The sequence below is a fragment of the Clupea harengus genome, chromosome 20 (assembly GCF_900700415.2).
Source record: "Clupea harengus chromosome 20, Ch_v2.0.2, whole genome shotgun sequence".
Classification (NCBI taxonomy): Eukaryota; Metazoa; Chordata; class Actinopteri; order Clupeiformes; family Clupeidae; genus Clupea; species Clupea harengus.
Window position 1 is genome coordinate 21,336,720 of NC_045171.1, and position 57,509 is coordinate 21,394,228.

The window sequence follows — 57,509 nt, forward strand, 5'->3', positions numbered from 1 at the left end:
TCATTCATTTTTTTAAGCGGCCATTATAAAGAAATATCCGACCTCAGAACATTGGGCTGGCCCATTCAATGGAACTTTTTGCAACATTCTGAAGAACCGTGTAATGAAAATAGTTATATTTATATTTATAATATTTATAATAAATTCTTTAAAGAAAGATGCATGATAAAATAATGTAGAAAAGTGTGATTGCATATAAGACATACATACTCAGTCGTTTGTGTGCATGGTGTCATTTATGATTTTTCAGTCAGTATTATGATGTTTGATGGGGGGGGGGGGTCCTTGATGGGTTTCTTTATCTGGTTCCCCCTGGAGTATCACCATGGATCAAATTTCACAAAACATCCATACATTGTGGCAGTGACTGTATCAGGTTTGGACCTTTAGATCACAAGGTATTTGCCATAGAGTCTGTAGATGCTTTATGCTGAATTTCAATCGAATCTAAGCAGCAGTCTCAGACAAACTGATAAAAGTAGGTTTTTCCAGACAGTGTGAAAAGAGTAGCTAGAAAAAGGTTAGCATGTAAAAAGTCAAATTTATGATGCAGATCGATACAAGTGCATTGTTGAAAACAGATTAAAAAGGAGTTTTGAATTCGTCCTTGTTCAGGATGTCATAAAACCATGTCGATTGGAGGTTCACTGTGGCAATGGAGGAAAGTTACAAACCGTCACTATGAGCCACTGTACCAAATTTGAACTTTTTCAGTCACACACGTGCAGCGGCTCCGTGATAGGAAAATCCATCACGCCTAACAGAGGTGTGTTTCTTGAAAGCCACGTGATTCACTCAACATGGCGGGACACTCACAAGGAGACGCTTTGAATGGGGTGACATCACGCATTGGCAAACTGAGTTGTGGTTCTGTCGCAATCTCGGTCATTGCAACCGTCGTTCCATGACGCACAGGGCACGTTGTGTTAATGCTTGACAGTTTCAGGGTGTGTTGACGTTTATAGAGATTGGGTTTTAACATTGTACAGTGTCTAATTTCTTGGTAACTTTAAAACAATCTAAGCAAAAAAAGACAAACAAATTGCATTTATGTACAAATATCGAGGCCTTTTTCCTGTCACTTGCACTTGTTGCTAGGCAAGGCTTTCAGCAAGGTAGTCTTGCAGTAGGCTGACTTCCTGTTGAGGTCAAGCATACACTGACTCCCGTAAGCGGCTCCTGAAAAAATCCTGGGCAATTTTTTTGATAATGATTAGGGCGACCCATTCAGTAGGTACATTAAGTTAGCTGATTAACTCATACAGCAATACCTTTTTGTCCACTATTGGCAGCACACAACAGTAAACTTTCCCCTCTTGCAACATAGCTAGAGTAGCAAGTTACAGGTGGAAAGCTATGGAAGAAAGTTGCATCCAGGAGCCTTCTTAAGCAAACATGATGTGGCTCCACATTAAATGATCCCACTTTTTCATTATCCACATGTCTCAAATGTTGTATAATGTAACATACCCTAACAGGACACATGATATGACCAGTAACAACATAAAGAAGGGGGCAACATATGTCAAAACCAACAATATTTATTGACTGATCTTGAAAGTATTGGCTTACAAAAGCAAAATAAGTCATCACATAAAAAATTATTCAGTGAGTGCAAGAAGTGAACTGTGAAACACACTGTGAAACCTATGAAAAGTGACAGTGGTATATAGAAATACAGACCGTGTTAGCCACTTCACGACCACGATTTTCTTTCGTTCCAATTCTTGGATGTAGGATTTCCCTCCCTTTGTTGAAACCTGTTGAATGGATACATTTGGTCTAGGAAGTCCTAATTGTTTTGTTGTCAATTTATCTTCATTAGTATGCCGACTAAAAAGGAGTTTCTGTCAAAGAGCGAATCGAGTGTTTGCACTGAACAGGAGCCATCTTGACAGAATATGCCTCTGTCGAGCTGTATGACGTTCTCATACGCTTTTACGTCCATTACTTATGACACGGCATGGAGGGGTGAGCCCTCCCGGTAGCCATAGAGAATGCATTTTGCCCCAAATCGCCCAGAGGGGGCGGGGCCATTTGAAGCACGACTTTTGCCTGACAGCTTGGCTGTTACCTGATTGGACAATGACATTCAAAGGTAGATCAGACGGTCTAGTGGTAAAATCTGACAGAAAAAAAATATAATATTTACATTTAGTCATTTAGCAGACGCTTTTATCCAAAGCGACTTACAAGGAAATTGCATTTATACATCAGGATTTTTTTTCTTCCCTTTAGTGCGTCGCCCCAATCGCCCTTATGGACAAGCCGCCCCTGACTGACTCATAATTCAAGAAAAAAAAAATGTATAGCTTAGGGCCTCTGCAAGTTACAGTTTATCATAACGACAGTTTTATATAAGTATTAAAAGTCACATAATCCTAATATCTACGTAGATTCAGCTTCCCATCCAAGTTGAATAGCATTAAACTATGAATAGACCATGATGACATAAACAAAGCTTTTCTGTCTTTTTACTCTGACATCTCAATGTACTACAGACGGTAAACTCTTTCAAGCTTTTTTTGATAACCTTACCATTCCCACTGTGTCAGAGGAACACAATAATGATTTGGGTGCTGACATTTCAACCTCTGAGATAATTGCAGCCATAAAATCTATGCAAACTAATAAGTCTCCCAGCCCTGAAGGATTCACAACTGAATTTTACAAAACGTTTGCCCCTCAACTGGTTCCAGTCCTTCAACCCACGTTTAAAGAAGCTCTTATATCTGGGATTTTACCTATGACTCTGAGACAGGCCTCTATCTCATTACTTGCAAAAAAGGATAAAGATCCTTAACTTTGTTTGTCCTACCATCCTATCTCTTTGTTAAATGTAGACTTTAAAGTGTTATACAAGGTTTTGGCAAAACAAATAAACGACTTAGCTAACAAATAATAATAACAAACAATAAAAGTGAAACTGATATATTGATAAATGTGTTACAGCCATGGTTGACCTCAGGTACGTACAGTTTTAATTTAGAAAAACTCCTCTTGGCTGAAGCTACTGTGACTGGTAGCGTTGCACTGATCCGCAGAGCAATACACAAGTTGGGATATAATTCTGTGAGCTGCTTTGCACGTATGAACTCAAGAGTTGTGTTTGATGACCAGTAAGGTACATTTTCCAACTCCTGGACCAGCTTATTTTGTTATTAAGCATTTCGGTGTATTTGGACAGCCTGACATACTTTTTTCATTCCAAGATAGACATTGCTGTTGATTAGTTGAATCAGGTCTGATTAAACTGGCTAGCTCGCTACACCAATACTAACGATGTTATTATTACTCAAATTTCAATTTCGTGACACAACGAAAGTTACGCAAATTGCGCTACAGCAGAACTTGCGCTTTGTTTTGCTAAAAATACCCAGCCTTTTACCCATAAATCCTCCTCTTCCGCTACGTAGCCAAGATGGCGCCGGTCTAGGGCGAGTAGTGTCCATCGTTTCACACTGCATTTTTTGACCGTTTGCAGTGCGCCATCCGGGTACTTTCAGTGCCCTGAATTCTGCTGGTTCTGTCAGTGTGAACGCCTTAAGCACTGAAAGTCAGTTTTTGAAGTGTGCAAGTGCGCGGTAGTAGACACGGCCTTAAATCCATTTGCTAAAGTTGAAAATACCATCAAAATTACATACATTTCTCCTTGGCACGCTTCTCTTCTTCCTGTCTTCTGTCAGGTCTGTGCTCTGTTTTTGTCCCTTGCTTTTACTTTGTTTCCCATTCATCCTTTTATGTTACTTCCTGTCTGCCGTTGTTTCCTTCCTGTGTCTAGTCCTTGTACTTCCTTGTTCCTGCCATGTGCTCCCTTGTTGTTGTCCGTGTCTCCTCCCCTCACCTGTTCCCAATTATCTCCCTGTTGGTTTGCCTGATTTAGTTCACCTGTATCTTGTTGTCTAGTTCCCCCTTTGGTATTTAAGTTCAGTCTGTCTTGTGTTTTTGTTGGTTCGTCATATCAGCATGGTGAGAGTTCTGTTCCAATTAGCTGTGTTCTTTCCTGTATTCCTGCTCTGCCTTGCTTCCTCGCTTTTTTTGTGTTTTTGTTTGGGTCCCTGGGTTGGGATCTTTGGTGTCTCCTGTATTTTTGGAAAATCTAGTTTTTGCCTGGATCTTCTGTGTGTTTGCCTTTTCGAGTTTTGTGTTAAAACTAGTGCTGTCAAACGATTAAAATATTTAATCGCGATTAATCGCATTTATGTCATAGTTAACTCAAAATTAATCGCGATTAATCGCAATTTTTTATCTATTCTAAATGTCCCTTCGTTTATTTATTTTTTCCATCATTTTATTTTTATTTCAATGCCCTTACCAACATGGAAAAGTGGATTGGCTTGCTTTATGCAAATGTTTTATTTTATTGAAAACCAACATTGCCAAACAGGGCGGTACAAAATAAAATTATAAAGTGCACATTTCAGGTAAACAAGGACCCTATAGTGCAGTTAAACCATGGCTTAATATTTTCTTTTTTTCAAGTTTGCTGGGAACATAGCAGTCAGGCCTCTTATTTCAGAAACAATGAACCGTAACAGTTAGGTTACCAATAAAAGGTAAGCCTACTACTTCTTTGCTTTCAGCCAGCTGCCTGTTGACATTTTCAGACAACAGTGAAGCTCGCTTCTTTTGCACAACACAACTTTTAAAAGTAAACTTTCCATTCAGAAGTTTTTTATCATCCATTTCGCCGTATCGCGCTCACCATTCACTCAAACCGTAACGTTAGCCTACTACACAGTTTGCGAGGCCAAAAAAGAACGTTAATCTAAAAAAAAAAAAAAAAAATTAATAAAAAAAAAAAAAAAAATCGCGTTAATCGCGCGATTAAAAAAATTAACGGCGTTAAAATGGGTTTGCGTTAACGCCGTTAATAACGCGTTAAACTGACAGCACTAGTTAAAACCTTTTTTGTAAATAAATCTTGAACTGTCCCTGCATCTGGTCTGCGATTGGGTTCCTTCCTGCAAATTCCTGACAGTCTTCTCTTTTTGTATTGCGCCCCGGTCGGCTTTTGCCTCTTCATAGTTCTTTCTAGTCTCTTTCCTCGACGCTCGCCTCGACACACACTCACCTCGACCCATACCCACCAATGCGTTAGCATATTCTGACAACACTGAGGTGGTACCCCTACCTCTTTAGATTTTTGGCAAATTTTCCCTCATGTTAATTGTTAAATGTTTTTTTTTTTTCATGTAAAAATGCAAAAAACTCTGCAAAAAACTTTTTTATAATAATTTCAAAAAAAAATTTTGCTGGGCGCAGTTTTTGGCGCCCCGCTCTGGGTGGCCCTCAGGGAACTGCTTATGTCTCCTGTCGGAAGGACCGGCCCTGGGTTTAGTTAATGGTACAGGACTGTAAAAAGTTTGGGAACCACTGCACAGGGTGAATTTAGTAGGTGCCTCACACACACTCTACAGGCTGAGTTTAGTATGTTGACGGGGTCAGAACCATATGTTGGCAAATTACAACTGAACATAATCTAATGACACAAATGTGTATGTCTATGGTTGATTTTACCAATTAATCTCTAAAGTCTAAAGCTACTTAACAGATCAATTATGAGATTGACATTTAGAGCTAGGGCTATGGCTCAGACAGCATTATGGGAAACTGAGTAATTCTCTTAATTGGTCCTGCATGTGTCCTCAGTCATAATTAGTGGTTTATTATTATTATTATGGCTGTTGGTGTTCTTAGATAAGTTATATTTATTGTCTGACAAACTAAAATGAACTACACAAATGCTTTATTTAGAAATTTATAAAATACAGTCAAATATACATTCTAAGACGTATAAATTAGCACATGACATATGATATAAGGTAATACAACATAATGTAACATAACAAAGGCTTTTAGTGAGCGCAAACACAGATTACTGGCTCTGCGGTCTCCATTGCAAATATATCTGCATTAACACATGCATGGTGATTCACATGGTACTTCTGGTTTACACAGTATTTTCTGTAGCTCCCCACAGTGTACATGATTTTGTACTATGGGCTGAAGGCCAGACGACCCACATTGGCCTTCAATCCAAGATGGAGTCCTCCTCATTCAACATCAGATCTGTTGTTAGTGTAACCTCTTCCTGTGATTGTAGAACCCCATCTCTGGCCCTATGCATATGCAAAACATGGGGCAAAGAGAAATTACGCAATAACTCCATCACACACACACAGCCTCAGATGCCTTTAGCTCATGCTAATCGCCCTCACACACACACTGTTTGTGCAGCTCTCATGCTGACCTCCCTGACTCAGGTGTACTTTTCAGGTGTGTGTGTGGCTGCTGGAATACGCTTACATAAACAGCATGTGTGTGTGTGTGTGTGTGTGTGTGTCTTCTTCCACCTTATTTATGATCGGAGTGCCCCAGGTATGGATGACTTAGGTTTTCATACACGGCGTCATGCTGATACATGCTGATGCTGACACATAGAATCAACAGCCAGCGTTGAAGACTGTAGTCTTGCAATTGGGGGGATAATTGGTCATGCGAATATTTATCTGTGGCATGGATGAACAATGCTACTGTTATTTTTCTGAGATTGGTGGAAATGTCGAATTCAGTTGTGAAAAGTGGAGTTGTTATTAACGGCGAATATACACCTGTCCGGCCCTTGTTAACACCTTCAAAAAGTTACCCTATCGAATATGCCACCCTTCATTAGTGATGAGGATTTGATTGATACCCTTTTGCGGAATGCGAGTAAATGAGAATTGCCAATGAAGAACATTGAGTAAATCACCGCTTTTGAAGCATATAGTGTCTTTCAGGCATTCTGTCTTCATGATACTAAAAAAATATGAATTAGAGTTGACCTTAATATTAGAGTTGATAACTTCAACTATGCAATCTAGTATGTAACGACAAACACGATGAAATGTTTTGGCTGTGGACAAATGGGATATCTCTTAGGAGCATGTCCTGAAACACGAATAAACCCTGATAGTGCAGGTGCAACTTAGAATAATTCTAGGGATTCTGCTAGAGCTGGATGGTGAAACAGCAGAAACAAGTGATGCCCAGACCACAGCAGTGGAAGATGATGTGCTGAAGGCGGCAGCTGTTGTGGATAAAAGTTTTAATGACGATCAAGATGTCATTAAGATGTCAGATGATCGATGATGTGTTAACTGGTGCTGAGACAGATGAGTGCATGCAAAACACCCCAAACAGCACTAATTGAAAATGTTTTGGACAATTTTGATGAAGAGAGAGGTTCTTTAATGGAAACTGAGGAGACTCTCTTCAAAGTACCACAAAAGAGAGAGATCTCGTGCTAATAGGAAAACAAAAAAGAACGACCTTAGTGATTCCATTCTAACTGATGTTGAAAGTGAGAGTGATTTTCCGACTGCATCATATCATATAGTGGCTTTTCAAATGATACATAGACGGTAGAGAATATTAAGTCCTTCCTCACGAAAACCAAGCATGCTCGTCATGCCATTTCTTAAATCAGAGATCACAGACACAGAACAGGGGGAAATGCTTCAGCAATTCACATAAGACACACGGTAAGGGTAGACACAAACACAAATACAGCAGGAAAACTAAACAGGGCGTTGCACATAACACACAGACACCGCAACCTTTATGGCTGGTGGCATTGATGCAGGAGACACCAGGGCCATAAACAGCAAAACGATCCTCTAGTAGGGCGCAAACAGGCTGCTGGAATCTGGACTGACAGTGTCTGTACGAACCCCTGGGGTTTCTTCAGTGGTCAGTCTCCCCCGACGATGGTGATGTACTGGCGGTGGAAAAGAGGACTCTCTTTTAGTTGTTCATACCTCCTTGACATGTGGTGTCCCCCAGGGGTTGATCTTGGGACCTGAACTATGCAATCTATGTAACGACAAACCTTTATATGCTCCCGCTTGTAAAAATCATTACAAAAAAAAATAAGATTTCTTATCACAGCTATGCTCATGACACCCAAATTTACTCTCAACTAATGACTTCAGATGATTACAAAACTGAAATAATCTTATTGGGGAGGGGGAAGATTTAGGATTGCTACTCAAGACTTAAAGCAAGACACTGTTAAAAACATTGGTGTCTTTATTTACTGCAATCTCAGTTTTAATAGCCATATGAAGGAAATATCTATATCAGCTTTTTATCATCTTAAAAACAGTCAAACTAAGAGGCCTTATGTCAAAACATGACTTAGAAAAACTCATTGACGCCTTTATCTCCAGCAGATTTGATTACTTCAATGGTCTTCTCACAGGGCTTTCCTAAAAAGACCATCAAACCGCTTTAGGTTGTACAAAATGCAGCTGCTAGAGTTTTTATAAAGATGAAAAGAACAGATCATATTATTCCAATACTTAAGTCCTTACATGGAATATAGTATTCATTATGTTTTCATTAGTGTATACCTGTAACTAATATACCTTATCGTTTTCGTTAGTTTAGAATGAGATCTTTTTATCTACATCGGGAATGATCCTCTTCCACGGAGTCTGCCATGTCCTTACCACTAGATGCCACCAAAAACTACACACTGCACCTTTAAATGTTTTTTCTGTGTTACAGGTTCATATGAGTGAAGCATAATTTTTGTTGAGGAATTTGATTTTTGAATTTGATTGCTGCACCGAGCTCGTTTTGTTTTGCTGAGCGTCATTGGCTGGCTGTGATCGTGCTGGCCAATGAGAGCACTGCTGGGTATTGGTTTCCGGCAACATGGCGGGGATAAATCATGCAGCACGACAGCAGGGAGGACTCGGCCCAGGCCAAGCAGCAAGTCACGCTTGGCAGTCTACCTAGCAGTACTGCGCCCAAGGAAATGTGTGAGGACTTCATCCTTGATTATTTTAAAAGACTGGAATAAGTGGTTCAAGGAATAATAAAAAAGGTTGTCTTCTGTTCTGTTAATGGCTGGCAAACAACAATCTTAGAAGGTCTGGGTCACTTCACTTGTGGCACATATTATTCACTCATTTTTAGCCATCAATCTACCTCAGGGTGAAAAAATGAGCCGAAACGGAATGAAACTGAATTCCCCAAAATGTGAAACGGAAAATCATTGGCCCTACTGATGCTCCTTCTCTGAATATTACGTTTAATCGTTTAGATGTATCGCCACCTGGTGGCAAACAGTGGCAGTGTCTGAATGTAACCATTTCTGAAATATACTGCCACAAAGAAAGCCTAACTGGTCAGATGTCTTCTCCACTATTCTGCATGTATGGAACTCCACTCTGGTTTCTCCAGCTTTCATAATGCAGAAATGAACCTCATTGTTCTAAAACCACTTTTCACAACCTTCCAAAACTAGCTTCGGTTTATAGAGACGTTTACATTAGTTACAATTACGTAAGACATCACTGAGAGCTACAGAAAAACTATTTATTTTTCAGTGGACACCACAACATTCCTATGTAGAATATGTTTTCTACAGATCTCAATGGCCAAATGTTCTTTCTATTATTAATACATTCATTTACTATGCGTTTTTGAAGGGAGTGATGCCTTACCTCCTGGAGGCATCTTGGTTTTAATAGCGCATATAATATTTACAATAGTGCAATTAACAGTCAGCTTAGGTCCAGATTCACAAGATGAAGGGATTCAGAAGAAGGGGATCCGGAACACGGAACGGGGTGTGTGAGTAGATGAAGGGTGTTCTAGTGGACTCTACCACTCCTTGTTTAGTTTGCAGATGGAGAGGGTTCTGGGCGAGGGGTTCTAAAGTCCGAATTGTAGATGGACAGGGTTCTAGTGGAATGTTCCTACAGGTCGTTGTTTGGTTTGTAGATGGACAGGGTTCTGGCATATGGGTTCTACTGGTCCTTGTCGGGTTTGTAGATGGACAGGGTTCTGGCGGAGGGGTCGGTGGCATTGATCCAGCGGGGCATCCAGTAGTGGGGTGTCCACTCGCAGCGCCCAGGGTAGAGCTCCTCAAAGATCTGCCTGAAGTAGTAGCCCTCTTTGGTTTTGGGGGGGTTGAAGGGGAATGTCTTTGCAGCCATCTCTAGATCCGAGTCATTCACCTGTGTGTGTGTGTGTGAGAGAGAGAGAGAGAGAGAGAGAGAGAGAGAGAGAGAGAGAGAGAGAGAGAGAGAGAGAGAGAGAGAGAGAGAGAGAGACAGGTGGACAGAAAGGGAGAGAGAATGAACCTCTGACTCAATGTGCTCCTGGTTTATCAGGACTCACACATGAGGCCGTGTGTGCAAACGAGTGTGTGTGTGTGTGTGTGTGTGTGTGTGTGTGTGTGTGTGTGTGTGTGTGTGTGTGTGTACCTCAGACTCGATGTGCTCCTGAAGGCTGGTGTACCAGGACTTCTTGACAGATGTGATGCCATCGCTGAAGGCTTCCTTGCGTCTCCACAGAATATCGTCTGGGATTAGGTTCTCACCCGCAAAGGCACTTCTCAGCAGAAACTTCTCCACACCATCCTGGGGACACAGACACACACACATAGATAAAACACTTGACATACACACACACACACACTCACTCTCATACAGAGAAAACACTAGTAATATCTAATGGTTGAGACAGGTGAAACTCACCTTGGGAACTCTCATCTCCTCAGGTAAGGACAGGTAGTAGGCAGTGAATCTGTGGTCCAGGAAAGGCACTCTGAGCTCCAGCCTATGAGAGGAACACAGGGGGGAGAGAAGGAATGAGAACGGGGTCGATACATTCCATTATTCTATTCATTACACAGAAAGGTGTGCATGAGTGAATTCATGGTGTGTGTTGTGTGTGTAGAGCATTCTGAGCGTTAAGTGTGTGGGTTTTCTGTGAGTAGTTGGCTGTGCTGTATGCGTGAGTATGAGTGAGTGTGTGTGTGTGTGTGTTGTACATGGTGTGTGTGTGTGTGTGTGTGTGTGTGTGTGTGTTCCTCTTACCCATGAGCAGCAGTGGTGCGGTCTGCCCTCAGCACATCAAACAAGTAGAGCTCCTTCATCAGACGAACACTTTCTTCAGCTGCTGCTTTAGGGGATGGAGCCTGGACAACACACACACCATACCGTTACACACACACATCATACCGATTACACACACAATACCATTGGCGCACACACACCATATTGTTATACACACACACCATACCATTACACACACACACACACACACACACACACACCATCACATGCACAATATCGTGTCACACACACACACACACATGTGGATGTGTGTATTAGTGTCTGAATGTGTGCGTCTCCTTTGTACCTTGTGGAAGTAGATGTATCCCTGAGTGAGTTCGTCTGCCCCCTCCCCGGAGAAGATGACCACACTGTCTGTCTTCTCACGGATGAACCTGGACACCAGGTACATGCCTGCACATACACACACACACACACACACACACACACACACACACACACACACACACACACACACACACACACACACACAGCAGATGAGGCACAAGTCTTTAATCTTTAAGCGCTCTAGATCTGAAATTGGCAGGGCTGTCAGTGAAATCTGGCTGATAAAGAAATAAGGATGCAGATGATTTCTGATTCTTTGGCCAGGGGGTCATAAAGTCAGGTGATGAGAGGACCCCTCTCTGATGTATCGTTTCTACCGAGGCACAGATGGTTACGTGTGTATCGTACCTATGGAGGAGTGGATGGTGATGATGATGATGTGTGTATCGTACCTATGGAGGAGTGGATGGTGATGATGATGATGTGTGTATCGTACCTATGGAGGAGTGGATGGTGATGATGATGATGTGTGTATCGTACCTATGGTGGTGATGATGTGTGTATCGTACCTATGGAGGAGTGGATGGTGGTGGTGATGATGTGTGTATCGTTCCTATGGAGGAGTGGATGGTGGTGATGATGATGTGTGTATCGTACCTACGGAGGCGCGAATGGTGGTGATGTCATAGCACTCCAGATGAAAGATAACTTCCTTTACAACTTTGATCCCTTCCTCAGGGGTGAAGGAGACCTCGTGGTGTTCACTGCCTATGTATTTAGCCACCTGACAAACAACAACAATAAACAACAACAACAATAAACAACAACCCTTTTTGTATTGTTGAACCAAGGCCGTGATTTTACTCTTGGCAATCTGCAGTACTGTGAAGGCATACGGTGTACTAAGATGGTTATGAAACCCACCCACCTTGCGTGCGGCCTGAATGTCAGGGCTGTCCTCAGCGCCAATGGCGAAGGTCTGGACGGGGTACTTCAACTCCTCCTGCTTGGCCAACTTCACCAGTGTGGCCGCCACTAGACTGGAGTCCAGGCCACCTATCAGAGAATAGGAGTCAGGGGGCGGGCATAATGCTCCTATAGGGCTGACCACCAATCAGAGAGGGGCAGGGTATTATTACAACATCCAAAAGATTATCTACCTATCAGAGACGAGAATACATAAATACATTTATACAGATACATATAGAATATAGACGAAAATATACAGATATTACAGATATTGTCTATGGTTATCTTATTTTGGCCACACAACAGATGCCTATCGCTATTACAAAGCCACTCGATTATTGGACAAACCATGGCAATTATTGCATCAGAAATAACAATGGTTTATCCATTTAGACTGCATTGTTCTATGACGTTAGAGGAAACGTTGGTAATCGTCCATGGTCGCTGGTATAGCGCCAAAAGAGCGTTGTGTGAAAGCTGGTGAACGCTGTAATTGGCGGTAATCGGCGGTGATCGGTGGAGAACGCTGGTCCGAAATAATTTTTTTGAACATGCACAAAAGTTCCCATGGAGACCAGCGTTCTTCAACGTTTAATTTAAACGCTGGAGAACGTTCGTGGAACGTTTTATTAACGTTGCACGCGTTTGGCTATCGTAGTCAGTCGTCACCCTAGCGTTACTTGGTTGTTATTAATCGTTTGCCTTGCAGTGAACGACTCACTGGCGACCTGCCAACGACCACTGAACGGAACCCTAGCGCACGCGGCACGCAGTGTGTGACTAACGTCAAACGAACGTCATATGGCGTCCAATGAGCGTAATTTAGCGTTTCCCGAACGTCCATGCATGTGGGTAGGGTAGACTTCGTACAGTTGATGCACTTAAAATAACTTATGTGCGCAGCAATCCTGAGACGTGATTTTTAGTTTGGACATGCCTACTAACGTCCTCTTTGATCCGGGAAATTTGAGCATCTAACCCATCTCTCGTACGATTTCTTGATTTTATCATGTCCCTTCTACAATTAATATGCTATTAACCATAAGTGATCAACAAACGCAACTCACATAATTGCAAACGTTATTCTGTGCACTATAAATCTACATATTCCATGCTATCATGTCATGCAAGGTCATTGCATAATCTAGCGAAAAGCGGAGTGGGGGGTATATATGCTTGCTTGAGCCCAGCATGAAGTAGATGTACTGAACTTGAACATAGCTGAGCACTGTTATAGCTGGTGCTGTTCCATGGCAGATGGATATTATATGAAGACTCTTGTGACATGGACAATGTGTGTGGATGTGTTGATGTTTTCTAATAATAAACATTGAGAAACACAAATTCAGTGTCAAATTGAAATCATTTATTTTAATAACATAAAACCCCAGGAATAACGCCCGTTATTTCGTAAATCACAGTAATAATAACAGTAAATCTTTGTCCGAAGACATTGCTAGTGAAAGAGGCTTTGTAATCTTCTTACTTTCAGCAGCATTTATCATCTTCTTACTTGCAGCAGCGCTAGTAGCAGAAGCCCCCCTCACACCTTTTCGTCGTCTTGGCGGCATGATGTTCACTGTTCAACTGAATCCACTATGATTTTCCAGCCTTTTTTTACCCGTTTGACAATAAAACCCACACGCCAGCAAAACGCTATTCTGCCGTTATTCACACGTTAATCACACGCTCAACACGCTTGTCTAACTTTAGCCGTGTTCGAAATGTCTTAAAATGCCTCCTTCCTTCCCTCCTTCCTATTAAGAGAACAGGGACTGTTCGAAATGTCTTAAACCTTCCCTTCCGCTTTAATAAGATACCTTGAAATACGTCACATAATGGTCATTTTTCAAGAGAGCATATGAGCTGCCTTGATGTCTCGATGGCAGCAGCTATTACCCATAACTCTCTGCGGCATTCCCTAACCAGAGACAAATTTTAAAAGAGATGTACGTTTCTTTGCTTTTTTTGGTTACTGAGAAATAAACAGTGTACTATGTACTTATGTCACGATTGATTAACAAAAATAGTCTGATTTCGTTAGCGATGTATCCGTTAGCCAGGTCGCTAACAGTAGCTGCTAGCTAGCAAATAAGCACACACAGCGTGATGACACAGCGTCATGTTGCCGTACATGCTATCTTAATAGACTGTTTGAAATCAACGGTTTTTGAGATACCTTCCCCCGAAAGGACCTGTCTCGTCAGACACCTGTCCAACAAGAGATCAAGGATTAAGACAGCTATCTAAGAATTCGAACACAGCCTTTGACTTATCGTTCGTCGCGCGCCAGTGACACGTCAGGACACGGTTGTCGCGCACCAGTGACACGTCACTTGGTCGCTGTTACACGCTCCTCATGCGTCAGTCCCATGCTAGTCATTCGTCAGTCCTACGCTATTCTGTCGTTAGTCACACGCCAGATGTGTCCCCCTCGCCCTAGAACGCTCGAAATTGAACGATTAGAAAGTTCAGAGAACGTTGTCCAGAACGTTATGGTGTGATCGGGCCTTTACAGACAGTCAGTTGCATTCTGTTAGCTACACGGAACCCAAACCCACGCAAGTCACGCACACGTACACACATTCCTATTCATTTATCGGAATTTAGATACAAATATACACAAAAACGATTAAAAAAAATGCGCAAATATCATCCCCCAATTATCTAACAACCCGATAATCAGTAGACCCATAACAGAAAAGATATAAATTCTATCAGTATGAGGACACACTGGGAATCAAAACCAAGGCCTTGCATTAATGTACACCTCACTCAACCATTCTGAGCTAACTGAACACCTTTAGGTTAGATCGGGCAGGTAGGGCTCAGCTGGAAGTACCTTAACACCTTTAGGTAAGACCAGGCAGTCAAGGGCAGGTGGTGTTACCTCAACACCTTTAGGTAAGATCAGGCAGGTAAGGCACGGGTGCCCAGGCAGGTGATGTTACCTGAGAGGAGGCAGCCGATCCTCCTGTGGGCCATCAGGCGTTTCTTGACGGCGTTCTCAAACAGCGTCCTGATGTTGCTCTTCACCGTCTCCAGCTGGAAGCCTGAGCAGAGGGAGCAGTCAGGATGGTCAGTGGTTACAACTCTGGACATCTCCCAGGCCTACAGCAGCACCACAAGCAGCCCAGCACCAACTGACAGCATATCCTCTCGCCCAACCTGTGCAGCTCTACGGATGCCCACCCAGAGTATGGAGGGAAAAGCCCGGCACTTAAGGCTTACCTGAGGGCAGCCTCCCCACGCGGTCATAGAGGGCGTGAGCATGGCACATAAGGCTTACCTGAGGGCAGCCTCCCCACGCGGTCATAGAGGGCGTGAGCATGGCACATAAGGCTTACCTGAGGGCAGCCTCCCCACGCGGTCATAGAGGGCGTGAGCATGGCACATAAGGCTTACCTGAGGGCAGCTTCCCCACGCTGTCGTAGATGCTGTGGGCCGGCTCGTCCACACAGCTGTGGAACTGGTCCATCTGGATGGACTCCACCTTCCCCGACAGTTTCAGGTTGAACGCTTCAAAGTGTCCCGGGGGAAAGGGCACCACCCTCACCTGAGAAGCCATGGAGTGGGTGATCTCAGTCAGGCCTGGCGGGGAGGGGAGGGAACATCCTTCAGCACAGGGTTTCAATGGACTGATTCAGCATGCAGCTTCAGTTACAGAAGTGAAAGGGGTTTGTCTTGTTTAGAAATGGTAGGAAGTTTGTGCTGAAGTGAGTAGTTTTGTTTGTGTGTGCATGTACAGTATACAATATAGTATATAAGTAAGTACACCCCCGTTCAACATCACTTGAATGTCAAAGGATTTATCACCTTACAGTAATTGCATTGCTTCTTAGTTGAACAGTACAGTATTTGCCCCTATTTATTATATGGGCTATTCCATGTCAATTCAACCTTTTTTCCCCCCCAACCTCAAATTATGGGGGGAATTATTTATAGAGCAAGGTTTGGGGTTCAAACAAGCTACTTAGAAATGTTCTATACCTATCATTTTGCTTTCGGGGACAGACGTGGTGTGCATGTGTGTGTGTGTGTGTTCACCTTTGGCCTCGGAGGACACTGCAAGGAAGCCATCGTCGGTGAGCAGTTTGAACATGGGCCTGACGCCATACGTGTCTCTGCCCAGGAACACCTTCTTGTTAGCCGTGTCCAGCAGCACGAAGGCAAACACTCCATCCAGCAGAGACGCCATCTTTTCGATGCCGAAGCGATCATACAGGTGCAGTAGGATCTCTCCGTCCACTTTAGTCTGGTGCTCAAACTCAAACACATCCTTCAGCTGAAGACGGTTTGTGGGAGAGAGACAGACACACACAGATATGTTTTCTATTTCTAGTCTTATCTTAGGTAATACCTTAGTCTTACCATCGCCACATTTTCAGAGGGGCTGGTTATCTTTAAATGCCTGTCTTTCGATACTTTAGAACTACCGCTCCCACATAAATTCACCATCCAACAGATTAAGGGCCGTTTCACATTGTCTGCCTTGCCTGTGCGTGACCGCTGCGTTGCTGAACTGCTGCAGCTCGCTTGCTTGTGTTTCTTCACACCGCTAGCATTACTGCTGCAGCACTGCTACTGCCAGCCCTATCTTTCTACATCGAGTTTGCCTTGTTAGCCATAAATACACAATAAGTCTGGCATCATACATCGTTGATGAGCGTTCCGAAAAGCGATTTTTGTTTACCCTCGTTCAGTCCAAGAGAGAGAGCGAGAGAGCACAATGGGAAAAAAACTGCCTTTCACCTAATGTTCTATTAACTCATCAACATAATGTAATTAGAGCCTACACTCGGTGTCTGCTATGACTATAAAGTACACATGTAACCTCCACTTTCCCCTTTCATGCGAATGCCAAAATGGTTGAAAAATATCATATTTATACTTTTCCGTGTCTGTGACATAGCTTAGACATTGGAACTGCAGTGACAGGTGTTAGTTATGTAATGTTGCTGGTATGATGTAAAAAGATCTTTTTACTTTCATTGCCTCATGCTTATGCATAGGGGAGGGATGAAGTCATGCACACGCAATGCATCTGGCGTGAAACGGCCCTTAGCCCTCACTGGACCAAATGACAGGAGACTACAGTATGCTTCCACCTACTCTGTGATGGTTGTAGATCTCGCCGTTGTAGCAGAGCCACAAGAAGGGGAACTTCTTGATCCGCAGCGGCTGCATGCCGTACAGCTGGTCCACGATAGCCAGCCGGTGGAAGCCGAAGCAGCAGTTGGTGTAGCCGTTGACATTCTCGAAGCGGAACGCATCCGGCCCGCGGTGCGCTATCTTCATGGCACTGGTGCACTGGACCGAAAGGCATTCATCGCTGCCAAATAGCGCCCATATGCCGCACATCTTGTAAACTGTGAAAGGTAAAGATAGTTCACCAAGTTAGTGCACATGTCTGCTTGAGCAAGACCACTGATCCTTCATGGTCGAGAGAGGAAAGTCAGAAGTTAAATCAATACATTTCAGCCACTTGCAATCTGCGGACAGAAGCAATAAGACACCCCCACGACAGGCTACATCTGGGCCAGCATGGTTTGTCTCACATGTATGTTCACAAACGTGTACACACACACGCAGAACTAACACATTCTTTCTACATCTACATTTAGTAAGATTATATATTGTGTGTTTTATTTTGTGAATAAATTCTTTGATTGTATACGTTGGTTGCTATGCAGAACTCCTAAGACCTTCAACCTTTACTCGCTATTAATAAGGTAACTTCCGTTGTAGTTATTAATTTAATCATTAAATCAAAGTGTCGCCCCCACGACAGCTGCTACATCTGGGCCAGGTCCAAAGTCGACCATTAACCGGGTCACAAGCAAGGGCGTAATCTGGGACATCCGTAAAAATATGCCTGTGTACCAAACTCAACCAACTCAGTCAAATGTTTAGAGTGCGTTAGGTGTACTCATAGCGGTAAGATAAATGCTTTGTAAATATGGGCCCAGTTGTAGTATTTTTAAAAACATCAGGACCGTATTCACAAAGCATTTTATCTTACAGCAAAGAGTGCTCCTACTGTAGTGAAATTCAATGTTTATCAATAAACTGACAACATATGGCAAATGTAGTTGACACTGATAGAAACTTTCCAACACACTAACTGGAGTATAGCTGGCAATGTCATGCTGTGAAAGCTTTTCTTCAATTTTTGCAAGGTGTTCCAACCAGGAAAAACAGAACTACATAATGCATTTCCTGGATGGCTAGCGGGAAAGACACAGATGTGTATCTGTCTTTCACATGACCATAGGCTATCAAAATTAATTTGAGGACGGTACCAAAGCTAGTTGCCATACCTCAAAAAGTGTCAAATTGTTGCATAGCGTTACTTTCAGGGCTTATTTTTCAAATCTTTCTTCCAAGGGGCCATGCCCCTGGACCCCCTCCAGATTTATTTGGTTCACAACTGTATGCTTTATTATGTGTCAGCCACCAGCCACCAGCCACCACTGCTGTTGTTGACACAGGTTTACAAAATAGATAATAAAATAGGCATAGACGCAATATAGAGGTCTTTCAAATGAATTAGTCCACCTACTGTCTCTGAAAGTAAAGATACCAATTTCGGTCACCACACAACTAACATAAATATACAATATGATGGTAAGCTTTCAACCATTTTATTGAAAATAACGTCAACTACTACAAAACCCGTTGTTATTATTTCCCAAAGTGTTTAGACTAGTAACTGTCGAACCGTTTCATTTACATGAAGCATCAAATTGCAATTGTTACTTTAACACTCAGAGACACAGCTAAGCGCTCGCTAAGCTATATCGGACGAACAACTGTATATTACTGGAATGTCTCTAGCCTCGATAGCTACCTAGTTAGCTTTTCTGTGAGAACGTTATAGTTACATTAGAAATATTACACCTACAAGGTCTCCCGCTTTCTCATTGTAGTGACTGGTGAGATCTCATGATCAGTTATAACTATACCATATGGATGTGGCATGAGCTGATTGTACCTTAGGATACAATCATGTTCTGCCAGCAATAGTGCTGGCAACATTGTTTCAGTTTAATATGTGAAATAGAACACGGAAGTAAATGTACATACCTTTAAAACGGACCAATCACACTCGAAAACGGCCCCACAGAAGAGAATCACAGTTGAGGACTCGTTCGCGTCGTTTCTACCGAACTGAATAAGCGTGTGTCAAGCTCCTGTACCATGCAGTAGATGGAGACTTGGCCCGGCTAGTTTAGGGGAGGGACTACGCAGTCTGTAATGCGTCATCTAAATTGCATCAGCATTGAACATATTAAACTAAGTGGACAATTTTACACACAGGACCGGGATAAAGTTTAATGACAAATGTAATAACAAACATGTTACGCACTTAAACCATTGTAGTGGACGCGATATTGGTCTCTATGGTGCACAGTTGATTTGACGTCCTGGGGTCAATAGAGAACATGAGTCGACCGGAAGTTTGTAGTTTTTAATGTCACTTTCTGGTTCCAAATAAGAAATCCCTATGGGCAACCCTCGGTTTGCGGGTAAACATCTGATTTATTTGATTAACCTATATGATTGTGGGTATTGTGGGATTGAGGGTATCATCAGATCAATATATATGTCATAAAATTTAGTTAACAGCTCAAAAAACACAGTTTAGCCCCTTTGCTCTCCTGATGGTGCTATAAGGTTTGTCTCAACCACTGCCACTGCTTAATATCCCATTCGTTTGGTGTATATATATAAAAATACTATTTTCAGAAAACAAAAATACTGATATACATTATGTCTGTGATTTTTAATCTCTAAGTAATTGTATGTTTAAATGAGTTTCAATGGGATTAACAGATATTTTTTAGACATCACCACTTTTTTATTTTTGACATTTTTATTACAAAAAGAAATCCTGGAGGGACTGACTTGCACTTCAATGCTGTTTTTCATTAATGACCACTCGATGACACTGTTTAGTGTCATTTGTATTGCCCAACTGAGTCCGACTACAGGAGTTTACATCCAATTCCGTAAAGGTTGCGGCAATACGCTTTTTTTCTAGCAAGACTTCTGGTAAATTCAAAATCTGGTGTATCAGGGTGTACCTATGTGGAAACAGATGGCAGACAAAGTCAGTTGGTGTCAGGGCGACCTGCAGAAAAGTGTAAACATGCTTATTCCAGTTCCAGACTGGAGAATACGATTTTCTCTAGTATATTTCTCTGGGTTTCAACAGACGTGTTGTCAATGATATGATTCACACTCGTTTTGATGGTGTTGCTAAAGAGAAAATATAATTTCACATTGATACCGTTTTTCTTTTTCCGGCGTGGCAGCAACAGGCTGCCGTACCCGACCACTCCACTCCTGAAATGAACTGCAGTAAGAGATTGCAGTCGAGACTCGTTTCATTTGTGGTTTTACTATAATCTGAGATATAATATTATCATAAACATTTTGCTGCATTATGCATAATGATTAATTTCTCATGGTTGTTCATATTTTATGTTTTTAATGTTTTGTAAGTGAGTTTGGAACTATTTTTTACCTTACTTTAAACCTTACACTTCAACTTCATAACTTTAACTACTATATGGTACTATAAAGTTTTGTGGGCATATGTGTAATTAATCTGACTTTTCACAAAGTCAAATTGGAAGCGTATTACAAATAACCTTGATAATATATAACAAATAACATGTATAACAAATAACCCCTTAATTGTCATTTAACTAATAATGAGGCAAATGCCTTTATTATACAGACAACTGCATGTGAATGTCCATGTTTATTTTGTGAGCGTGTAGAAACATCATGACATGACATGTTAGTATTCATCAGGTAAGAACATTGGAATGCAGCAGAGATGATAGTTTTTTGAGGTGGCATTTATGGCGCGCTTCCCAGACGTATTTAGAGGTGTCTGTTGATGCTTCTCAAGGCCCACATCTCTGTATGAAGCGGGGGTATAGACAGACGTCCCGAATGTGGTAGCGATTCAGAAGCCAGGTCAGGAAACTATCCAGGCCCAAACCATACCCACCATGAGGGCATGTTCCAAATTTCCTCTGAAAAACAAAATATTTCAGAGACGTCATTACTACTGGAGATATCAGTTATCCTCCTGAACCACCATGCATTAATTACAACCACAGACAGACACTGGTATACAAGGGGAGTTGGATGTCATCATCAGGCCTATATATCTGGTTAGAAGACATTCGGCACGGCAGGGTTTACCGTTTCTGGAAGTTACAGTATTTGGCTATGGCAATGGGTTGTGCCAATTGTTGCCAACAGCCGCTCAAGTTAACATGAAAAAAAATCATGCATGGTAATATAATTTCCGTTAACGAGCTAAATAGATTAAACAAACAACACAGAAGTCGAGTCTACAATATAACAAGCCTACATATGAAATAAAATCACCACTTGGGCGTGAATGTTTAGTTTTATATTGTTTTTGAAACTTGATGGGGAGCCCATCTGTTCTAAAAAACCCAAACTCATCAGGTACAAACTTGTTGTTTCAGAATATTGTGCAACAATAATAATAATAATGATAATAATAATAATAACAAGCACTTTTTGTATGCAACTAATCCACTCCTCAGACCTCACCAAACTGTCCTGTGGAAAATCTACCAGGATGACTGATTCTTCCCTGAGGGATAACAGACTATATGTCATACCAAAGCACAGTAATTAAGAACATGAGATATAGCCAAGCCAAACGCAGCAAAGAACAGGCTACGGGGCCCTTCACAAGCCGTACCTGATCAGTGTACCAGTATTAGGGAGTGGGGTCCATGCCCTCTCTCTTGTAGCCTTCAAGCAGCTCCTCAGTGTCCCAGATACGCATCGACCCTCCAACAATCTCCCCAACATTAGGCATCAGAACATCAACCTGCAAAGCATACAACCACAGCCTCTTCAACCATTACTCAGTCTTTCAAAACCCATTTTCCACAGAATTAAGCTGGCACAAATGATAACAGATGCTTCTATTGATTAACTAGGTCCTCAATACTCTTTCAGGGAGATGAAGGAAATACAGTATGCCTGTATAATGTCAAAGCATGAACAATGAGGGAACTTTGTTGCAGTGAACCCCAGTGTGAGTCACCCAAAGACTGGAACCTAAAAGTGCTGCCAGATCAGAGTGTGTCAGAAACATAATTACTTCAAGTATATGGACCATAATTTAATGTACAAAAACAGCAAGTTTATATCAGGCAACAAGTGACATTGATATAGAGTGTAAAACTCTCTCATTATTTTACTCCATGCATTGCTCTTGCTGCTTGTTTTTATTGATTTTATGTCAAGCACTTTGAACTGCAACTCTTGTACGAAATGTGCTATATAAATAAAGTCTTATTTACTTACTTACTTAATGCCTCTGAAAATATTTGAAAGTGCCCTTATCTGGACCTGAGGTAATTGAAGTGACTGCGCTAATTAAGTCCTGTGGACTGACCGACTCAGTGAGCCCTCATCTGGACCTGAGGTAATTGAAGTGACTGCGCTAATTAAGTCCTGTGGACTGACCGACTCAGTGAGGCGGCGGTCCTCTGGGCATCGCTGCATGTAGAAAGACTTGATCTCTGCAGGAAAGCGGCACAGCAGAATAGTCTCGTTGATGGTGTCAGTCATCAGCCTCTCTGGAGCTTCAGGGATGTCCTATGACCGGGTACAAAAGAGATTCATTGATTAGCTGGTAATGCAAATCACTGCTAACACAGAGATGTTCATGGAACACATGCTGATACAATGTCCACATCTATTAATAGTATCAGGTGGACAATTTTACAATGCTGTTTCCAAATCACATTTTTACTGTTTTGGACCTGAATTATCTGAATAAAACCTTATTCACAGGCATTTCAGTGTGCTTTCCACTAGTACAATAGACAGGGTATTAAACCACAGTGACATTTGTACCTCTCCAAATTCATAGTAGGTTCCATCATCTTTCTTGATATCATGCGCTTTCAGCCACTGTATGGCTTCTACATAGTTCATCCTCTTGAAGGGCCGCTTGGGTGGCTTGAAATCCTGTTGAAAACGTTTTCAGATAGAAGTTATAGCTCACTATTATGCCATCATGGCCTGGTAAATCTGCCTGCTGATGTGATTTTAGATAAAGTATGACATGATATCATTATGTACATTGAAAACTACACCACAGAGCTGAAACCTCACAGTGACTATATGTTATAGTAGACTGCCTTTAAGTGTTAACAGTCTTGGGTTAGACCTCTCATCAAATGTTTATACTTAATCTTGTTGATTTGAACTGCTTTTCACTTTTAAAAGTAGACAAGCTTATTGATCTGTTCATTTTGAGACCCTCAAACCAGGGTTTCTGGTATTTACCTATTTTTCCTGGTAGAATTTATTCAACAACTTATACATTTAAAACTTTCCGGTCAAATGTCTGCTAATAATTCTCATACAAAATGTAGCTATAACGTAGGTTATCCCTAACAAGACATTTGTGTTTTAACAGCTTAGAGAACTATTTTCCCCCAGGAGGGTGTGGCTTGGCCTGAAGTGACGACTGAATCAAGAGCTGCTCCTCTCATTGATGCCAAACGCACATGACGAGATGTAGTGACACTGATGACAGCGCAGTGTTAATTTTGGCAGCTATTTTAGATTTAGTCTTAGTCTTTAGACGAAAATGCATATTAGTTTTAGTCACTTTTAGTTGTGAACATTTTAGTCTAGTTTTAGTCGACGAAGTCTCATTACATTTTAGTCTAGTTTTAGTCACATTTAAAAGTCCATCTTATAGCCACATTAAACTCCTTTACTTCCCTTCTCAGGCCCGGGGACCCCTTGTGTTGTGTCTACAACTGCATAATAGTCAAGCTTGCAGTACTTAAACTGTGGATGCAATTAGTCTCTAAAAAACAGATCTCCTAGTATATGCCTACAGCTGAATTCCAATGAATTCAACGTAAATAATAATTTTAAGGCAATACTTAATTAACAGTATTATCATTAAAATATAAGAGAATATCAAGTCTAGATTTTGAAGATTCAAATGATGTGATAACACAATACAACTATTATGCCTACCTGGCCTTAGTTAAATCAACCACATATCCTCCATATGAATTGCTGTGCAATCTGATAACCAACATATTTAGCTAGACGGATAGTTTGAGAGTTGAAAGAAGTGCCAATGATAATAACAATTGCATAAATAGACAAGGATATGTAAACCAATCACATATTAATTTATTTTTTCTTGATTAATGTCATGCATGGCCTGTCCTATAGTCCATTCTGCAATGCGTTTACTAGCTAGTTATCGATAGCTAGTATAATTTAGCTAGCAATCGATAGCTAGTATAACTTAGCTATGCTACCTCATAGTTAGCTAACGTTAGCTAGCTAAACGTTTTGGAACTCATTTGCCAAGCCAAACGGGAGGTTTCAATCGAAAATGACTAGCTAGTTATCTAAGCTGACACAACCTATACACTCGACTGCCCCTTTGAAGTTAACTTAACGTTGGCTAATATATTCGAATAACTAGTTAACATTAGCTAATTATCATTGACAGTTTCTAGCTAATTTACCTTGGCATAAATGGCAGGGTTGTCTTGTGCGCTTTCAGGTGCCTCTTGTTGTGTTCTTCCCACCTATTTTGAAGCCACACGGTTTCTCTCCGGTTATTGCGGTGCATTGTGTTTTATTTTCTGTCAAGTTATAATTAAAGACTGTCCAGATATCTATTCTTATTTGTCTTCCAGTACCGAGTGCTTGAACTTCAGCCATCATAACGTTCAGCCATAGGGCGTCACTTGCATGTCTGGCCATCTCAGGGAGTGGAGGAGGGATAGATACAGGACCGGGCAACATTCAACCAATGATGTGCATACAAGTTTAGAAAAAATAAACAATTGTGACTTAGTCAACCACCAACATTTTCGTCTCGTCTCGTCTCGTCAACGAAAGTTAAAATAGATTTAGTCATAGTTTTTATTTATAAAGATCCGTTTTCGTCACTTCTTAGTCTCGTCTTAGTCACGGAAAAAAGGTCGCTAACGAATATTTTTCGTCATAGTTTTCGTCAACGAAATTAACACTGTGACAGCGCTCCAATGGTTAGCTACGGGGGGTTAACTTTTGCAACAGCTTTCAAAGTGCTTGGTTGTAAGTTCAGCAAGCTGTACCCTAACTGGGCCACACTGGTAAAAATTGTCTGTGTTCTGCTTGCTTAAGCGTGCCAACAGAGAAGGGCTTCTCTCTGCAGAATCAAATCAAGAAGGTCCTATGAAGTTGTCTGAAGGTGGCTTATCTGCAAGTTGCAAAGACACATTGGAAACGTTTGATTTCAAATGGGCAGCCAAGGACTTTGCCGCAAATAAAAAGGAGAAAATAAAATGTTACCTGCTAGCCTGTAGGATACATTGGATTTTGAATAGGTTGTAGATGTTACAGGTTACAGATATTTTGTAATGGCCTACATTTTAGCGGTTAAAAATGAGGTTTTGCTCAATTGTTACTGAACAATTTGCTTAATCATTGTTTGGCTATTCATTGAATAGTCAAACTGTTTTGAGGTCATCGTCAGTCAAACTGATTTAAGGTCGTCTTTTGTGGTCATTACATTTGTGTCTGGAACATAGACTGGTTTTGCGACATGACCGGTGGGTTTGAGATTTGTCCAGTTAAACAAATTCTTTCTGGACACCAGACCAGCAAGAAAAAATCCTAGCAGACACCCTGCCTGAAACACAGGACTGCTTATGTAACTAGGCCACCACTCTGAGCTAGTGCTGATCCAGGCTGCCACACTAGGTTGAACACATACTGGGTTGATCTCGTAGAGCAGCGGAGCAGCTTCAGACTTGAGCACACGGTCCACCACATCACACACTAGGTCCTCCAGGCTGTTCAGCCGGTCTTCAAAGGTTATGAAGGGACACTCGGCCTCAACGTGGGTATACCTGAGAAATGACCACAACAAAAGAATGCTACAACCTCTGAAGCACATTAAAAGTTAACAGCAGTCTTTGTGATCACAATGACACAATTTCCTCAGCTCAGGTTCTCTCTGAGAAGTTCAAAGAGGGACATGAGAGAGGGAGTTCTCACTCACTCAGCCAGGTGTCGGCGTGTGCGTGACTGCTCGGCGCGGTAGGACTGGGAAATACAGAAGGTGTCCCCTAGGGCAGGGATGCAGGTCTCCAGATAGAGCTGAGAGGTCTGGGTCAGGAACGCTTCCTCCCCAAAGTAGTTCAGGCTGAAGAGTGTGGAGCCGCCCTCTACTTGGGTCTGCACCAGAGTAGGGGGAGTGATCTGGAGGAGAGAAGCAGCAGGTCATATACTTACTGCTCAAAAGCCCCATTGATAACTTAAGAGTGTTTTTTTCTGAAACACTACTGGTAGAGAAAAACATCTTCAAACAGAAAGTGTGCATGCAGCCATCAGCCAGTTAATAGCTCAACCTATTCTTTCATTGCACACAACCTTGGTTGACAGTGGGTTCAACCCTGATCTCAAAGCTAGAAGAGCTTGGCTTCGGTTGAGTCATGTTGAGCAATTGTACTGGTTTTCCAGGTAGGGATTTAGACTGAAATCAGGAATAAGAGATGGACTTGCCTCACAGTATCCACGGTTGAAGAAGTGGTCCCGGAAGCACTGTGTGACAGTGGAGCGAACCCGCAGGATCTTGGACACGCTCTCACCACGGATCATCATGTGCCGGTTGTTGAGCTGCACGTCCACGTCAGACTCCTCGTTCAGCAGGTTATCAGCGCCCCCTGCTGGGGCTAGACCTACCAGCTCCCAGAAGTCACAGTGGAGCTCATGGCCTCCAGGAGCCTATGATTGTTTCAGTGTCCAGAGAATGATGTGTGAGAAATGATGAATATTTTGAGTAGGTAACAACACCAAAGCCTTTTTTCGTTCACATTAAAATGGACAATAAGAAAAACAAATGACTTAATTCACTGTCTGGCATCAAGTCATGGCACAGTTTAAATACAAACGGTGTAAATACAGATGCGCCACTATATATTCTCAATCTATGGTTTTGTGAGATCATCACAAGCAAGTCCACATTAAAGAGAAACAACTCACCTGCTTCCCCTCAGGAACACACTGCAGAGTACCATACAGGGCAACCGAGCTCTCGGTGGCTAAGACCAGGCCGTTGTAACATTGACACTGCAGGAAGACGAGTTATTGGTACATATTGGCTGATCAGCAAACACAAAAGCAATAGCTTGGTTTTGCATGCAGTTAATGACAGGAATACTTTTACTTCATGATGATTGTTTAGTTTAGAGTTGTATTTGTATTTGTACCAGTTGGTCTGTGAGCACACACTGCAGGAAGCCTGTTCCATCTCTTACAACAATGAACAGCAAATTATTTCCTAAAGTAATAATTAAAGAACTGTGCTATGAACATTGTCATTAAAAGCACATACATACATAAATGCACATAAGTTAAATCACTATTATTGCAATACATACATTGGAAACAGTAACACTGTTTATCATCACTGATATAGTTTAATGTAAATGTAATAGAAAGAGAAATCATCTGAGACAAAAGATGCTGCAGTGTCCGGTGCTTACCTTGCCTACGCAGTCGGTGCACCCAGCCAAACACCTTCACCCGCTGCCCTCTGAGAGGTGTCAGAAGGCGGATTTTAGCCTATGGGCACAATAAAAATGAAGACCTGTAGTCAGTGAATTATGTCAGTCACAGCTGTTTTACCTTGAGGGGTTCACTGATGTCCTTTGTGAACAGGAAAAGCTGAAAAACACATTTGCTGTACCATCACCAGGGGCAACCAACGGAACCAGCGGAAACTAACAGGGCTTGTGGGGGCCCGAGAGTTCTTTGACTTACCGTTTTAGGCTCCGGCAAACTTGGGTCATTCTCAATGATCACCTTCTTTGCTTCTTCAAGATTCTTCTCTCGTCTCTCGGCATCTTCTGCCTGGCAACGACAGAGAAAACTTAAGACATAGTGCAACAAACCACTGAAGGAGAGGAGAGGAGGAGAGGAGGAGAGGAGAGGAGAGGAACTCAACTATACTGTAAGAGTGATATGGAAGATTCATTTCTCTCAAGATTTCAAGTTGAATCACACCTCAGCCAATGATAAAAAATGATTTGGTTTATTCAGCCAATCAGCTCTGCAGATACTGGATCACATGACCACACCCTCAGTCAGGTAGTGAGCAGTGATAACACATTTGGCTTGAATCCTCTTTTAAACCTTACAACCTAAATGAGATAAATCATTGCTTTTTTTAAAGGGGTTTATCATAAGGATTATAAACATATTCTGAGAGCTTTCAGGTTGAACTCAATTTCTCTAACAAGAAAGATTAACCGTCTCCCTCTAAAAGACCCTTTTCTGGGAAATTCAATATTTCCCTTTTTTCACAGAACTCTTTAGCAACAACACTATCAAAACATGAATAGCCATTATAATCACTGAACATTTCTTAGGTGTGTTGACACAAAGGGGAACAAAGTACTAGAACAGAGGAAATCTGATTCTCCAGAATAGAGCTGAAATGTTTACGCTTTTTTGCAACTGGACTTGTGCTATCTGTTTCCACTTAATTACACCCCGATACAGCACCCTCCAAACTCATCTTACATAACTTATCTAATAACAATAACAGGCTCCCTCTCTTCACAGTGTGACAAACTGATTTGACTGTGATATGACTGTTGATGGCAAGGGCCCTTCACCTGAAACTAGGACATGGCAAAACCAGGACACTGATTTATGGTTGGTGAATGATGCCTGGTTTCTAATGATCTATAACCATTTAATAAACATAGACAACAATAGACATCTTTATGTCCTCTGATAGTAAGATAGCAGCAGGCCATTGGCAGCAGATAAGTCAGTGCCGTGTGGTAATGCGGGTGGTGGTCAGGCATGACTGGATTGACTGGTTTTTGTGTCTAAATGTCTTGGTTCTAGTGATACCAGAAAACTGTAAAAATCTCTTGTTATTTTCCTACTTCCTTGTGTTCAGTGGAAAATGTCACCCAAGATCACAGCACAGCTGGATCCTACCTCTTTCTTATCTTTGGTGTCCCTCTTCATCTGCTCCTTCTGCCACAGCTTTTTCAAGGTCTTCATTTGGGATTTGGAAATCTCTTCCCATCTCTGGTAGAGCACAAACAGACCAATCACACTTCATATACGCAGCCTGACCCCAAGCTCAATCAAATCTATGTATTACTCAAACTCATAGATGTCAAACAGGAAGTGAAAACCCTGTGACATCATCATCACTGGATCCAACCACCACTGGCAGCTGGAACATTCTACTGACCTCTCCCTCCTTTTGTGAATCCACATAGATGGATGGGAATGGCTCCTTCCCAGCAAATAATAAAGCCTGGAACAGACGTTAAATATGGCTGACAGGATGTAAACAGCAGAGCAGTCAAGAGGTCAGAGGTCAGGGACCACTTGGAAGACCAAACCTGTCAGTACTGATGCTCAGCAAAAGGGGCTAATAAGAGCTAAAGTAGTCATTCAGATTCAAACTGAAAACCAATCCAATTAAAAAATACTTCGATGTTACGCAGGCATGGCCAACATACTGTTTCACAAACACCAAACAAGGCAAAACTGTAGGTTCTGAACTTACCCTCAGTGGTGTTTTGAATGGCTTCTGCTCTGTTCCATCCCCGGCCTCATCACTACCCTGCTTAGCAGACACGTAGAGCTCCCCTGGGAGACAGAAATGAGGAAAAAACCTCTATAATGTATCTATCTTAGAATACATCTGATCCTCTATAATGTATCTACCTTAGAATACATCTGATCCTTTTCAGACAGCAATTTAGCTAATTTGGATAGAAAAGGTTGACCTTTAAGCGCTGGTCATCAAATCATTCACCACTGACTATCGTGAAAGTTGTTCTCTCAAGGCAATAGCAATCTTATAGTTGAGGCACATGGAGATTTCACAGTTCACACCGATGTGCCGCATTACAGTATCATCCTGAGGACTGACACTGATATAACTTTAACCTGGTGCAATGATTGCTCCTTCTAAGAGAACAGCTGTCCAGATTGTCCACATCCCTTAACCATGACTCAGGTTATTCTTCCTGTTTGCTATGGTAATGCCAGTGATTTTCCACATCACTTAACCATGACTCAGATTATTCTTCCTGGTTGCTATGGTAATGCCAGTGGAGTGTTACATGTGTTGCTTTTCTATTGCTCTTTTGAAAACCTTAAGAAATCGTAAGAAAGCATGACCAGGGTAAATCACATCCACTCCCTAAATGATGTAGCCTACTACTGGCCATTTGGCAGCATGTGTAGGTCACAGAGAACACGTTCCAACTGTATTATAACAGCATGTTATAATACATACATACATACATACATACATATATACATATATACTGTATATATATATATATATATATATATATATATATATACATCCCAATTTGTTATGCATTATGAAAATAACTATAGGGCTAAGTCAGTGATATGGGCTATCTAAAGTAAAGTAAAGAGCAACTGAACTGGCCACTTCAAAGCCCATTTTAATTTTGAACTTTCTTTATGTTATTAGCTTTTGTGTCATCCCTGAGAAACATAGGAATATATATATAAAATATTGACTTAACTTACTAAAAATATTTACTAGTCTTTGGGCATCACTATGTCCCATCACAATACTGTAAAGGCTTAAATGGTTTTGGGCCATTATTATCATGTTAACACAATAATAAAATATTAATATCATGTTAAATATACTATGGACTATAGAACTATGGAACAAACTCACCTGGATTTGATCTATAACAGCCCTTTCAACGAGCAAAAATATTTTTCGCCTTTAAAAGCACCATTAAACATTGAATAGACGGGAATATTTAGAACAGTTTATTTACTGTTTATTTTGCCAAGTGGTGTAAACCCGATGACTACTGTTGAATAACATGTTATCTGGAGAACTGGCAAGCATAAAATCAGAAACAGCTAGCAAGCTAAAGGATAAACAGCTACCAAGTTAGTGTGTGATATATGATACCCACACTAACAAGCGCTAGCCGCCCAGCCGTCCTCTGTAAACCATAGACAAAAGTTCACATATTTTGAATTTTCCTTTGGTTGGCACCCTTGTCAGGTACCCTAAAAGGTGATTTTCATGCTACTGTGGCCCTAAATGATGAACATACAAGTAGGGCGACTAAAGTCAAAACAGAGGGACAGTTGGAACAATTTTAAGGTACAGTGTGTAGTTTTTAGTGGCATCTAGTGGTGAGGTTGCTGAATTGCAACCAGCTGAATACCCTTCCCCTTGATGCAAAAGGGAAAAAGAGTAGGCTACCAACTGTCTACCTTTCACATTGAAGATGAATGAAAACGCAACGCAAAACAGCTTGAGGTTAACAATTCATGATTATTCTTCCCAATGCATCTAATGTGTTGATCATTAATTAATGTACATTATGTTATTCCAATAAAAACTAATTTTCACACACTGTGCGTAGCCTACAATTACGCCTATAGTGAGGCACCGTGTCATAACATTCAGAGGAATATATTGTATTATAATTTCGACAGAATTTCTGAACGGTCCTTCAGTCACTTTAAATTATGAAAAACGTACTTGCATGCCACCATGGGCAGGATCGCCTTTCATAACTTCCGCTACTTTTTTATCGGAAGAGAGTGCGCTAAACGGTTACTTCTGCAAATTGCATCAGTTGATATTGTTAACTTTTGTGTAGGCTACATATTTCCGCTGTGTATGGTCTATTATAAAAGTGGTGTAGGCAATATGCCGACAACGCGAATAAGGATATTTTTGCTAATAACTGCAAATAGGGTGAATTGAAGTCAATGGACACTGTAAAACTAACGATAGCGGGAACCAAAGGAAAAGAGACCTTTAGCTTGATGCCATTCAATGGAAGAGCAAAGGACTAAAAACAACATACATACTATGTTTAAGAACTCAGCACGAACAACTACGCTACTATAAGATATGCGCTTTGCGACTGTGCGCGACTAAATGAAGGATAACGTAGACATTTTTATTGCAACGGTCTTTATGTCTAGGTATCATATCCATCTGCTCAGGAGAATCAATGATCTGACGGAGGACACCCCTGACAGCAAAAGGCAAGTGGACCACTGTCGGCCCGCTGGGGGCAGAGCTGGTAGTCCACTGGCCTTAATTGGGCTCATCGGCTGGTGACCGACAAATGTCCCACAGTTCATCAACCCCTAACATTATTGTTGATGTTACCATGGGCCTTCTACCACGAACTTTTTTCTGTTTAATGGCTGATGTTAATAGAATCTGCCAAGAATATGTTTTATTTGCTAAGAAATATTTATATTTATATCCACTCCCTTACACTAAAGATGATGGTGGTCCAAGAGCGGTCGAAATCGATCAAAATCCATCGGTGGACCGATACATGCTTGCTATCTGGCACGATAGCAAGCATGTAGCCTATTTCAAACAAATTTCATTAGTTTTTTTGTTAATATTCTTAAACGTGTAGGCCTACTCACCTACAGAGAGTTTGTCGCTGTTTTTCGTAAGCTCATCCGCCATCGTCGCTGATTCAGTTTATTATGTATGTTGCATAATTGTGTGATTCCCCTAAATCTGCCGAGCCTGAATTAACAATCGAATCGAAACCGGAAGGCTTTCTCAACGACTTCGCCCACTTTCCGTTGAATCCGCCTTGTTTGATTTGTGGGAAGGGTGCTCCATACCAAATAAAAACTTTTATGAGAGTGCATGTGTGAGATCATTGGCTAAGTGTGTTGACTAGTGTAAGAATTACCCCTAAACATGGCCGAAAGTATTGCACACAATCCTCGTGATTTCCTGTAACCTACTCGCGTCATCTGAGGTAAGGGGACTGTCGGTAGGAAAACTGTATGATCAGGGAAAGTGTATTAAAACCGGATGTCGTCACTTTAAGCCGGTCTCTGGTTGGATAAAGCTTTTCAGCAGAAATGGACAAGGACCTTTACTTTTTAGTTGAGAAGTTGTGTTGATCGCCTGGCATGCAAACGATCGGTTTTCTTTAAATTATTATTATTTTTGTGAAGTTATACGGCTTATGTGAATAAAGCTATCTACACAACTTTGTATATGTCTACATTCACTCGTTGAGTTGTTCATGTGGTACACGTAGGTCTTAACTGAAGCTAACGCTTAGACCAACAATCCATTGGAACACATAGTAGCTAGCTAGCATCGCTGCTAATAAGTCTAACGTTAGCATGCTGATATGAATAGACCCATTATAGTCAGGTGGCTTAATGCTCAATTGACTTGTTAACCGAACTTTTACGAAGTCATACAACTAAACACACAAGTGACTTGTTAACCTAGGTCTACATTGACTCGGTTAGTTGTCCATGTGGTACACGAATGTTGCAGAGTATTGTCCTATTGTAGGACTTAACTGAAGCTAACGCTTAGACCAACAATCCATTGGAACACATAGTAGCTAGCTAGCCTCGCTGCTAATAAGTAACGTTAGCATGCTAATATGAATAGACCCATTATAGTCAGGTGGCTTAATGCTCAATTGACTTGTTAACCGAACTTTTACGAAGTCATACAACTAAACACACAAGTGACTTGTTAACCGAACTTTTACGAAGCTATATGACCAAACACAAAGCACTGTTAATTCCGCTATAGCTAGCCAGGTCAATTAGCTCGCCTAAGATACTGCAATTTAAGCTAACCAATTACCTCATTTCCCCCAAAACCCATCGATTACATGTGTTTGTGATGTGTAACATATATCCTTAATCAGTCATTCAAGTTATTAACGTTTATTTACCGCTAGCGATTACACGACACAAGGGTAATTCAATCGCTATTAATGTTGAACTTGAACTTCAACAACGTCACACAATATTAAAAGTCAGGCATCGGCATGGTTCCTACAGAATAAATCAAAGGTCCTTGTCCATTTCTGCTGAAAAGCTTTATCCAACCAGAGACCGGCTTAAAGTGACGACATCCGGTTTTAATACACTTTCCCTGATCATACAGTTTTCCTACCGACAGGGACAATGGGGACTCCACTATCCACTGGGGGATTCCACTATAGACGTGTCGCTGGCCAGGACTAAATAGTTTCGAACATCTGGTATGACAATCATTTGTGTAACATAACTAGGTAGTTTAATTTGATCATGATCATTTCACCGAAGAAGGCATACACAATTAATGACAATTCAGTGTCAAAATGAGATCTGGGGATCACACGGACCACTGGTAGTACCGGCAGAAACGGGCAGGTTTTCTATTATTTGCTATGGTTCGGCAGCGGAACGGTTGACCCTGATAGCGACGTGGGAGCAGAGCCTTGAGCCTTTCACTTGGTTCAACTTTCTGAGCAATGCTCTGTATCCAAGGAACATTTGTCTGACCAATCGGAGCAGTAAGGTTCTTAATAGGGGCGGGGCGTGTCTTTCCGTTGTACACAAATGTGCGGAGCTGGAGCTTCACATCGATAAGCAGGCCCGGGGTGGGTAATCGGGAGAATCGGGAGAGTTCCCGGTGGGCCGCTTCACTTCTGGGCCGGTCGAGAATTTTAGTTTTTGACATTTGTCACGTTAGTCCATCTTCTTTTAAAGTAGGCTATACACGTTCCGCATTCTGACACTGCAGCCTCTGCATGGGTTGTACCATGCGAGGGAGTTCTCCCCTCCCAAATAGAGTTGGTTGGGTCCATAGCCCTTCTTTTCCAAAAAGTTTTCTCAGACTACCGATAGCTGGGCCGGCCCTTCCCCAACGATACGCGTCAGAGAGGATGGATGGGAGGAAGAGGGGCTGAAAAAGCCAGGTTGAAAAAAAGAGGAGGAGGATGCTGCCAAATGTGCCAAGCTTACCGATTTATTTTCAAGAGGACAAACACAAGTGGCAACTGGTAAAGAGAGACATAGGCCTAATGATTAGCAATGTAACTATTAGGCTAACGTTGTAGCGTTGGTTAATATCGTTGTAGCGTTGTCAACCTATTCGCAAGCAAAATATTACCAGAGATAGAGCTTGAAAGCAGGACCTGTTCCTCCTGCAAAAACTGTGCCATTTGTGTCCATTTAATACTCTCACAGTACAACCTCCTCACAGATGCTTATCATGTCATTGGGTTAGCATATAAGTTTCTGTTGACTTAGTCCATCACACAGGTTGCATGTGAGAGAAGCTTCTCAACCTTAAAATTTGTGAAGAATAGGCTACGAAGCTTATTGAGTCAGGACAACTTGGAGGCTTTCATGTTAATGTGCACAGAGAAGAAAATCCTCATGTCCATAAGCAACGACACAGTTATAGATAAAGTGGCTGAAACCAGTGCACTGCTTAGGCGGTTACTGATGCTGTAGATCAGGGGTCGGCAAGTAACTTGGGCCGCGGGCCAGTATTTTTCCTCGCCACTAGGTGGCGGGCAAGAGTCTGGGTTGCTGCCTATTTAGACGCTGCGATAGGTGCCCCTTACGTGACCTCGCAACAACTAGGCCTACATTAGGAATGGATAGGTCTACTAAAAACAAGTAATGATAATAAATCATGTGAATGCCCATTGGTGGTCTGTTTGAATAATTTCATTATTTGAATTATTAGCCCCCTCTGACAATATGGTCTCGCCTATTGTGAATAATAGCAATGATGGACTTCTTTCAACATTGAGCCTCCTAATTAGACCTAGGCTACTAATTGGAGTCTATCTTAGGCTCTTTTATTTCTAAATAGTTGGTTGACGCACCTCCTTACAATGCAACAATGTTTATTGTTTTGGGTAAATAGCGTGCACAGGGAAGTTACCAAAGAATTAGCTGGGAACGATGTCTTTGTCAAGAGTCTGAAGAGGAAAGTTGACAACCAAAACAGAGCCTATAAAGGGGAATGGAAAGACAATTTTGCGTTTATCTTACCCGGTTTCACTAATGGGAAGCCCATGTGTCTCATATGCAAACAAAGTTGTCGCGGTTTGCAAAACATAAACCTATGTTTTTTTATTTCGCTCTGACGCAATAATCTTGTTGCAACACTTCTGTCGGGCTAAAATTCAGTTTAAGACGAGTGATGAAATTAAGAATGCAAATCATGGTGCCCTGGTGTTCTCTTTCATTTCTGCTTAGCATCAGCTTGCCTAATTTGTGAGCCTGTCGACCGGGGGAAAAAACGCTGCAAAAGGTTCTCCTTACATGACCTCGCAACAACTAGGCCTACATGGAGAATGGATAGGTCTACTTAAAATAACTAATGATAATAAACCATGTGCATGAGCCCATTGGTGGTCTGTTTGAATAATTTCATTATTTTAATGAACTCTATCTTAGCCCCCTCTGTTAGGGTGACCAGATTTCCCGGACCTAAAACCGGTTCACTTTGCGCGTCAGTTATGATGACTACAGTAAGGGTACATGAATTATTGGTGGTTGTTGTGCTTTACTTCATTCCTTTATATCTTATTAATCATCAGGAATTGACATGAGTTCATAGCCTCTCATTCATGACCTCATGCATGAACAACACATCAACTAAAACATTAGGTGGGTACATTATTAGGCACAATTTGTCTTCAAATCAGAATTTGCGCAGTGCACATTGTGCACATTGCACATTGTTTTGCATAAAAAGAAATAATCATGATCATACTTATTAAATCACAATTCATAATGATGTGTCGTAGCTAATGCTTCAGTTGTGTTGTTCATTTATGAGGTCACGAAAGACATATGAACCAGGGGCGTAACTATAGGGGGTGCAGCAGGTGCGGCTGCACCTGGGCCCGTGGGGTTTCGGGGCCCATAGCCGGGCTCAAAGATATAAACGCGACGGGGCCCCCTCAGTTTTAGTATGGCGATTAATTTTGTCGGATATGTTTGTGTTCAATTACGCGCTATTTTTTTATTGGAGGTAGTGTCAAATGTTATTTATACACTTGAAAAAGCAAACTTATCTCAGTCATGGTTGTTAATATTTTTTGGGGAAAAGTAGGAATTTATAACAAAACCATACGCTTATCCTACATACACTATAGAAACTATCAAAAATACTATTCAATTAAATGAATAAGTTCTTATTTTCTTTTGTATTTTTGTGATTAGCAATGATGATTGCTGGGTAATATGTATGTTGTTGTCCAATGTCAAGTCTCTATTTGATCATGTGACAATACAATACGCTATAGTTAAACCAACTCTGATAACCTAGTTCTGAAGGCACAGCACAACTTTACTCGTAACAATGCCTTTTAAGCACAAGAGTGGAAGTAGAAAAGGGCAAGAGAAAAAAGAACAGGAGGAGAAGGCGGCAAAGTGGCCTAAATTAGATTATTTTGGCTTTTTAACTAGCCCGTCAACTATAGTCGCCAGCCCACGGAGTCAGCAGTGCAGCAGTTCAGCTGGGATCAGTATCGCTGCTTCTGCCCTCAGTTGTGTGTCGGCAACCATGCAACAGTTAACAATTTTTAGGGTAAGAAATGTTCCTGCTGAGAGTCAAACAAGACTTACTTCATTGTGTACACACCCTTCGCTTCTGATATGTGTAAGTTTGATTAATTAAACACTATTCATATTGATAACAAACACCTTTGATTAGCGGTTTTTTTCGACGCGGTTGCGAAAGAAGGGAACGCTACGATTTTTTTTTTTTTTTTTTTTTTTGCGTTCACTAGGGGGGCCCGGCATAATACCTTGCACCTGGGCCCGTCGTTACTACCTTACGCCACTGATATGAACGCGTCAATTCCTGATGATTCATGGGATATTAAGGAATGCAGTAATACATAAATCATTAATGACATAATGCATAATAATACATATACATCAATGAATTAATGCGTGAATTCATGATTATTGTATCCTGTACCTTTAGCGTAAAGTGTTACCAGTGTTATTCCAACAACACACGCACACCCTATTGGAAACATTCATTCCGTATATTTGTTACATGAGTGAATTTGCAGAAGTATCATTTATTGGCCAACGTCCCCTCCTCAGCAGCCCGCTTGAGCTCACCACTTCCAGCGTCAACATTGTTAAAATAGGTGGCTACGCTGCTAGCCCCTGCCTCTACCCACCTATTACGTTTGGCTGTTTTCATATGATCTTTAACATCTGCGCTACCACCATGGCTTACAGAAAATGAGGTTTTGCAGTGTGTGCAGAACGCTGCATAATCATCGCCCTGGACTAGCTGTTGATATAGCCTGACCGTAAAACGAGACAGATAAGAAGAGGCTTTTGCAACAATGTTTACAAATATACATTGTAACGCTGGCTGCACAGATTATGCAGACACAGATCGCTACGATTGACTGACACACACACACACATTGTTCAAATCATACGCTGGACGCTTTATTAGTCTTTCTACATAGGTTTAGTTAATGATCGGGCTATAATAAGACCACATCGGCTATGTAATCGCTGACAACCGGGACAATTTCATAGTGGTTGGTGTAAACCGGGACATTTTAGCGTCCCGACAGGTTTTTGCACGCAACTCAGAATCGGGACTGTCCCGGTCAAACCGGGACGTCTGGTCACCCTACCCTCTGTCAAAATAGCCTTGCCTATTGTGAAGAATAGCAATGATGGACTTCTTTCAACATTGAAATTGAAATCCTAATTAGACCTAAGCTAATAATATTTTTGCAACACTTCTGTCCAGCTGAAGTTCAGTTAAAGACGAGTGATGAAATTAAGAATGCAAATCATGGTGCCCTGGTGTTCTCTCTCACTTCTGCTTAGCATCAGCTTGCCTAATTCGTGAGCCTGTCGACTGAAAAAAAATATATATATAAAAAAAAAAAAACTCGGCTACGATCGGAATAATCTGACGGAAATTGGCCCGAAGGGCCGCCTGTTGCCGACCCATGCTGTAGATGCTGTTGGTGCTATTCGCAATGTAACTGTATACTGTACTGTGAGTTGAACTGTAAACATTAGTTCAATATGCCTCTTTGTTGAAGAGTGGGATACGTTTCAAATGCTTTATTTATTTATTTCTGCTTTTGTTAATTTATCAACCTATCCTTGTGGAATAGTGGAATATTTTTTGTTAACTTCACATCTTAAGTGGATTATTATTTAACCTTTACATTGTTTGTTGAATCATGGTATTAATAAAGAGAAAACTACAGGATAGTAAGAGCTGAACTGTTGCTTCATTTATCCAATTTCCACTACCATGGAAAAAGTGGGCCGGTCTTGGGCCTGAAATTCCCGGGCTTAAAAGTGGCCCCACTCCGGCCCTGTCGATAAGCAATGAGATAGAACATTGTGAAAGAAAACTATTACGGTCTGAGTTTTGCGTTGCGCCGCTCTTCCATAGCTCTCAGCCCTGCAGGACACCTACCACACACGATGCCTCAGAAAAGCTTGTAGGATTCTAAAAGACTGTTACCACCCATCATACAGACGTTTTACTTCGCTGCCATCTGGCAGGCGATACTGGAGCATTCGGTCTCGAACATGAAGACAGTTTATTCACTTGCCACTTTACACACTGACACTTTTAACTACTGTTTGCACTATATGTTTAGTTATTGTATTGTATATTAAGTATATTTAGTATATTTAGCATATTTATAGTTTTCTATGTTAGTATAGGTTTATTATAGGTTTAATATACAGTATGTTCAGAGTATTTATATGTTATGTTATGATAGGTTGTTGTGCGGTGTCTTGTCATAAGAATTTCAGTGCTCAGTCTGACTCTGTGTTGTTCTGTGCATCTGACAATAAAAGACTTGAACTTCAAGTTCAAGTTCAAGTTCAAGTTTATTATCATTTACTCATAAACAGCATTTATCAGTAATGAAATTCTTTGTGCTCAGTGTCCGTTCAACTTAGAGAATAAATAAATTAAATACTGGAGAATGGAGAAAAAGGGTAGGAAAAATAGAAACAAATTGTAGTGCAAAACGATATTTCAAGGACAGTTCAGCATCCTGATGGCATGTGGGTAAAAACTATCCCTGTATCTGCTGGTACGGGACCTTATACTCTTGTATCGCCTTCCAGAAGGCAGGAGGGAGAAAAGACTGTGGCAGGGATGACTAGGGTCAAAAATGATCCGCTTGGCCTTCCTCCTGCAGCGCTGGCTGTAAAGGTCCTGGATGGATGGCAATGCAGTCCTTGTAATACGCTGTGCAGATTTGACCACTCTTTGTAGTGTCTTCCTGTCCTGGGCAGTGCTGTTGCCAAACCATGTTGTAATTCCACCAGTCAGTATGCTCTCAATGGTGCAGCGGTAAAAATTGGTCAGTACAGTGCAGTCCATGCCAAATTTCCGCAGTCGCCGCAGAAAAAAGAGCCTCTGTTTCGCTGTCCTCGTAACCACACCAATATGGTGTGTCCAGCTCAGATCCTCGCTGATATTGATACCAAGAAATCTGAAACTTTTGACTCTCTCCACAGCCGTGCCCCCGATGTGAATGGGTGCATGTTCTCCCTGCAGCCGCCTGTAGTCCACTATCAACTCCTTGGTTTTTGCTACATTAAGCAGCAGGCTGTTATCCTGACACCAAGATGTCATTGTTGCCACCTCTGCTCTGTAGGCAGACTCATCACCATTCTTGATGCAGCCGATAATGGTGGTGTCATCAGCAAACTTAATGATGGTGTTGGAGCTGTTAGTGGTTGCACAATCATAGGTGAACAGGGAGTACAACAGTGGGCTTAACACACAACCCTGTGGGGCACCAGTGCTGAGTGTTAGACTGGTTGAGGTGATGTTACCTAGCCGTACTGCCTGTGGCCTGTCTGTCAGGAAGTTCAGTATCCAGCTGTACATGGAGGGACTGATGTTCAGGTCCTGTAGTTTCATGATGAGCCTGGATGGTACTATGGTGTTGAAGGCGGAGCTGAAGTCGATGAAGAGCATCCGCACGTACGTGTTGTTCTGATCCAGGTGAGAGAGAGCAGTGTTTAAGGCCAAAGCTACAGCATCATCTGTAGACCTGTTCGGCCTATATGCAAACTGGAGTGGGTCTAATGCAGGTGACAGGCAGGATGTAATGTGGTCTTTGACTAACCTCTCAAAGCATTTCATCACAACAGAGGTGAGTGCGACAGGGCGGTAATCATTGAGACAGCTCACTGATGGTTTCTTAGGGACTGGCATGATGGTGGCCCTCTTGAAGCTATTGGGCACGACAGACTGGGACAGGGAGAGGTTAAAGATGTCACTGAACACCTCTGCCAGTTCAGGAGCACAGGCCTTGAGGGAAAAAGAGTAGGCTAACCCTAACTTGAACTTGACCACAAACATGCTCTTTTTCCACACACTCATAGTTTCTCAGAAAACTGTAGCTCACTGACTTCTGACTCACTGACAATGCTCCACCTTTTTCGGTAAGTGATTACAAAACCATACAACCCCTGACCTCTTCTAGATCAGGCCTTGCACAAAACTATAAAACGAGCATCAGCAATGAATCAAAAAAGAAGTTCAGAACTTGTACGAGCTGTCCAGCTGTCTCTGGAAAGGTAACTAGGTTCTTATTTTCTAATTACTAGCCTGTTTCACTAAATAGCTCATGTGGAATTATTGTCGAGGGCTAAAAGGCCTACAGGGCAGAGAGGGCACAGTAGTGCTGCGAGTCTTTACCACAAGATTGTTCTATTTAAATAATGCAGGTGTTTGTGACGGCATAATTCAGTTTACAGTTTACAGTTTACAGATTGTTCTATTTCGTCACTGATGAAATAATTTTAACGTATACCTATTACGTAAGGAATAATGTATTGTCCGGAGGTCATTATCCAAAAATAAATCCCGACGGGGCGAACAGCACCCCGACGCGCAGCAGCATTTTTTTCCCAAAACATCTGCGTTCGCGAAACGCCGACTTGTCTCGATTGTCTGCTGTTGCGGACGTGTCGCACAGGTGTCATTTTTACAGCGGGTCTGATCCCCAGGGAGCAAACATACTAATGAAAATGTGCATCTGTACTATAAGTAGGGTTGTCACGGTGAAGGAATTTCCACTGCAATGATTTACAGTCGCTTAACAGCGCAATCCTTTTTTCTAATTAATTAATTTATCCTGATTTTAGTGCTATACAAATTAGCTTTATTGTTAGGCAATTATTATGTATATTGTTGTTTTTTAAATTACAAAATGGCAGTTTTATAACAAGTTACATTTATTTAGTTCGTTTTCATATTTATTTAGTTTATTGCCAGCCAGGCTAAATGCAGAACACAGAAGGGCAATAAGGCACAATAAGAATGCAAGGTAGACTACACCTTCTTTATGAGAACGGTGCAAAACTAATGCAATACATGGTAAAAAAAAAGAAAAAGAAAAAAGATAGGAAAACGAATTATTCCTTTCCTAGAAGGGCCGCAAAAGCCAAATACCATATCGAAACGTTAGCAAAAGTGAATCTAATTTCGTCGAGCTGCCCCTTTTTTCGATTCCTAAATGTAGGTGTTCCTCCTGGCCCCTGCTACTTTTCTCCTAGTTTCATGAAGATTGGTCAAGTAGTTTTTGCGTACCTGTTTACAGAAAGACAGACAAGCAAGTCGCACCAATAACTTGATTGCTGTCTGTGGCACCACCGCTTCTGCATCTCAAACCGAACATAGCCGTTGTAAAAGCTAAATGGAAGGAGACAAAAGGATGCAATGTATTGGCCGTCTTGCTATGACTTCATAGGCGGAGATGCCTACCCCCCCCCCCCCCCAACAATCATTGTTAACACAAATAAATAATTTTGATTAATATAGTAATATTATAAAAAAGCCCGACAACACAAGCAGTGCTCATTATAATCGTAAAACAATGTTTTTTTTAAGTGTTGCAAAATCATGATCCCCTATTCCTCAAAGTGGTTTGGTTCACATGTTATTTCCAACGGGCGGGGCTACCGTCAGCTCCCTGTTTCAGTAGCCTACACCATGGGTCGGCAGCAGGCAGCCCCTGGACTAATTCTGGCCCGCCAGCGATTTTTTTTTGGCCCGTCAGATTATTCGTATCGTTCCAATTTCATCAGTCTACTTTAACTGAACTTCAGGCCGACAGAAGTGTTGCAGCAAGATATTTGCGTTAGAGCGAAATAAAAAAAACATAGGTTTATGTTTTGCAAAACGCGACAACTTTGTTGAATCGTGGGTTTGTTTGTTTGACTGTTCTCCTGAAAACCACATAGTTGACATACAGAACCCCCTAGAAAATTATATTTCACGAGGAAACCTTCTTATTTCACTTATTGAGATGAGAAGAACAGTATGGAAGGACAGGAATTACAGTCACTGCCAAATAACAGAGCAACACAGTTGGATTTAGAGAGAGAAATAGAAAGAGGAAATTATTATTTTCATTTTTAGAATTCGTTTGAAAAAATAAGCTTGAATGTTGATGTCAGATGGACTCATTACAAAAGAGTGTATTGCATTTGACAAACTAACATTCGCCGTTCAGGTCTGTGTAAGAAAAAAGGACGTTTCTTTTGTGGGTGATGCAGCAATCTGTCTTTATTGCAGTAAAGTGCGCAATCTTTATTCCAGTAAAGTGTAGTAACGAAGCACGTGGAACATACCCCGGATTCAGCGGTGCAGATCTGAACAACAAGCATCTCCAATACTGTTTAAGACACCTCCTAGGCTTTTTAATGTAAATGAGCTATAGGCTTCAACTGCATTTAGAGAGATAAATAGAAAGAGGAAATTGATTTTTTTCATTTTTAGAATTCTTTTGAAAAAATAAGCTTGAATGTTGATGTCAGATGGACTCATTACAAAAGAGTGTATTGCATTTGACAAACTAACATTCGCCGTTCAGGTCTGTGTAAGAAAAAAGGACGTTTCTTTTGTGGTTGATGCAGCAATCTGTCTTTATTGCAGTAAATTGCGCAATCTTTATTCCAGTAAAGTGTAGTAACGAAGCACGTGGAACATACCCCGGATTCAGCGGTGCAGACCTGAACAACAAGCATCTCCAATACTGTTTAAGACACCTCCTAGACTTTTTAATGTAAATGAGCTATAGGCTTCAAATGCAAACAGGTCTGTCAACTGTTTGCTGTTCTGTATGGTAATCAGGTTTCACTGACTGAGATGGTTCTCAATAGCCTACTCCATTCCCATGATTGCAGTCACTCACACCTCAGTTTGCTGGGGTCTTTTCCTTTGTTACCATGATACGATTGGCTTTTGGTGGTCACAGCAGCTGCTTGATCATGAATGTCATGCTCACTCACAGGATATACTGTAATCTGTCATAACCATTGTTATTGTACATTACTGGCAGAGAAACATCACTCTAGCCAGCAATTCTTCTGGGCCCGTCAGATTATTCCAATTGTAGCCGAGTTTTTTCTTTTTCTGTCGACATGCTGACGAATTAGGCAAACTGATGCTAAGCAGAAATGAGATAGAACACCAGGGCATCATGATTTTAATTCTTAATTTCACCAGTCGTCTTTAACTGAACTTCAGGCCGACAGAAGTGTTGCAACAAGATAGCGTCAGAGCGAAATGAAAAAACGTAGGTTTATGTTTTGCAAACCACGACAGAAAGAAGGGCCATTAGTGAAACCGGGTAAGATGAATGCGAAATTGTCTCTCCATTCCTCTTTATAGGCTCTGTTTTCGTTGTCAACTTTCCTCTTCAGACTTTTTGACAAAGACATCGTTCCCAGCTAATTATTTGCTAACTTCTCTCTGCACGCTATTTCCCCAAACAATAAACATGGCAAATGGCATTGAAAAAATAAATAAGCACTAAACTCAATCGCGTGGATATAGCCATTGTGGAATAGAATGGACACATCTACATTCTGCAACAGTAGGCTACCTCCACCTCTGAAGTTAGGTACATGTTGAAAGTCGCTCCAGTAAAGTTCGAGCAAAACCCACGCTGACCGTGTGAACTTTGGACATTATTTGTCTGGGAGTAGATATTTTGTGTTGGTACATTTAATGCCGTTTAGAGAATTTCTGTTTGTAAATGTTATAAGAGAACTCGGTATTTAGCAGCCAAGTTATGCTAGCTCTCGTGGTATCACGCTACCTTTATGCCACATTATTTGACGTGAAATGTATGTCCTATCTCTTTATTTCTGTCTGTTCCAGACAGTTTTACAAAATCAAACGTCCTGTATGAATAAATGCATGCTGATAACTTCAGTAAACTCAAGCAAAACAAGACTTGTGGATTCACTTGAAATTCAGGAATTACTCTCTGAAATTTGACCATGTATTGTCCCCCCCTACAACAAAATGGGATCTCTCAGTTACTGACCCTGGTCTGCATATCCTGATGCCCACCCCAAGATGACATCCTTGTAACACCACTGTCTAATATTTTGAAATAACGTGACCATAAGGTAACGTCAGTGGTGGACCTTCAGGGCCATTCATAAATAATATTTTGGCTAGTGCCTAATGTTAATAATCGATCTGTGCCTATACCATATTTCCCGATCGCTTCCTCCTCCTGTCCAAGCAAAGACATCACAATATCTCATTGCCGCCTCTTTTGTGGCCCCCTGCCAGTCCGTGAAATTAGTGCCTGTCAACGGGTCTGCGTTCGTCTCTAATCCAAAGGTTGAGGGTACAAATCCATTTTCTGACAGGTGTAATTTAACATAATTGGGGCCTGCTTTCTCCACTGGCTCGCAATCACAAAAATCTCAATTCTTCAACAAGCATACAATAAGCAATACGCAAATTATGCATCAATCAGATTTTAAGGCGTGGCCAATTATTACTATATCGAATATCTTGTGATCTAAAGGTCCAAAATTAACAAAACCCGATGTGGATGCATGCCTAATTTCATGAAATTTCATCCATCTTTTTACCGTCTATTTTTGCTGAGAATTGCTGTTCGTCAGGCATAGAGAATAGGCTCTGTAAAACTTCACATGACTTGCGGCTACAGCAGTGTGTGTGTTCTTACCTGTTAACATGGGCGCCGAAATAAAAATCAACAGAGTGGAATTTATACCTGCCGTTCCCGTCCTTTCGCAGGGCGACACGCGCCAAAAATGACCCAATTTTCGCTGGCGCGTGGTGCGCTTAGGTGTAATTTTGGCTGGTTGACACTCCAGTGAAGGAACGTAGGGATTCCCAGATGGCGCAGAACTCGTGGATGGAGAACAATTGTACTTACATGCAGTTTAGACCGTCTTTTGTTATAAGTTACTTTTGTACTAAATATGTAACAAATTAATCGCTAATGAGTCTTTAAAAATGTTTTGTTAGCTAAATTCAATGAGCTAGCTAAATAGTTACCATATGTAAAAGTTACACAGCTACTCAGATGCCATCAAAACCTAATTTAAGTTGGGACTTGTTAATGTTTCATTTTACAAACAGCAAATACACAAGTCAACTGATTAAAAGTGTTTCGGGAGACACTGCACAGATGTCATCTGCCTGTGCTCACCAGCAGGGGCGGCTCGTCCATAAGGGCGATTGGGGCGACGCACTGCCTAGGAAAAAAAAAAAAAAAACCTCCTTATGTATGAACGCAATATTCTTGTAAGTCGCGTAAATGACATGTACATTTAAATGTAATAATTTTTTTTCCTGTCGGATTCTACCACTAGACCGTCTGATCTGCCTCTGTATGTCATTGTCGAATCAGGTAACAGTCGTTCAGTCAGCCTAAAGTCGTGCTTCAAATGGCCCCACCCCTTCTGGGGCGATTTGGGGCGAAATGAAAATCGCCCCAGACCTCTCCCATTGACTCCCATGTTAAATCCATTTTTTTCACAAAACAGAGCTCTCAATGCATTCTCTATGGCTTCCGGGAGGGCTCGCCCCTCCTGGTCTTGTCATAAGTAGTGGACGTAAAAGCCTATACGAACGTCATACAGCTTCGACGGAGGCATATTCTGTCAAGATGGCTGCCCTGTCCAGTGCAAGAACTCGATTCGCTCTTTGACAGAAACTCCTTTTTAGTCGGCGTACTAATGAAGATAAATTGACAACAAAACAATTAGGACTTCCTAGACCAAATGTATCCATTCAACAGGTTTCTACAAAGGGAGGGAAATCCTACATCCAAGAATTGGAACGAAAGAAAATCGCGGTCGTGAAGTGGCTAATGCGGTCTGTATTTCATATACCACTGTCACTTTTCATAGGTTTTACAGTGTGTTTCACAGTTCGCTTCTTGCACTAACACTGAATAATTTTTTATGTGATGACTTATTTTGCTTTTGTAAGCCAATACTTTCAAGATCAGTCAATAAATATTGTTGGTTTTGACTTATGTTACCCCTTCTTTATGATGTTACTGGACATATCATGTGTCCTGTTAAGCTATGTTACATCATACAACATTTGAGACACGTGGATAATGAAAAAGTGGGATAATTTAATGTGGAGCCACATCATGTTTGCTTATGAAGGCTCCTGGATGCAACTTTCTTCCATAGCTTTCCACCTGTAACTTGCTACTCTAGCTATGTAGCAAGAGGGGACATATTACTGTTGTGTGCATGCCAATAGTGGACAAAAAGGTAGTGCTGTATGAGTTAATCAGCTAACTTAATGTACCTACTGAATGGGTCGCCTTAATTATTATTAAAAAAAATTGCCCCCCCTGAGAATTTTTTCAGGAGCCGCCACTGCTCACCAGTCACAAATCGTCATGGAACCGATAACAACCAGAAAGGTGTTTGTGATCTACACGGGCGGCACTATTGCAATGTTGGAGAATGACGAAGGTAGGTTGCTGAAAGGTATTTTTGTGACTTCCCTTAAAAAGGGAAATGGAAATGAATTAATAAAGTGCCTTTCTCCACTATGGAGACATATGTAAAGACATTTCGACAATGATGTTGCAGCCGTATGAATCAGTATGAATGATATCTGCCTTTGATATCACATATTGGTAATGTGCAGCAAAACCCACACGTTGTTTCCTAAGTACCTTTTGAAATAGAATTGTTGGTCCACTACAGTGGCCCTATCAAAGGTGTGTTATTCCAAGCATTCACATAGACATCATTCTAGTTCATCCAACCATCCCACGTTAATAGAAGCGTATGGTTTTGGCCAAAATGTCAAGCACCATGTAACCATGGCTATATTGTTTTTATATCACTTAATTCAGTGTTCCGCAACACTTGCCCTGGGGCCCCATCTTGTTTTAATAGGGTTAATGGCAGCTACGCCCACAATTACTTGTTGATTGAATGAGCTGCTAATATTGCTTCATTTGACTTCACTTAAGACATTTTTTATTATCTGTTTTTTTCAGGATTTGTATTGTTTGTTTGTTAAATAACTGAGTGCTCAGTTATTTATATTGAAAACCAGCATGCACAATGAGCTCCCAGGAGCAGGGTTGAGAAATGCTAACTTACTCAAAACTACAGTCTTCATATAGATTTGCCCTCGATATGTAAACAGTGAAGGTCTGAATGTGGTGGTGTGACTGGGTAATACACAGTATGCCAGTGATGAAGAGGAGGGTGATACCAGTGATGAAGATGAGGGTGTATGTATTTCAGGCAATCTAGCGCCGGTGAGCAAGGAAGTCCTGACAGACTGGCTGTTCCGCCATTTGTTGCTGTATGAGAAGAGACCCAACGAGACTGAGGAGCAGGCTCGAGAACGGCTAACAGTCGAAGATGGCTGGTTGCTGCTGCAGTAAGTGCAACAACATGATGGTGGGGGTGGGGGTGGTACCAATCCAAGACATTGTGACGGTACTCTTCTGGGTTACATTGGCCAGCTGTGATGGTGGATAAAGAGCTAAACATAATAAAACTACACATTTTGATGTTTTCAAACCTGAACGTATGTCAATACATAGCTTTTTAAAGGGATGGCGTAAAAGGTGAACTGGTGAGCTCTGAATAAGGGTGTTCTGTTAGTAACTCTGAGTAATGGTGTTCACTAAGTTAATTGTATAAATAATTGATACTGTAAAGTAGCTACATTCACGTGGAACTGTCATGCATGCTAATGAGATTTCTGTCTAAATGTTGCTCTTTTTCTTCCCCAAGCCAAAAGGCTGTGGATAACTACAACAAAGATTTCAAGGTTCTGTACCAAATTGAGAGTCTGGATCCGCCCATTGACTCCTCCAACATGACCCCCTCCCAATGGTTTGAAATCGGAGACAAAATTCTGGTAACTATGGTAACTTCTCTGTATGCCTCCAGAGACAGAATTCTGGTAACCCAACGAGCGTTGCTTCTCTATGCCTCCAGAGAGAAAAATCTTTGCTTACGGTTCAGTTGCAATAGTGTTTACTGTAAACCCAGACTCTTCCTCCTATTGTTTCTAATTCAGTGTTCATAAGGCTATGGTAAGATGTTATGCAGTGGACAGCCAGTGATTTTATCAATTTTTTTGTGGGGTGGGGGGGCTCTGGAGGTATATTTCAGCCTTCTTGAATATCTCTCTCTCTCTGACCTCCAGGCGGCGAAGGATGACTATGATGGCTTTGTCATCCTCCATGGGACCGATACAATGGCCTACACATCCTCTGCTCTGTCCTTCATCCTGTGGGACCTGAAGAAGCCGGTCATCCTGACAGGATCCCAGGTGAGACCGCCATACCCAGTCTGGTACAACACTGTAATGAACAAGCACTACCTGAGCTGGGATGGCCCATAGAGCCAGAGCGTCTCCCTATTTCTGTGGTGTGAGGAGTGTGATATACAAGTATACCCCTTAGACAGGACACCAGTCTATCAGAGGACCATCACCCACAGCGCTGAGCACTAGGCACTAGGCAATCATTTTTAAAGTCTTCAGTTTGACTCCACTAGGAACTGACCCAACAACCTTCCAGCATCAGTGCATCTGCCCCGGCTACAAGACCCATAAAAGCGTTTAGCTGGCCATTTAAGGCCTTCTGAGTTTATAGTTTACACCTATAGAATATTACAGGATGTAATTAAATGTTGCTGTTGTTGGTGTTCCTTATGTATCATTGCTCTGCCCTCCTACATCCTGTTCGTTTGTCTGTCATTCTGTCCATGCAGACGCCGTTATTTTACCCACGCAGCAATGCTGAAGACAACTTCATCGGAGCTTTACTGATGGCCAGCTGCTACTCAAAAAATCAATTTCTGCAACAGGTCAGCAGAGGGCGCTCCAACAGCATTTTTCCCTCTACCTCTGGTCAAAGATGCATCACTGCCATGTCTCCCTCTCCTTTCTCTCTCATCACTCCTTCCTGTTTTCTGACACTTTCCACTTGAGTTTTGTTGCCATTTTGTTTTATTTTTGTCATTCATGCTGCTGAAAAACACACTGCAGGATTTAAGGGCAGTGTCTTACTAGAATAATTTACCGCAGGATGAAAAGGCAGTGTATTAGCTGAATAATTTACTGCAAGATAAAAGAGCAGTGTCCTGCCTTTGATTCAAATTCTAGATCTGAGCGCAGTCATGTTCCCTTCTCATGTCATGTCTATGAAGTGCTGTTCTGGTAACTGCTCCACGCTGCTACCCTGACCTCTTTGTTTCTTTATGCCTTGAAGGTGATGATCTATGATGACACCAAGCTGTATCAAGGCAACAGGGTGTGCAAGTACGACTGTGACTCCTTCAGTGTGTACGACAGCCCCAACGCTGAACCCCTGGCCAGGCTGGAGACTCGAATCAAGGGTAAGTTTCTGCCAGGTAGTGTGCGGACAATAAAGATTAACCCTGAGTTTAATCTGCTAGATAGTGTACGGACAATAAAGATTAACCCTGAGTTTAATCTGTAACGCTTTACTTGAAAAGCAGAGCGAGTGAGTTTCAGATTGATTTAACATTGATTCACTGTGTAGCTATCGTTGTATTACTTTCAGGAATAACTAAATAACACTGTTATAAATAATGTCATCTCTCACTTCTCTGTCCTGAAGTGCGAGAATGCAAGCCCATTTCGGAGCCCAAAGAGCTCAGAGTCAGAGCCTCCATATCTGGATTCCCCGATGTAAGGTTGCTGAAGGTCTTCCCAGGGATTAAGGCTGAATATGTAAGTGTACCTGGATTCTGCATGGGAAGTGACATGAACTTGTAGGGGAAGAGTGGGGTATGTTGAGCCAGTGGGTAAGATGAACCACCTCTTGTTTCGAGGAAATTAACCACAAATTTGGTCAATGAACCACAGATGTGGGAAGAGTCCTATCATTTCACTCTCACCATGAAGGTTTCAAGCACATAAAATAAGTAATAAGTACGCTTACCGTACATTAAAAAAACTTTTTTGCTGTCCAGAGTGAATTTTTGATGTTGTGATTCCTGTGCCGATGTAAAAGTAGATAAGTCTGAGAATATATTACAAATGTGTTTATACATCATAAAGCTTCAACAGGAGCTCAAATCATGCCACACAATACAAACACGGCTGCAAATCCACTCAGGGCAAAATGTTTAAATCCCTGGTAGCCCTTCGGGCAGGCATTCTTCAGATTTTGGTTGCCCGGAATAAATTAGACTAGCTTAAATAAAATAAAATAAAAACTGCCTATTTTAATGCTTCTTACTTAAGTGTGCTCTTCTTCCCCTGTTCTTCTCATCATTATATAATAATAACTACTTACAAACCGAGAGTGAGGTCATGCCGGGAAATATCAGACTGAGGCTGTAACGTATCGACCGAGCGATAGCGAGGTTGATACGGCAAAGGCGAAGTCTGATATTTCCCGGCATGACCGAACGGTCGAGGTTAGTAAGTTGTTTATTATATGGCATTTTTAGCTCCTTTCATTTTATAAATGAAAATAAATGGTAATTGTAAATAGAAAACATGTAGTTTTGTTCAGCTCTCAAGTCTTCTCACCACGCAGTTTGTTTCAGGCGTTGCCTAGCAACCATTTACTTGCTAACTTCAAGTTACAATGATAAATAGAAAACGGTTCAGCTAAAATAAAATGGAATTTCCTCATGGCTTTTGATGTCTTTTTTCTTTTTTTTTTTTTTCTTTGGCACATTTTCGCTGCTTCTGAATTTCCTTTGGCTTTAATTTTTTTTTTTTTTTTTTGTATGTCTATCAATATCGCTAATTTTTAAGATGACGTCAGAGGAGGGTAATAAGAATACTTATCAGACCGGCAGACCGATAAGGAGGTCAATACGCGGCTGGCATGACTACCCATTAGCCAATCAGAATGCTCGTACTGTCCTTGCCATATAATAATATGAAATATTATTATTATTATTATTACTATTATAACTATAATACTATTATTATTATAGTTGTGAATGTGAATCTCTTAGCACAGTTAATACAAACCAATACCACAAAAACAAGTCACATAAACGTTAATGCAAACAACTAAACGTACATACCTTACAGGCTACACAGATATTCTTTTCTTTATTCAGTTGAAATTGCAAATAACTTGAGCTTTGCTCATCCTTTGCTTGAATTGTATCTTGTTTCTAACTGAACATTTTAGAAACAAATGTTCCAACTTGATGCTGTATTGATGATGTCACTTTAAGATATTGCTGTAAGATACTGCTTGGACAGTATGTGTTCAGTGTTCATTAAGGGCATCAGTCACACCATGCACTCAGAAACTTAAATGCTAGCTAGCATTAGCTTTTTGCCCCATCGGCTAGGCTTCTTACATTAAATCTAATCTAGCCTCTAAGACCTTTTTTCTATTTTCTTGCTAGTTAATCTTCGGTTCATTTTCTTTTGTTGTTTAATGGTGGTTGGCAAACGGGTTTTAGGTGCATTACTGCCACTTTCTGGCTGTAGTAGTGCATTTCTAACTACCAGGTGCCCAATAGCCCAATGAGATAAAAATTACTTTTCCCACTGGCTGTGGATTTAATTTGTAAAGGTAATATCTTAATGTAAATATGTTAGTTACGTTTAGAAAATACTTAAAAAATAACTCTGGCTAGCCTTACCGGTGTTGCAGGTAAACTATCATTAACTGTTACCTTTCCTCTGTTCCAGGTCACATCTATTCTGAATGGGGCACATGGTCTCATCCTTGAAACCTTTGGTTCAGGCAATGCACCGGATGACCCCCATCTGATCGCTGCCCTGAAGGATGCCGATGAGAGGGGTGTGGTCATTCTGAACTGTACCCAGGTCTACAAGGGCACTGTGCTGCCCATCTATGATGTTTCCTCGGTGAGGTTCCCAGTGCACATGCTCATAAGCTGCTCCCCTCCTCTCTCTGTCCCTCACCTTCACTCTCCATCTCTTTCCAAGAGCAGCAGTGAGCACGTCAGATTACCTGGCTTTATCAAGTACTTAACTTGCACTTACAGCAGTTACATTCCTCCACTTTTTCTCTATTCTTATGTAGAATAGTATTTATTGATACACTAGGTCTCTATTGCTCATAGCTTGATTGTTCTATCCCTTAGATAAAAGCGTCTGCTAAATGACTAAATGTAGATCACTCACACTCAGATCACACATGTCTCTGTCCCTCACCTCCACTCTTCATCTCTTTCCAAGAGCAGCAGTGGGCACATCAGATTACCTGGCGTTATCTGGCAGAGATCCCACTGCAGAGTGCAGGTGAAGTCTGTCTCCCCTCTCTGTACTGACTCCTTTCCTTCCCTCTCTTTCCCCGTGTCTCAGGAACTGAGGGAGGCAGTTGTGTCTGGGTATGACATCACCCCTGAAGCGGCCCTGGCCAAAATGGTCTGGACCCTGAGAACTTTCCCCGACCAAAAGACAAGGAAGGCGGTTGGTGTTACTTTTGTCTTCCTTGTTGGAATGTTCTATTGTGTTCTATATGAACTATTAAAGGTAGGGTAGGCGATCTTGGAGAAACCAGCGAGGGTAAGCTAGATTTAACAGTATACAACCAAAATAATCCCTTCTCTAAAGCCACTCCTCCAAAACACATGGACGTGCATTGTCTGACAACTTTGTACGTCGCTTTGGATAAAAGCATCTGCTAAATGACATTTCATGTATGTAAATGTATGTAACTGGAGCACTACTAGAGTGCTCCTAGACTAGAGCGTTGAGGAGAGGAGAGCAGCAAATTGTCATCCTTGCTACATCAGTAGCTATCCACGTTGGCTGTATAGTTCAGGGAAATTACATATCCCCCAAAAACAAACCAGATAATTACCTGACCAACAGACACAGCAACCATAGCCTCACTTTTCAGGCCCTTCGACTCCCTCAGTTGTTGCCATCGTTACCTTCTGACCTGCTGGGAGGGCGTAGGGTTAGAGTTAGATAGGGCGTAGGGTTAGAGTTAGAAGAGCTAGGTTATAGCCTGTTATGCTAACTGCCACACCACCAACTACAAACCAACAACGGCCTGGCTTCCTGTCCCTATGGTGGGTGCTTTTACTGAACTGGCTTCTAGAACCCTTCGTCCTTATCTCCCTCGCTGCCCACAGGCTTCTGTGACTGAGTGGTCGGTCTACTGTCAGCTAGACTGAGAGGAGGCAGCATGTTGGGAAGTTTCTTGTCACAGAGTTTGTGTTTCTGAACTATGGAGGCCTTTTGGTACACAGCCCTTGAAAATTGTGGTTCTCCGCCACCAAGCTGTGGGAATGTGGTGAACCTGGGTTCAATTCCTGTCCATAGTAAGCTTTTGTAAATTGCTTTAGATGGTGCCATGGTTCGGATCTGTACAGAAGTGTGTGTGTGTGTGTGTGTGTGTGTGTTTGTGTGTGTTTCTGTTCTTTACCTTTAACTATCTCGCTAGCTTGAGCAATATGTCTGCCTTGTAGGTAGGTAGAAAGGCACATAGGCCATCCGATCATTTAATTTCGGGCTAAATAAATTGATTGGACGAGCATTTTACAGCACTGCAAAGGCCACAGATGATGGTTTTTCTCTGTTTTTATTGTTAGAGCATTTGACTTATTCGTTGCTGTCGGGATGTAAAGAGAATTTCAAGAAATAGAAGAAAAAACACTTCTAAAAAAATAGCATAATCTACCTTTTAAGATATGGTCTTATTCTGTCAGACCTGTAAGCATGGCATTGAGGGGGACAATGCAAAGATGTTTCTGTGGCATGGTTAACCCTGGCCATCTGTACAGAGCTCCTTGTGGTCAGACATATAATAGGTGGATATGTGTCATATATGGTTTCCATGTTGATTTACGTAACATCATTTTGACAATGGTGTCATTTTGATTCTATGTTTTCTCTTCACAGGTGTTGGAAGCCAGTATCTGTGGAGAGACAAGTGCACCTCCAGCCAAAGTGAGTAAAAACAGAACATCACAGAACCCCTGTCATCCCCTTTCACTCTTCATTCACCTTACCTGCAGACCTGTATCTTACCTACTGACCTGTATCTTACCTACTGATCTGTATCTTACCTGTATCTTATCTACTGACCTGTATCTTACCTATTGATCTTTATGTTACTGATACAATCACTGATTGTATCTGTATCTGCCACATATTTATCAGCCCCTTGACTGACATGATGCTGTTTCCTCTTCCCTTCAGCTGATATTTGTGTAAAATCTGAAGATGGACGACCTGGATCCCAAACACAACCTTCCGGCATTAATCTCACTGAGGTCACTCTTTAACCTAGAATGAAATACTCTGATCTTACCTGTATGTCCTGCTCTCTCTCTCTCTCTCTCTCTCTCTCTCTCTCTCTCTCTCTCTCTCTCTGTGCAATCACAGACACATCAGCTGTCCTACTGAAACGCAAAAATAGACAGTAAAAAGATCATAATAATCTTAATAATGATATTGACATCATACCAGCAACATTACAAAAACGGACACATTTCACTGCAGTTTCGATGTCTGTGTTAGTATAAATATAATATGTGTTGTTGAAAAAGCAGCAGAAAGGTGGACCCGCCAGCCAGGACAACAATCCCTATGTATGTTAGGCTGGAGTCATGTTTAACAAACATATATAAAATATGCTTACTGATAACTGCTTGAAGAGTGAAATAGGCATAAAATGCTGTGTGATGATATACTTAACTGCTTGAAGAGTGAAATAGGCATAAGATGCTGTGTGATGATATACTTAACTGCTTGAAGAGTGAAATAAGCATAAAATGCTGTGTGATGATATACTTATATACTGTGTGAAATGGGCTTACATACTATGTAAAGAGGGTTTTCGTGTGAACACCTGTTATAGAACAATGTTTGTGTTTAAGCGTGTGGAAAACATTTTTGAGCGTTTGTTGAAATGTGCAAGACAGAGAAAAACAGGAAATGAGCCATAGAGACGCATATGTGTAGGGTGAGAACATGTATGCAACAAGGGAAAGGCATTAAGCGACCAACTGAAAGATTGATGACCAAATATGGTAAATAAACTGTAACTTGCAGGAAGCAGGAGGTAATAAAAGGGAGAACACATCGGTTGTTCATCGCTCTTTTTAGGCTGGTGATGTGGACCGTGGGAGCTGCTTGAAAAAGCTCCAGCATTTGAAAAGCACACGGTAAATTCTGGTAGGTGGACACAACTAAGCGAAAACTCTACAGTGTTTAACCATTTTAGCAATGGGAAAGTGCAGGCTACATGTGTACTATATAGTAACCCAATGTAGGCGATAATTACATTACATTGATAAGTTAGTAGTTCATTCATTTTTTGAAGCGGCCATTATAAAGAAATATCAGACCTCAGAACATTGGGCTGGCCCATTCAATGGAACTTTTTGCAACATTCTGAATAGCCGTATGATAAAAATAGTTATATTTTTATTTATTATATTGATAATGAATACTTTAAAGAAAGATTCATGATTGAATAATGTAGAAAAGTGTGATTGCATAAGACATACATACTCAGTCGTGTGCAAATTTCACAAAACATCCATACATTGTGGCAGTGACTATCAGGTTTGGACTTTTAGATCACAAGGTGTATGCCATTGAGCACTATGGTCTATAGATGCTTTATGCTGAATTTCATTAGAATCTAAGCAGCAGTCTCAGACAAACTGATAAAAGACAGTGTGAAAAGAGTAGCTATAAAAAAGATTAGCATGTAAAAAGTCAAATTTACGATGCAGATCGATACAAGTGCATTGTTGAAAACAGATTAAAAATGAGTTTTGAATCCAGGTCATGTAATTTCTGAGATACATGCTAAAACGTAAATGTCTGTTGTAGTGTCACAGTTTGGTTGTTTCTGCAAAAGTTTTTTACTGTCCTTGTTCATGATGTCATACAATGATGTCCCAGTTGTTTCCATGTCACATGACATATAACATAATATTATACAATATAATGTAACATAACAAAGGCTTTTAGTGAGCGCAAAGGAAACACTGATCACTTGAGAGCATTCTCAAGAAGGGCCCAGCTCCTGACACTGTGGTCTGCATTGCAAATGTATCTGCATTAACACATACAGTACAGGGTGTTCCACAACATCCTTCTGATCTGCATCTAGTATATTCTGTTGCTCCCCACACAGTGTAGACGATTCTGTACTA

At 41.4% G+C, this 57,509-nt stretch overlaps 3 protein-coding genes across 4 annotated transcripts; 1 reads left to right on the plus strand and 2 right to left on the minus strand.

The window, feature by feature from the left end:
- Positions 1-9,355: 9,355 nt before the first annotated feature.
- LOC105905863 (asparagine synthetase [glutamine-hydrolyzing]-like) lies at positions 9,356-19,567 on the minus strand. The gene is made up of 12 exons (XM_031557859.2): positions 19,239-19,567; positions 17,265-17,521; positions 16,200-16,437; positions 15,558-15,743; positions 15,104-15,205; positions 12,112-12,239; positions 11,841-11,967; positions 11,203-11,309; positions 10,878-10,978; positions 10,536-10,617; positions 10,263-10,418; positions 9,356-10,013 (listed from the first exon to the last, which is right to left on the minus strand). Exons 2-12 carry the CDS (start codon positions 17,511-17,513, stop codon positions 9,804-9,806), a joined length of 1,686 nt encoding a protein of 561 aa, XP_031413719.1. The 5' UTR covers positions 17,514-17,521; positions 19,239-19,567; the 3' UTR covers positions 9,356-9,803.
- A 1,340-nt stretch (positions 19,568-20,907) lies between these two features.
- Positions 20,908-33,034, minus strand: LOC105905856 (asparagine--tRNA ligase, cytoplasmic-like). 2 transcript variants are annotated; one of them, XM_042710822.1, is made up of 15 exons: positions 32,694-33,034; positions 29,791-29,873; positions 29,470-29,535; positions 29,208-29,300; positions 28,017-28,106; positions 27,740-27,818; positions 27,464-27,534; positions 27,237-27,323; positions 26,757-26,978; positions 26,254-26,453; positions 25,966-26,101; positions 23,079-23,192; positions 22,686-22,817; positions 21,910-22,041; positions 20,908-21,202 (listed from the first exon to the last, which is right to left on the minus strand). In XM_042710822.1, the coding sequence occupies exons 1-14, from the start codon at positions 32,734-32,736 to the stop codon at positions 21,928-21,930; spliced, it is 1,530 nt and encodes a 509-aa protein (XP_042566756.1). In that variant the 5' UTR covers positions 32,737-33,034; the 3' UTR covers positions 20,908-21,202; positions 21,910-21,927. The 2 variants fall into 2 exon arrangements, with proteins under 2 accessions (XP_042566756.1, XP_031413721.1); XM_031557861.1 differs by lacking the exon at positions 23,079-23,192.
- An 8,384-nt stretch (positions 33,035-41,418) lies between these two features.
- Positions 41,419-56,417, plus strand: LOC116225155 (L-asparaginase 1-like). The gene is made up of 13 exons (XM_042710823.1): positions 41,419-41,657; positions 46,498-46,567; positions 47,765-47,855; positions 48,645-48,783; positions 49,143-49,269; positions 49,561-49,686; positions 50,130-50,225; positions 50,630-50,756; positions 51,002-51,114; positions 53,053-53,232; positions 53,692-53,799; positions 55,240-55,287; positions 55,540-56,417. Exons 1-13 carry the CDS (start codon positions 41,602-41,604, stop codon positions 55,552-55,554), a joined length of 1,296 nt encoding a protein of 431 aa, XP_042566757.1. The 5' UTR covers positions 41,419-41,601; the 3' UTR covers positions 55,555-56,417.
- Positions 56,418-57,509: the final 1,092 nt, after the last annotated feature.

Excerpts from the sequence above, each read along its gene's own strand:
- LOC105905863 (XM_031557859.2), bottom strand. The coding sequence starts at position 17,513 with ATGTGCGGCATATGGGCGCTATTTGGCAGCGATGAATGCCTTTCGGTC. Across the intron at positions 16,438-17,264 it reads AGATCTACAACCATCACAGA|CTGAAGGATGTGTTTGAGTT; the intron begins GTAGGTGGAAGC and ends AACCGTCTTCAG. Across the intron at positions 10,618-10,877 it reads CGCACCACTGCTGCTCATGG|GCTGGAGCTCAGAGTGCCTT; the intron begins GTAAGAGGAACA and ends TTCCTCTCATAG.
- LOC105905856 (XM_042710822.1), bottom strand. The coding sequence starts at position 32,736 with ATGGCGGATGAGCTTACGAAAAACAGCGACAAACTCTCTGTAG. Across the intron at positions 29,301-29,469 it reads ATTCACAAAAGGAGGGAGAG|AGATGGGAAGAGATTTCCAA; the intron begins GTCAGTAGAATG and ends GTGCTCTACCAG. Across the intron at positions 28,107-29,207 it reads ACACCAAAGATAAGAAAGAG|GCAGAAGATGCCGAGAGACG; the intron begins GTAGGATCCAGC and ends TGTCGTTGCCAG.
- LOC116225155 (XM_042710823.1), top strand. The coding sequence starts at position 41,602 with ATGAATCAAAAAAGAAGTTCAGAACTTGTACGAGCTGTCCAGCTGTCT. Across the intron at positions 50,226-50,629 it reads AAAATCAATTTCTGCAACAG|GTGATGATCTATGATGACAC; the intron begins GTCAGCAGAGGG and ends TATGCCTTGAAG. Across the intron at positions 53,233-53,691 it reads CCATCTATGATGTTTCCTCG|GAACTGAGGGAGGCAGTTGT; the intron begins GTGAGGTTCCCA and ends CCCGTGTCTCAG.